At 32.6% G+C, this 72,089-nt stretch overlaps 4 protein-coding genes, 1 long non-coding RNA gene and 2 pseudogenes across 5 annotated transcripts; 4 read left to right on the forward strand and 3 right to left on the reverse strand.

The window, feature by feature from the left end:
• The first annotated feature begins 4,528 nt into the window (after positions 1-4,528).
• LOC120161889 lies at positions 4,529-6,426 on the forward strand (annotated as a pseudogene).
• Positions 6,395-24,376, reverse strand: LOC120161888 (protein FORGETTER 1-like). The gene is made up of 32 exons (XM_039172100.1): positions 23,861-24,376; positions 22,201-22,266; positions 21,896-22,069; positions 21,685-21,815; positions 21,472-21,548; positions 18,291-18,472; positions 17,713-17,790; positions 17,285-17,417; positions 16,878-16,938; positions 16,716-16,797; positions 15,079-15,207; positions 14,797-14,940; positions 14,597-14,696; positions 14,381-14,512; positions 13,848-13,918; positions 13,604-13,776; positions 13,358-13,451; positions 12,069-12,166; positions 11,846-11,981; positions 11,598-11,704; positions 11,028-11,123; positions 10,501-10,588; positions 10,299-10,419; positions 10,046-10,157; positions 9,847-9,970; positions 9,698-9,775; positions 9,485-9,603; positions 9,224-9,277; positions 9,034-9,136; positions 7,948-8,076; positions 6,968-7,079; positions 6,395-6,794 (listed from the first exon to the last, which is right to left on the reverse strand). The coding sequence occupies exons 1-32, from the start codon at positions 24,296-24,298 to the stop codon at positions 6,763-6,765; spliced, it is 3,774 nt and encodes a 1,257-aa protein (XP_039028031.1). The 5' UTR covers positions 24,299-24,376; the 3' UTR covers positions 6,395-6,762.
• On the reverse strand, positions 12,178-13,349 carry LOC120161891. The gene is made up of 3 exons (XR_005519509.1): positions 13,103-13,349; positions 12,764-12,771; positions 12,178-12,275 (listed from the first exon to the last, which is right to left on the reverse strand). It is a non-coding gene; the product is annotated as an uncharacterized LOC120161891 (long non-coding RNA).
• A 3,921-nt stretch (positions 24,377-28,297) lies between the features above and the next one.
• Positions 28,298-36,488, reverse strand: LOC120161451 (annotated as a pseudogene).
• Positions 36,489-39,790: 3,302 nt separating this feature from the next.
• Positions 39,791-41,046, forward strand: LOC120161452 (E3 ubiquitin-protein ligase RGLG4-like). The gene is made up of 6 exons (XM_039171696.1): positions 39,791-39,825; positions 39,954-40,153; positions 40,232-40,372; positions 40,463-40,560; positions 40,827-40,931; positions 41,038-41,046. The coding sequence occupies exons 1-6, from the start codon at positions 39,791-39,793 to the stop codon at positions 41,044-41,046; spliced, it is 588 nt and encodes a 195-aa protein (XP_039027627.1).
• Positions 41,047-53,361: 12,315 nt separating this feature from the next.
• On the forward strand, positions 53,362-55,965 carry LOC120161894 (NAC domain-containing protein 86-like). Its single transcript, XM_039172104.1, has 4 exons — positions 53,362-53,608; positions 53,707-54,002; positions 54,721-55,017; positions 55,709-55,965. The coding sequence occupies exons 1-4, from the start codon at positions 53,452-53,454 to the stop codon at positions 55,847-55,849; spliced, it is 891 nt and encodes a 296-aa protein (XP_039028035.1). The 5' UTR covers positions 53,362-53,451; the 3' UTR covers positions 55,850-55,965.
• A 12,478-nt stretch (positions 55,966-68,443) lies between these two features.
• Positions 68,444-70,598, forward strand: LOC120161718 (myb family transcription factor IPN2-like). The gene is made up of 6 exons (XM_039171928.1): positions 68,444-68,723; positions 68,814-68,890; positions 69,055-69,112; positions 69,219-69,273; positions 69,725-69,767; positions 69,883-70,598. The coding sequence occupies exons 1-6, from the start codon at positions 68,555-68,557 to the stop codon at positions 70,522-70,524; spliced, it is 1,044 nt and encodes a 347-aa protein (XP_039027859.1). The 5' UTR covers positions 68,444-68,554; the 3' UTR covers positions 70,525-70,598.
• Positions 70,599-72,089: the final 1,491 nt, after the last annotated feature.

Raw genomic sequence — 72,089 nt, forward strand, 5'->3', positions numbered from 1 at the left:
ATATATATATATATATATAGGAATAAGAATAAGAATATATGAGATAAGTCGTATAGGAAGACTATATATTTTAATGAAAATATTATAGGAGTTAATTTACGATAAGTTACTAAAATATATATGTTTATGTGATAACTTATACGAAAAATGAATTAATAGAATATAAGGGGTTGTTATACAAGAATATGATATAAAACATGTCACCAAAACCTACGGGTATATGATAGATAGAACTTATGGAATAAGGGATAAGATATGAGATTTTGGGATAGGAATTTATGATTAGGAATTATATAGAAGAAATGATTAAATGATAATAGGAAAATGTGATAAGCTGAGTGGGATAAATACACAGGACTTTATGGACATGAAACAATATATAAGCATAGATGATATGATGATGTATATGTATGTATATATTCATTATGTGGAAGTGTATATGAGGTTGTTTGATATGATAGTAGAAAACCTGCATTCATTGTTAGGAGTCATGGTTACATTATATAATTTATATGCCTCACTAAGTCATCGACTTAGCGTGTGAGTGTTTCACACGTAGGTTCCGGAAAGCGAGAAGAGACGTTAAAAGGAGCAAGATAGGTCAGCACTCATTTACAAAGTTCAGATCAGAAAATAAATAGATGTGATTTTGTATTTTATTATGTTGAATATAGTTGGCATGTACTAATTGATAGAGTTGAATATGCTCTGATAGTATTTGTAAAACCAAACGGTTTTTTTATGTAAAATAACAAATTTTATTTTACGAAAGTTAAAAATTTCATGTTTTTTTAGTGACAAGTTTTGAAAAGTCAATGTGACACCTCGGATTCGTATTCGGGTCAGATACGGGTTGAGGGTGTTACATGTATTATGGTCTTTTCTAAGAGAATATTTTTGTTCTATCTTTTTAAGGGATATAACACGTGGGAATGGGTAATGAAAGAGGAAAAGTCTAGAGAAAATACAAGCTTCTTCTCCTCCCCACCGTGACACCATAGCGAAGGTAAGTTAGTATCAAGTTGGTTAATTCTTTCGTTTTTAAGTTGGTTTTGATTCTTGGTGTGCTAAGAAAGATTAATTAGAGGTTAAAGTGTGTTGAAACTCCAAAATGGATGAGTTATGAAGGATTGAATATGAAGAGTTTTTAAGTGAATTATTGAAATAGAAGGAGTTAATAAATTTTGAAGTTAAATTTGACTTGTCAATGGTTAAATTAAAAGATATGAAGTGCTAGAAGTGAATTTAGAACAAGTAGAAATTTTGGTACGATTCTTGAATTCCACATGGAAGATAGGATTTTGAGATTTAAGATGTGATGAATGAGTATTAATTAGTTTAAGTAGGTGTATGTAAGTTAAGGATATGAAAGGGGTTGAATTATGACCCAATTAAGTTAGAATGAAGTGATTTTCGTGCTTAAAATTGATTTCTGGGCTGGTGTGTATCGGTACACCTTCAATAGGTACCGATACATCAAGAGTAAAATCTGGGACGAGGTTCAAAATGTACAAATACATTAATGAATGTATCGATACCCCCTTGAACAAGAAAACTTTCGAATGTAATTTGTGTATCGATACACACGTTAAGGAATGTACTGATACACTATAGTGTGTAGCGATACAGTTTAAAGAGAAAATATAAATAGATCTTTCCTTTTATCTAAGAAATGAAAGATTAGAGAATGTCAATTGGAATACTGATATGTATAATGTATGATCATATAGATATCAATGAGAGCAAGTCCAGATCAGTCGATCAATATTGAGTATTGAAGAAAAGTTAAGAGATTGATATTGACTAGTGAGGTCAGGTAAGTGCATGCTAGTTATATGATGTGTAATGGAAACAAGACTTGCGACGAGTCTATTTCCTATATTAGAATGCATGAATTAATGAATATAAACATGTTTTTATATGAGTATATGTGCTATATGTTATGGTATGTGTTCCATGATATGTATGCATACAGGTTAGTGTAATAAATCATGCGAGTAAATATAAATAATTAATGTGATTATATAAGAATATGATATAAGTTACATGATTATGAATTATGTAGATAACAAAGACTTAAGTAATAACAAGATGAATTGACATAAGCTTTATGGTATAAATACCAATAATTATATGGACATGTAATATAGGTTAGGTAATGAGGAGTTATGTGTCTTTATGACTAGGAGAAGAGATAAGAACAATAGATAAATTATGTAATAAGAATTTATGTATTTATGTGTTATCAATTTAAGTACGTATGTGAATATGTAATAAGTGCACACGAACCAAAAGGAATATTTTAAGTTGAGGGGAACTATATAACATATAATATATTGTATGATAATGATTTAGGTAAAATATGATAACCAAGTATAAGTTATATAAGTTAGAATTAATGTGAATTAATATGATGGACTTATGTGATTAAATGAAGACTTAGATAAGTTAAGTAGCATTGGTATATATATATATATATATATATGTGTGTGTGTGTGTGTGTGTGATATTAAAATGAGAATCAGATGTAAACTAAGAAATACTGGCATAAGTTATTATACTAGCATAAGTTATTATACTAGCATTTAATAATAGTTGTATAATAATTAGATAGGAAATCACATGTGAATATATGTTTAGGTAATAAAATATTTGAAGCTGAATTAAGTAAATATATGGAAATAGTATGAACTTTATAGGTTATTGATGATTATGAAAAATCGATAACATAAGTTATATTGTATTAATATAAGAGTATCTGCTTAAATTATATGAATTGAAAGGCGATCATAAGATAATAAAGAATAAATTATATGATATAAGGTAGGTGATTACATGTGTGTATGGATATACATGGTTGACATTTTATGAGATTAGAGGTAAAGCTATGTGATATGTGTTATGATACAATGATTTAAGTGAGCACATGAAAATGTTATATGACCCATGTGACTACATGTGAAATATTATACGATTAAGTGATGATTTGTGTAACTATGTGAATATGCGATAAGAATAAATGATAATGCCCATGTTATGTAATATGAGAGCTAGAGGTATAGTTGGCATGCCAAGAGTCGAGGGATTATCAGTGGTCTTTTGGTTATTCGACACATAGTAGTCATTCGAGACAAATTTCAGTGCCCCTAGTGGGAATTATATGAGCTGTGGTGACAGCATAGTGCACAACCTCTATGTACTCACATGTCTTTAGTTCTCAGAAGTGTACATGGGCTAAATAAAGTGTTGGGATTTTGCGTCGAAACATAATTCAACATAAAGAAATAACAATAAATATATTACCTGTGAAGTATATGCTTTTGTAATATGAATTGTATGACATGATTTATAAGATGATATGTGTTTGTATATGATATGAGATTGGTAATGGTTCATGCATTGGTGTGATTTAGAGTTTACATTTAATTTTGGAAATTATCATACAACAACTTAGTTCATCCAATTAACTAATATTTCAACATAGGTTGCTTAGCTTTATTTTATAGTTTTTGAAACATTTTTAAATTGTATCAATTATTTAAAATACATTACCAATAACCAGGTGGTCTAATAGGATGATGTATTAGATTTTTTAAATTAGGTCAGAAATTTGAATTCTGACATTTGTAAATGTAGGAAACTAGGGTGGGAGGGTTTCCTTTGTCTCAACAGTACCCGATCCAGATTAGTCTATTAATAAATAGGATGTTGATAGTTATACCAAAAAATATTATTTAAAAAACATTGAATTTCCTTAAATAAAATAATTTTTTACTTTACCAATTTTATCATTTTAAATATAAAATTATTCAATAAAATAAAAGATCAATTTAATAGATAAAAGAGATTATATTTTATATTTTAACTGTGTTTTAATTTTTTTTTTGAAAATTTAAGTGTTCTAATATTAATAGATCATATATAAAAATATAATTTTGATTTAAGATAAATACAAACAACATGAATTAAAATTATGTAAACAGTAAAGAGTAATAGTTTTATACCCACCTTCATTTAATTAATAAAATATATTATCTTTAATAAATTTAAAAAATTAAGTCATATAAGATCATGTGCAGTTGTGTGCATATGCCAGTTAGAAAGAGAATGGACAATTAAAAAAGAAGAAGGGTTTTAATAAATAAATAAATTTACAAATGATAAAAGGATAAAATATATTAAAGGTTATTATATTATGACGATATAATCATTTTCATCAATGAACTTTCAAAAATTTTAATATAGTCACTAAATTTACTAAACCATGACTTCGTGAGAGAATAGCACTTTTTTTTACTACTAATCATTAAATTTTATAAAATTATTATAAAATAGTCTTAAAATTTATCAATCTTTTATTCTTATTATAACATTTAATGATAATTTTTTAATAGTTTAATAAATTTAATATTTATTTTATAAATTTTAAAATTTCAGTGGTCACAATATCATTTGGGTATAGGTTAGTGACTTGTGTTATACTTTACATATGATAGAAACAGTGAGATAATTCAGTGTAGCCAGCCAATAGTCAATCAGCTTCCACCTACAAAAGACAATAGTTTTTCCATCATTTTGGACTCCAGCTATTTTTTTTTATCAAAACCAAATCAACCAGAATTCTGCAAAAAAATTAGTTTTGATTCGATGGCGAAGAAAGCAGTGTTGAATGGAATCAACTATCCAGGCACAAAGGCGGAGCTGAAAGGCTGCATAAACGATGTGAAGAGAATGTACAATTGCCTCATACAACGGTACGGATTCTCCGATGAGGACATAAAGGTGTTTATAGACACCGATGATCGCCCACGGGGAAGAACATCAGACGTGCTTTGAACGAACTCGTGAGTTCGGCTGAGCCTGGGGATTTTCTGTTTGTGCACTACAGTGGGCATGGGACCAGGCTTCCTGCTGAGACTGGGGACGAGGATGATACTGGCTACGATGAGTGCATCGTCCCCTGCGATATGAATCTCATCACCGGTTCTTCTTTCTTCCTCACACTTTTTGTTTCTTTGCTATATAAGTTCTAGATTGTGGATCTGTGCACCTCATTATCAGATTTGGTTCTGTTCTAGTCTAGGATCTCTTTGCTAGACTGAGGCATTCAATTCTACTGTATTATCGCGTTCTGAATTGTAATTGTTCATGGATTTTAGTCTTATCGACAACTACACACTGTAATTTCCCATTGCACTGCTTAAGAAATATAAATGCTTGGATCATAGGATTTGAATTCTGGAATTTTGTTAAATGAATGGATGGCTTGTATACTGATTCGATTGGTGTTAGATCGATAATTTTTTGCACGGTTTGTTTGTGGTGTTGTTGGGTGTTTTTTAAAAGTCAATGGTGGTGTTTGGTTGTGCACAGATGATGATTTCAGAGACTTGGTGGATAAAGTCCCAGAAGGTTGCCGCATAACAATCGTATCGGATTCTTGCCATAGTGGGGGGTTGATTGATGAGACCAAAGAGCAAATTGGGGTGAGCACCAAGGATGCAGATTCAGCATCGGGATCTGGCTTCAAGAACTTCTTGCACCAAACCTTGAAAGGTGCCTTTGAGTCTCGTGGAATTCATGTCCCCTCGAAATTTCTCCCCCACCACCACGATGAGGTAGAGGTGGAAGACTATGACGATGGCTATGTGAAAAGCAGATCTCTGCCGCTCTCAACTCTAATTGAAATGCTCAAGCAGAAAACTGGGAAAGATGACATTGATGTTGGGAAGTTGAGACCAACCCTTTTCGATGTATTCGGGGAAGATGCTAGCCCCAAAGTTAAGAAGTTTATGAAGATCATTATGACCAAACTACAGGGTAACGATGATGGCAAGGATGGTTGGTTCATGGGGAAGGTTGGGGGTCTGGCACTACAGTTCTTAAGCAAAAGCTGGATGACGACAAAGGGTACGTAAAACTGGCACTCAAGACCGAAGTGAGTAGAAAGCAAGAGGCATATGCAGGAGCATCCAAGCACTCACTTCCCGACAGTGGAATTCTTATCAGCGGGTGCCAGACCGACCAAACTTCAGCAGATGCCAGTCCATCAGGAAATGCAAGCCAAGTTTATGGAGCACTCAGCAATGCCATTCAAACCATAATTGCTGATTCGGATGCCAGCGTTACTAATCAAGAGCTTGTTCTTAAGGCCAGGCAGTTGCTTAAAAGACAGGGTTTCACTCAGCGCGCTGGACTTTACTGCAGCGAGCATCATGTTGATGCTCCATTTGTCTGCGCATAATTTAATGGTAATCTTCTGCTGCAATTGCTACAGAGACAATAATGTGGTTTGCTCAGAGAATTGTGGCTGATGAGATTGTACTGTGTCTTGTACTGTTTGTTGTATCAATGTGTTTACCGTGTGTGTTTTTTTCTGGACAAATAATAAGAATTGAACTAAAAATGAATTATCTATTGCAGCTATAACTTCAATAAGTATTTAGTTACAAATTAGTTATCATGTTATTTCAGGTTTTGGTACAATGAATACACAACCTAGGGACCTATTTAGTCTGTTTGCCCTTCGTGAAAAATGTAAATATACAAAATTATAGCAAAAAAACAATCAGTATGAATAAGGGTGCACGATCCCAAATAATGGTGCATGGCAAATCTTTTCTTCTTCCACCATGAAGCTTAGCATAGGATACTATTGATTTCTCTGTCTCTTTGACTATGTTCACTTCGTGCTTCAAAAAGCTGTCACAAAGCTCACACTTACAAGAAGAATGGCCGCTGGAGAATGGCCGCTACTAGCTCTTAATCTTCAATATCTTGAACCCATGTCAAATCTGCATCCAGAGAGTTCACAAATCTCAGTATGGTATATGCATATCATTAATTAAAGCCCTTTGATCTCTTCACTTAAAAATGCAATGATCACCGTTAAAACATTTACTTTCTAGTTGTCTGCACGATCTTTTGTTTACTTTGCATAGTTCTTAAGGTAAAATTGAGAAAGAACCTTGTAGTACAGTTTCGACTGCTGCATTTGGAACAAGAAGGCCAACAATTCGCTGGCCATCAGCAGTGGTTTCTAGCCGTACAACACGTAGTCGCCTATGGCTGAGACGGGCCTGAAATGATAATGATAAGTTTTAGCTCATGAAAGTAAGTAATATAATGATAAATAATTGACCATCATAAAGCTTTCAACTCAGACAGAGAAAAAGAAGGGTCGAAAAAAAAGGTGAAAGTACATAAACTTTGAGAAGTCTGAATTGACATCAACCTGATGGAAGGCCATCATTTGAGCAGTGCTGGGGGAAAATATTTATCTAGCAGTTTCATACTCTTTGTTGAGCAGACGATTACAAGAAAAAAGGCTTATGGTAGGACAACATTCGAAAGATATCAGTCTACACTAAACAAAATACAGTGAAAGCTTGTAATAAAACTAAAGGAGACGGTCAAAATTCTAAATTTAGATAGAGAAGAGCAACCTGCAAAAGTATGAGCAAGGATTAGAAATACCGCATATCTTACTCTCTCCCATTCATAGAAATTTACAACTAAAATATTCCGAATACAAAAGCCCATTGCCATAGGTTCAAATGATTAAGCAACAACCCCTGGGCCCTCGACAAATATCATTGATTACCAATGACTTGAAGAATAGATTTGTGCATTATAGCAGCCCGAAACCAGCATTAAGGTACACAACTAAATTATCTTTGCAAGCAATGATAGAATGTTATCCCAGCAATGCAATGCAATGCCAAGAAACACAGATGGTGAAGCACATATTTTCACGTTCAAATGTTATTTGATAGTCAGAATAATATACCTTTTACATCATGTCAATTGTCATAAAAAAAGACACAAATTCAGATGCTACAAATGAACTTGGTTTGGAGAAGAAGGTTCCTCATAAACACTTTGGTACTACAGATTATACAACTGACAATGAATTATTACTGAGGAGCAGACCACACATAAAGTTACCTGCTTAGATAGGGCCTTCTCAATCGTGCCCCAAACCGGAAGAATGAGACCACCCAAAACATTTACTTCCTGGATTCTTCTGCCAACTGTACAGAATTTGCCAAGCTTACAATTGGGGCCATGCATGCACTGCACAAAAAGAAATAATAACCCAAGTGAAAATCATGATGTCAGCAAAACTGGGTTTAACGTGTCTTATTTAGGGTTTTGGGTTTATGATTTAAAGATTTTAGGGTTTAATAGGCAGGGTTGTTTTTTTACACAACCTGTGTATCAAAAAATTACTCATATAACTAAAAGAACAGGTCTGTTGATAAAGATGGAGATCTAATATATTATATCCATGAAGGAAAGAAGGAAAATGATATTAGGTATTCTAAGCAAAACGCTCTACCCTTCAAAAGAGAATCTTGGAAGCATTGGCATACTAAGAATACAGGCAAGGATATGATAATGTTAGCATAAAATCCTACGTTCGTCTCTCTTTTTGTATTTATTTTACAAAATATTTAATATAATGTAAACATTGATAATTTTCATTAACATACAATCAAATTTTCACATTTCTTATCATTAATTTCTTTTAACACGAAAAGGAGGTTCAATTAATCAGCCCTGTAGTGTAAAAAATAAGAGGTCAAATGCCCTATCCAAAGTAGAGCCCAAATTATCTCGATCTGTTTTCAGAAGTTAGCAATGCACGGGATATAACATGTTCCAGTGCTTATAAAACTTTAAACAAGCCAGAGAATAATTTTAAAAGTTAAAACATGAAAGAAAAAAATTGCAAAGAGGAACTTCCAAGTAGCTCTCAGCAGAGAAAGGTGAAATTGGTTTATTGTGTCTTTGGGTTTTAAAATATTGATTTTAATGATGGTTGTCAGGATTCTTGTCCTCATTGTGGATTCCTTTTTCTTTGTAGCCGAAACTGTATATTCCACCTTTAGAAGACCAAATGAAAAAACCTCCAGCCGTATCCCTTATGTGCTGGAGATCTGTTCACCTTATCCAATCTAGGTTCATAGCAGATATTTTAACCGCATTAATTTCTTTTCTTATTGTAATTAAGATAATGCTTAAGTGTACCTGTTTAGATGAAACTTCATATTCATCTTCCCATCCACGACGAGCTTTCTCTAGAAATGAAATTCTTCTGTATTTGTTTTTCAGTTCTGCCAAAGACATTTCCCTGGAAAGTTGAAGTCAAATGGTTAAGCACACAGATTCTAGTACAAAGTTTGATTTGAGAAAGTTTTGATTTAGCTTGAAATAATACCTTACTGACTCTCCAACAGCTGGACGGACTATCTTTAACATTCCAGAAGCAGAACTGAAACAGAATTAGGTAAGGAAAATATAACAGTAAATGAAGTGGGGAAGTTCAATCAATGTTTACATACTACAATTAAAAGAACCATCTAGTGAAGAATGAATATACTATTTTTAAATATCTGCAAATTACCCCTATGACTTTTGTTATTAATAATCATAACCTTATATGCTACACGAGTGAGTCTTGCAAGAAGGAAACAAATACCTCTCAAATGCTAGAACAAAATGACGTCTTCCTAACCATTCCCTTTTAGATTCATAGAATCCATCACTGGATGAACCAAGTCCATCCTTCTTCTTCTCATCGAGCATGGTACTTGCAGCCTACCACACAATTCAATCACAGTGCTGTGAGCATTATACTTGTCAAAATGAAATAAGCTAGTCATGAATCAAGAGCAAGAAAGAAAAAAAGTACCTCCCATGTGATTCCACGATCCAAAGTGAAAGTGAACAGCACCGTTGATGCCCCAGACATCGGATCAACATGGACAGTCTGTTGGAAGACAAATAGTTAGCTAAATTTAATTACATCAAGTAAATCACTAAATCGGGCAAAAAATTAACCTCTGGTTTTCCTTGTAAATCAATGATGTTAGCTTTCATGTCAACAATTCCGGAATCAAGATTTCCTTCAATTCTTGCATTCTGAATCAGGACATCCAAGATACTTATGAACAACTCGAATAGCCTGCATTTCACTTGCTTGTATTCAGCATACTAAATGCAACCTAACAACAACAGTGTGTATTAGCCAACAAGATACCTATTCTGAATATCAGGTGGCAATCCTAACAGACGATTTAGGAAACGACCAACATCATGCATGTCTGAATCAACTATTCGGCTAGAGAATTTTCCATTATCCTTCCCGTTACCTATAGCAAAGAAATGGTAAAAAATGAATAAATAACACATATGAAGTCGATGATTGATGGTATATTTTCCAGAGGGCAAAAGAAAGTTTGATAAATGATTAACAAATGTTTTACTCATTTTAGATGCAAAAAGATTATTACCAAGAACTGTATCCCTAACAATTCCGACAGAAATAAGAGCAGCCTTTGCCTTCGTGATAAAATCTTGAATTGTTTCTGGTTTTTCTGATGAACATCCAGGAGGTACAACAGGCAGATTATCCTGGAAACCACAACTATAGTTATTCCCCCTCATTATTTTTCTTTGTAAAGGTAATATTACTGAAAAAAAAATTACAAGGACCTGCTCCATAATCCCTCTATACATAACCACCAATGCCTTTTTACCATTAGAACTATCATAGTTGTAAGCACTCAAAGATGGCCCAACCCTGCAAATCACCAGTCATATCATAAGAAAAAACCAAGGAGACCAAAATATTATAAAAGTTAACCTGCCTTTCATATCCTAAAGACCAAAGGCTGAAGCCAGCAGAGATATTTAGGTTATAGAATGATATAATGAACCTCATACCATAGTGCAGAAATAACATTTTTTTTAATAAAAAAATTGCATGTTGATAAAGCACTGAATGAAAACTTTCAATGGTTAGATATTTTTAATGCGTTTAAGTAGCTTATTTTTAAAACTTGTATGAAAATTTTTTAATTATAAAATGTTTACGACCAATAATGAACCTTAACAATTAACAGGGACTGTGGGGGAAGCCAAACCACTGATCATCTATGCCCATGGCTTAAGTTATTTTGATGAAATTTTTCTCAAAGAACACATTTGCAAAAAAGAAAAGAAAAGAAAATTGAACTCACCTGCGATCTCCTTGTGTCAAGGCTCCAAGAGATTCTAGCCTCTTGGCAACAATTGATGCAAAACGCCGTTCTCCACCAAGATTGGTAAAAAGTAGCCTGCAGAGCAAATTAGAACAAGCAAAACTAGTAAAACAACAAATAACTAAAATATATGCCTTTTGATTTGTCAAGCTGACAGAATTTAATATCTGCATTGCTCGATGAATGAGAAGAAAGAATGTCATCAAAGAATAATCCAACAGATCAATTCATGGAATTAAAAGCAAAGGGAAAAAGTTTGAAGAGTACAGAGAGTGGAGGCATAATTAAACCGGATTCCATGGCCATTCATCTTTTACATATTTACATTCCAATTTCTTGATATCATTTCACATGCCTCAATTTATTGATGTGATTCTAGATTGCACACACAAGTCATTATGAAAAAGATGATACTGAGTAAATTTGGATATACAAATTAAGAGATGAAAGAATTAGTATATAATGTGAAAGTCAAAACAAACAAGTTGATACTATTATAGACTACTTTTCACATTCAACAAAGATAAAGGCAAAAAATTCCTAGCCCACCTGTATTCGGGTGCAGAAGCTTGATTGGAACGATGAGTTCTTCCAAACTGTTGAATTGCTCGGTCAGCACTCCAAGGAAGTTCCAATGTTAAATGAACCCTTCTTTTCTGCAGAAATGTGTCACTTAGTGGCAAGAGAACAAGGAGACCAAACCAAATTGTACATACTCAAAAAAGACCATTCTAATCTACAAATAAAGTGCAGTATGGTATGAAAAATAAAGTGAGAATTTTTTATATAAGAAATACCTGATTCACTGCTCTTCTATCTGCCTGCAACGATACACCAGCTGATCCAGCCTCAGATATGATGGCAACAAACTTCTTACAATCCATAAAGAGCTGCTTTTCATGCATATTGACCATTTCCATTGTAACTTCCTTTCTAAAAATCCATGGGAGAAATGCCACCTTAGATAACCTTCAGTATAAGGTGAACAAAAGTTGAGAAATAAAGAAATACTAAACTCACGTGTTTCGTGCCTGGTAAGTCACACCTTTCCCGCTAGAAGCCCTTACAAGCATGCCTCGCCTCCCTGTCATTTCTGCAACTTTATCAGGACCTCCAAGCTGCAAGCTCATTGAACACATAGTTAAAAAGAACAAATTTCAGGGAAAAAGTGTAGATGCAATAAGTTCTGTTGATGACAACCAGAATAATAATAACATGCAAAAGCAGCTAACCAGAGAAGGATGGAACAAATGGATTTGGTTAATTCCTAGTTTGTTTTTAACAAGGATAAAGATAGGTGGACCAATCGCTCTTAATGAAATAAGTCAAATTGAGTATAAATTAAGCATGCATTGGAACCAAAACTGAAAAATCATCCAGAACCAATAGAAAGAAGAAAACAGAAAAAAAAAGGGGATCAATCTCTAACAAATTAAAAGGTTGGCAATAAGGCTCCTAAATACATTGCATTAAAGGGGCCAAAATCAAATAGAACTTCAGAAATTTGGCAACACTAGTACCTTTTGGCCATATATACCTCTGCCTTTAGTCGATTTTCTTTGGAAGGTAACAATAATTGCTAATGCATCACCAAACTTTAAGTTGCAAACCAAAGAGATCAAAACTGGTTGTCATGAGATAACTACAAATAAACAGCATTCATTCACCATCTTGGGAAAGAAAAACAGGTATGCAACTTTAATGTGTAGCATTACCCACTGAGCTGCATGACTGCTACATGAACCCCAATAATTTCTAGATAGGACATTTTTAACAGGACATTCCCTCAAACTTGTAATCACTGTACTCTATTGGGGTCCAGGCCAACCATACAAAAACTAGCACCATTGCTTGATACAGAATGCACAGTAGTAAAAGTCCCTAATTCACTAACCATCCTCCAAGAACTAGAACTTATCATGAAAATTTCTGAGCACCTAAAGGTTACAACAATATACATAACACGAGTAAAGGCCGACTCATGTCACTGATTCATGTCATGAATTGTTTCACCAAAGGACTCCATAACATAAAACTGACACGTTAAGCAAAACAGGACATTTCTTTGCAAAGAGAAAGTACGAGTAAAAAATAAAGCTAACAGAAAATGTTAAAAGTATTTAGGAAGCAAAACCATAAATCTTGCAAGAAAGGAGGCTATGTCTTGGTTTTGAAGTTTCATCTCATATAGCAAACGATGAGCAATGTTAACTACAATTCTCAAAAGACCACCCAAAATAATACAAATTATCAGCATATCTTAAACATCATTGTAGACTTTTGAGAAGAGAACAAGAAATGCGACCAACCTGATCAATAATGTCATCCAAGGGATTGTTTGGAAGATCTAAAGAGCGAATTATATCCAAAATTTTTGACTTGCGCTGCAATGCTTGTTCATACCTGAGCTAAAGTTTACAGGAAATTTGTTAATTCATCTCTAAAGAAACCGCAAACAACACAATACCCCTCACCCACACTACTTTGAGATAATAAAAAGGAGAATAAAAGAAAACTATTTAAGAAGAAAGAAACAACATCCAAAATACAATAACCTCTTTAAAAGTTCTTCTATATAGGCACGCCTTGCTTGCATGTATTCATCTGTTTTCTCCTTGCATGAATAACACGACCACTTTTCAGGGACTAAATCTGAAATAGGTGGAACTAAACAAGCAGGATGCACAAGTTTCCCACAACAGGAACACTGGAGCAATTTCTTCCTCTCCTGGATTAATGATAGCACAACACGTGAAGAATTGCGGATACTCAAAGCATAATCAAGAAAAAAGAAATTACCTCTTCACTACTGCATATCTCACACATATGAAACTCATCATCGGATTCAGTAGACTCGGGCCCAGAATCAGCTGCATGATGAAGTAAAAACTTAGTTATCAAGACACCTAAGTAACAGTTTTTTCATAATATTGGGGTAAAATATTTAACTATACAGTTTGGACAAAATTTGACTGAACAACAAGTAGAGGAACACTTTCCGATGTAGTAGCCATACAAGTAAAGAAATCACAACTACAAATCACATTATAATTTCAAAAGAAAAAGTGCATTCAAGTTGTGCTCTAAAGAACATTAAATGATCGGTACTGTGAGAGCAACTGGAAGTGAAATTGGAAGTAATAATTAAAAAGTGAAGAGAGATCTAAATTGCAAGCAAATATATATAAAAAAAAATTAAACATAAATCGGTAGATTTTCTTCACTTGCTATTTTCTCCTTCAGTCTAGTAGAGGTGTTTGCTATTTACAACATAAGGTCCCTAAATTGCAGACCCAATACCATTCAGTTTATTTCGGAACAGAAAAACTTACTATCAGATTCTTCATCGCTTTCACTATCGCTAGCAGGTTTCCATTTTGCAACTTTCCTAACTCTTCCATTTAGGGAGACACCAGGTGTTGCAGAGTGCCTCTTCTGTTGAAGTTCCTTTACACTTTCATCTCCTAATAGAATATTAGCAAATAATCAATAATTGAATCAGCAACTAGAGTGAAACAAGCCAGTCTAGAAACACAGACACGTCATACCTTGGAGAGGTTCAGGCTTTTCAGGTAAGGGATAGTTTTCTTCAACAAATTTCAGCAACAATTCTCGGGGTCCCGAAACAAAATCATCAAGTTCAAGACCCTATTTTCATGGGGGAGATGAATAATTTAGAAAAGCACACAGAAACAGAAAGAACAAATAAAAACATAGATCATTAATTAGAAACAAGCAGAATACATACATATTTTGTCAAAGCTTCTTCAGTCCGTGCCTCCCCAGTACTCTGTAGGCCTATAACCACACACTTATCTTCCATTAGTGCTTGCTTAGCAAGCCTCACCGTAGCAGGCACCTTAGCTGACATACACAGGTGTCTAAAAAAACGCTACAACACCAAATGGAGAACAATTGCAACCATATGAATGAAAAAAAATGAATAAATATGACATGTCACAACTGAAAAAGAATAGATAAAAGGAGAAAACGCTCGGCATGAACACAAAAACCCAGAAAATTCTTATACCTGATGGCTTGACCAATACATTCTCCACAACTGACTGGGGTTAGGTTTATCATTACTATGAAAAGCACTTGCTGACAGCAATTCCACTCGAAGCTCTGCCCAAAGCTCCGCTGCCTTTTTATACATTGCCTATGAAAAAATAAATGATCAGAAACTAAGACCATCCGTCAATTTTTTGCCCATTCCCACCCACTTCTTGTCAGACGCTAAATGAAAAATAAAGATTAAAAATCTAGTACCAAATAGGTATGAGATTATAGTTGATGGCATTTGCAGCTTTACTACAACCAATTACAACAATACTAGCTCACAAAGCAGAAAAAAACAAGTAAGCAAAAATATTTAGACCATATAAAATTAGAACCAGTACTTTTGATGTTGCTCATAAACATTGTTAGTCTTTTACTATCAATACTTATGATGTGGCCCTTATGTGAATCTTTTCAAAGAAAGAAATTGACATTGGATGTTGAAAACTACATTAAGCAAGTTGAGTCAAGTTCAACGTCTTTTTTTCAAAAATAAAAATTTGTGGTACGACTCAATCACATCATTCTATCCTCGAGCAGAATCATGGGTGAACCAGGGTAAGTTTTATCTTCAAAGAAGAGGGGAGAGATAGATTTGCAAGAAAGCTGTTTAAAGAAAGATGATGACTGGACAGGTGGTTTAAAGAAAGATGATGACTGGACGGGTGCCAGAATTTTTTTTTTGTTTTTGATATTCTACATAAGTTTAACTTAAAGGAAAATATCAAAAAGCTGTTCTTTATGCACTCTCTTGAGTGAATCCAAATATCCCAGGTGACCATCTTGCATAATGGGTGTCAAACGAGTTGGAATTCTTTAATCATGGATATACCTGGTCTCTTTGATGGGTACTTGTCGTAGAAGTCAATACCGTACCGGACCATATCAGTCTTAAACTAATACCAAATAATTCAAGTACCATTCAAGTTAAAATTTTGGGACGTTTAACCATTTCAGTGTGTTTCAGCCTATTTCAGTCAATATTGGAGCGCATCAGCCTGTATAGCTTGGTAAAGATTTTAATATTTGGAAAGAAGTTTTAATTATTTTTGTCTTAACTATTTTTATTTTTTGCGCAGTTACATTTAATTAAGTTATTGATTTAATTAATACTAATTGGGATAAATATCAAAACTACACACAAACTTTCATCAAATGCGCAATGTTAAACGTGAGCTTTAATTTTGTTCAATTGTATACACAGAATCATTTTATGTTTATATTTAGAAAATAAAAACAAATCTGAAAAGGTACCCCGAAACATACTGGTATCGTTATGTACCACCAGTCCTAGATAAAAACGGTATGCCCACTGGTACAATATTCACTATTTTGGTCCTTGTTTCATTTCTTTTAGTCTCATATCTATATGTTATTTTATGTCCTTGGCTACACATGTCAAAAGCAGAACCCAATCAGAGCAAATTATAGAGACTAAACATACAATATAACTTGTCACAGATATTTTCAGAAAATTTCGACGTGATATAAATTATAATCATATTAAATGAATATCAATTTAACCATCTATGGCATACTAATTTGGAAAGAGGTGGTATAATAAAAAATAATTTCATTAGGAAGCAAATAGAAAAAACACTTGCATACCTCCATTTCAGCTTCTAATGGTGCTTCAATAACCTCAAACTCGGCTCCCTTATAACTCAGGGTGCGACATACATACATTCCCCTGAAATTTGAAAGAAGATTGCGTATGAAACAAGAATATATCTAGCAACTATTTTACAGAGATATTCCAACTATTTTTACCTTGCTTTCATTTCCATTGCAACAAGTTCCAATGCCCCAACGCCTCCTTTCTCTAAAGCAACTGTGAAAATATTCATTTTACAAAAAAAAGTTCAGAGAAAATTCTAACCAGTGGGAGACATCTAAAGGCAGGCAGATATGATGTGAAAAATCACCAACCCAGGTTTGGAGATAACTAGAGATTTACAATGACTAAGGAAATAAGGCTTAGAATAAAGGATAAATCACCTTCCCTAGTCATCATTTTACTTTATTCCTCACCATCACCCTCAATAATATTCTTTCTGACATGCCACAACCTTAATTATATTAATTTTCTTGGTTGTACGACATATATAAATGCAAGATGAAAAGGTAAAAAAATGAAAGAGGGAAAAAATTGTCACCGGAAGGTATAAAGATTAAACCTAAAAAATTCTGGAAATCAGGGAAACATGTTCCAGCTCCCCAAAGACCAAGCCTGATCATATACCCCATATTGCGTGGTTCAGATGCACCAGTTGCAGAGCAATAAATAACCCGTGCTTCAGGAAGTCGAGCCTGTAGTTTCAGCAAATGGAAAGCAACAGTTAAGGAATTTCCAGGAAGACAATTTTCCATTGTTAGAAGCTCATGCATATGCATATGGTCCTGCATGAGTGTACATGAACACTTTTTCCATAAGTGGGTGGAAGAAGAAAGAGAAGGGGAGAGACTACAGGAGGATGTTCCTCTAGTGCATATTTTACTAACATGTGAAAGAACCATGATAAAAATATATAATCTACAACAAAAAAAAAGGTAGAAAACACCCCTCTCCCAACCACCCCAAAAGAAGAAGGAAAAAAGCACTAACCTGAATTTCTAGAACTGCTTCACCTGTGCGAGTTGGCTGGCTGCCAGCTTCAGGCACCAAGTTTTTGGCTTTGTGGCACTACAATGAAGCCATTGACCCTTAGCAATAAAAATAGAGAAATATATTGAAACCACAGAACACTATCTCATGATGCAATTGACAAAAGAATTTTGGGTAAACTACGCGTTTAGTACCTAAACTATCAGTTTTGATCCGTTTTAGTAGCTAAACTTTCAAATTTTTCAAAACCATACCTAACATTTTGTTTTTGTTTCATTTTAGTACCCCCATTAAAAACTTAACGTTAAGTTTAAAAAAAAATTGAAAGTTTAGGTACTAAAGTGGACCAAAACTGATAGTTTAGGTACTAAACGCGTTAAGTTTTTAACGGCAGGGTACTAAAAAGAAAAAAAAACTAAACGTTAGGTATGGTTTTGAAAAAATTGAAAGTTAGGTTCTAAAACGGACCAAAATTGATAGCTTAGGTACTAAACGCATAGTTTACCCAAGAATTTTTTTAAAAGAAACTAATGAAGCAACAAGGGAGATTTCATAACAGTTCAGAAAAGAAAGTGTACCTCATCAAATATGATAAGCCCATCAAATCCTGATCCACACCACTGCACAAGCTGCTGCAGACGAGAACGTCCTTTCTCAGAAGATGCGATGAGACTACTATATGTCAAAAATACAACTCCCTGATTGATCCCAACAGACCTCGAATCAAGCTTTGAATAAGGCAACTTGTTCAAAGCATGAACTGCATAAAGAAAATGATATTTACATATCTCACATAAATCCAACCTGTACACCAACATTGCAATTTCTTTTTCTTAACACAACAACATTTTGGAACACAACATTAATTTGGCATTGCTTATTGTCCTTGCACAGTACAATAGCTCGTACCTGATATAAGAATGGCATGCCCACCCCAAATGATGAATGCATAAACAAAATCAGTTCATGCAACCCTAAATTACAAACTACCTAATGCATTTTGACCAAAAGAACTTGCAACCGGCAAACAGACAGCCAGAAGAAGAAAAACTCATAAATAGTTACTTGATGGAAAATGATAACTCAATTTATAAAGGGAAAAATAATAGCACTTTTTTTTTTATAGGAATTGAAGGCCTCGTTAAAAACCTCCTTCATGATTAAAGGAGCTTATAGAGAAGCTCCTTAATTAGCGGAAGGAGGAAAAGAGTGCCTAAGAAATTTATTAACCATAGAAAATACACGATACAACCAGGGAGCCACCCCCAATATAAACAAAACACCAAAAATAGCCTCAAACAATCCTACCAGAACCAGCCTAATCCAACAAAGCAACAACAACAGCCTAAAAAACAGACTGGCCAAACTAAAAACCTAAACGTGGCCCGAAAGACTCCCAAACAAACAAAACAACCATAATAAAATCCAAGGGTGACAACTGACTAAAACCATATAAGCAAACTTATAACTCAAAAGCCACGGAGCTTTCACATGATAAGAATACAAAAAAACACGCACATAGCCGCCTTTCCACCACATCAACTCGTCTTGTCGGCTAAGACCATCCGAACTTCCAGCTCCAAACAAAAAGCATGATGCAGATTACCTGAAACTTCTACTCCTTCCCCCGCCATAGTCTTCCGACATCAGATACACTACTGAGCCATTAGACTCACAACCCAATTCTTTCCCAAAAGGCAAGGAATTGATCGCATCCTTCTGTTGAGACTACCCCAATGCTGGAAAATCAGATTCATATATGAATCAGCCATCAATAACATACACCTCTTCCTCCCACAGCACCTTACTCTGATGGCTCTTGCTTCGGTAACCCCTATACTTTCTTTTGGGAGCTGTAAAATTCCCTTGAAAAAATTGTTTAGATCTATATTTGTTGCCAAAACCCACCTTAGGTGTCATGTACTGCCTTGTGTTACCCTTTGGATTTATGTATGCGCAGTTGTAAGAAAAGCCCTCATGTATCCCATCCTCCACTTCCCTTGACTCAACCCGACCATCCAACATGGGGAAATCATTAAAATAATCCTTTGAGCCTACAAAAGCACATGCAAGCTCACTACTTTTCCTTAAGACAACTTCTTTCTCCCTCTCCGCGTGAACCAACATATCCACTTTATCCTTTAGGCTCACATCTTCCAATTCCCTTGACACTAAGAGACCATCCAGGATGGGAGAATTAATTAAAAAATCCTTACTCCCCTCATAACCACATGTGGGCAAGCAAGTGTCCTTAAAGACATCCACAACTTCTCTCTCCACATGCACCAGCAATGTCTCGTGTTCCCCCACTCCCTCCAGTTGCGAAAGAACCATCCTCTGACCCACAACGGCACTCCTCGGACCCATCATCAATGCCTCGCCTATGTTCCTGACCTCCACATCCTCACCCGACAAGAAGCTGCCTCTAACACTAGTCCCCAAACAGCAGAAAAAATTTTCTTCTTTCTCAGAACACCTCTCGGCCGACTGCACCTCCGAAGAGTGCACGGATCTTCCTGCTTCTTCAGCACCCACCTCCAACTCGGGAAACTTAACTGGAGAGACACCAACGAGCTCCCTCACCTTGGATAACGGGGATGCGACTGCCTCTTCAAAAGAAAACGACTCCACCCACTTAATAAAAATTCTGCACCATCCTACCAAGTAGTCTTTGAGAGTTGAGAGCTTACTCTCGTCAACAGAACCAACAATGGGAGCCTCCGTATGACTAACATCCTTCACTACACTGTTGCCCTAGACTGAATATGGACCAGAGAACTTTTTCCTCCTGAAAACATCACGAGGATGATATCTCGCCATGAAGACTCTAACTTTGTTACCTTGAATCCAAGATCTATCAACACAGTTGATAGCCTTCCTCGCGTCCTCCAGTCTGGTGAAACGAACAAAACCAAACCTACTTCCTCCCTTGCTTCTTTTATTAGGGATGAAAGAATCAACCACCTCGCCATATTTATCGAAGAATAACCAAAGACCTTGGTAATGAAAACTCTCTGGAATGTTGAAAATGATCACTGTGACAGTTTTTCCCAACCGGAACTCTCACCTTACTCGCCATCAAGAGAAATGAAAAGGAATAAAAACAGAAAAACTTATCTAAAACACATGATTTTTAGAGAGAAGGAGGAGCTTCTCTCACTAAACACCTAAACTAGCATACGGGTAAAAAAATAATAGCACTTGGAGACTATAATAATATCATATAACCATACTGATATGTTGTGAGAGAGACAGATAAGTAGATAATTTTAGTTTCAAACAAGTTCCACATAATCACATTTAGTGTAGATATACACATGTTCTAGATCTTCCCATACACCCACGACATTAAAATAACTTGACTGCCGAAAGTTGTGATTTTGTAAATTATATACCTTTTCTAATAGATTTGCCAGGATCATAATTACCCACCATTTTTGTAAGTTTGCAAATCAAATTAATAAATAAGAGGTTATTAGAATAATTTTAAAAAAAATACTGATACAGAAAGCATATGCACACAAGCCTAACGATTATCTAAAAGGGGGGAAATTATGTAAATTTTTTTCTAAATTCCAAAGGAAGAAAAATATCGACACTAGTAAGAAAGCATTTACATTTGTTAAACCCATCCCTTCATTTCGTATTTATGCCACATTATTACAAAATGAGCACCCAAACTTTTTAAAAGATTCATTCAAGAAGAGAGCAACTGTAATGTGCATTAGCTTCTAATATTCCTAGATTTTAGGTATTTACCTTCAATGCATGCTGCTCCAACATCATCCAAGTCTCTTCTCGCATCGAACTTCAAATCAGAACCAATAGAAATCCATCTTCGTAAGATCATCATAGAGAACAAGAAAGAAATATGTTAGTGTACGTGAAACAAATTACAATATATACAGCATGCAGTAAAAACTATAATGGAAGCAAAATTCACGCCTACACATGTTGCAACATAAAACATACATTGCTTTCCTCCTTGCATGGTGCCAATTCTCCAATATTAATCCTGCAATTGTTCGACCTTTACCAACACCAGCTCCATCTCCAACAAAGAATCCTGCCCTAGCACCAGTTGGCAGGTGCTGCAGATGTCTCTATCAAAGATATAAAAAATAGGTTACAACAGACGCGACGGGTTTAAAATTGTTAACCATATTTCTGTCATAAAAGAGACCTGACAAGCATAAACCAAAGTCTCAATCTGCAAGCATGACAAAGCCTTTGAACTTCCCAAGTCATCCTTGATTCTTAAATCATATGTGGGCTCAGGTGGCTGCACTGCAGATAAAGAAGATGTCTCCACAACAGGATCTGGGTGAGGAGGGCCAATAGATAGTTTTGGAGGGCACTGCCACATCAAATTTATATGAGTTAACAATTCCAGAGGGTTTAAATGAAAAGTCATGAAAAAAAATTAAATTAGATGGAAATACTATAAAAGAAAACTTGTGAAATGGAGTCCTCTGAAATGAAACTTACGTAGTCCGTGAAAGTTTCTCCTACTGGCCCACCTTCATCTTCTTCTCGCTCCACTTCAATTGCTACCTGAAAAGTTTATAAATCATATGGAAATAGCAAGCACAAAATTAATAACAAAGAATATTCTCATGAGTACAACACCTACTGAAGGAAACACTAGAAGAGGAAAAGTACTAATGTTTTCTTTTTGTCTGAAGAAATGGAATGGTAAAAGAGGTTGACATATCCATATGTAGCCCAACTAAAAGTTGGTATCTTGGCACTGAAAAGACATGGTAATCCACTACTCTATCCAATTCGTTCTACGTGGTTCCCTTCAATCAGGTTAATTTTCCTGAAACATGTCATGATTCTTTTATCTTTCATGAAGGAACTTTCTTCCTAGGTTACACTTACACCCTTCCTATCGATATTATTATGCCTTACTATAAGTAAATGCCCTCAATATGCTTTATTCTATGTTTGGATTGGACAAAAACAAGGGAAAGCAGAGGAAAGAAAGTACCTTTCCCTTATTTGGATAATTTTTTTTTTTATTAAAGCAAGGGAAAGTAAAAGGAGTTGAATATCCCTTGGTTTCCTTCGAAACATTCCATTTTTATATGCCCCAATCTTATGGAAGCCAACGGATACAAAAGAGTATCAACATCCCCTCTTATCTTCATTGACTCCAAGATAACTCTACTCATCCATGTACGAGTTGAATGTTGATACCATTATTTCTAGAAGGCATTTGGATGACATGGAATTGCTCAAGCTTATGAATTCACATTAAAGCAACAATTAGAACCTTCATCACTTATATATGCAAAGAATTTTTTTTCGTTTTCATATTTCAGGAAACGAACTCGTAAGACACTGTATTCCTGACAGAAAACATTTATTTAACTCTAAACTGAAAATTCAGCCGATGAAATCGCTCACAATCAAGAGGTGTGTTTCATGTAAACTTCAATAAGTTGGTCATGTTTTCAGTTTTCACATGTCAGATTAACAGCTTGTTGCAAAAGTATCAACATGGTCATTATAATTCAGACCTCGCAAACTTACAATAGCTAGAACATTTTTCTATAACACGGCAAAAGTTAGTATTTGATAAGATATATAAATTGTAAGCACATAACCACACATAGAGGGGGGGGGAAATAGCAGTGAAAAAATCAATTCAAACAACTAAATTACACTAACAAACACGACTAATACAGTCATAGGTCACTAAGGTTTTGCCTTTTCTTTTTCTTTTTTTGATTTTCCTGTTAGATAAGGTTTTGCCTTTTCTTTTTCTTTTTTTGATTTTCCTGTTAGATTTCGCTTCCTAAAAACAACTTGATAAAAAAGCACAAGTAAATACTAAAAAGCAATATCATAACCAAATTTAAAACGAAGAATTAACCCACTTGCTATACTAATTCTAAAATAATTGTTCTAAACAAAAGTATGATCATATAGTTCAAAACAGAAAATCACATTTCATTTTTTAAAATATTCAAAAGTGTAATTCATTTAGCATTGAAAGCATTTTCTGATTTCTATCTCCACAAGCCAAAATCAAGAAGAAAAAGTAGCAATCAAACTCAAACTAGCTTATATAATTCAATAAGCAACAGTGAACAGTCATGATAAAACAATTTTTTTAAAATTCAAAAAGAAAGAATAAAACCTCGTTGACTTCCTCAGGAGGAAGAGGTGGACGGGGCTGCGGAGGCGGAGGCGGAGGCGGAAAGAGTTGTTTCAACTTGTTCAAATCGACAGCCAAATCGGCTCCACATTGAGGGCAAGAAAACCTAGCCAGCCCGTACGGCACGTTGAGGATAGCCTTGCAATTAGAGCACGGGAGTTGGATCTTGGTCGGATCGATTCCATGTGCAGGCGCCGATGACTGGTTAGGCGGTGGATTGATAATGCGAGCCCTAGTCATGAGCTCCGGAGGCAGCATTTGGGGCAGCTGGCAAGTGGGACAAACGAATTCGGTGACTCCAGGGCCCACAGTGAGGATCACTCGACATCCGGCGCAGCGCACCTGAACACCAGGCGCGGCTGGCCCAGCGGCGGAGGCTGGGGGTGGTTGTTGCGGTGGATGAATTGAAGGTTGAGGCATGATAATTTGTTCCAGAATTGGTTGATGAAACGATCGATAGAGAGTGATTGAGAGTTTGGGTTTTGAGAGAGAAAATTGAAATTAGGGCGCCAACAGCCGAAGAGCCCAGCCACTTTACCCGACTAGGAATTTTCTGTTTTAAGTAATTATTTTTTTGATGAATTTTAATTTTATATTTCCTATAATTTCACTTATAAGTTCAACTTCAAAGCCTCAACGAATCCTCCTCTCAGCTCCTTGTTTGCCTATAGCCTTGTTTTGCTTCCAATTTTTTTAATGGGTTCTTATAGATGGCGCTTAGGCGCGCCTTACACTTCGTTTACAGTGCCGGCCAGACCTTGGCAGTTCCGAATTTTGTAGAATAATTAGTAGTCCAAAATTTAATTCGGCTTCGTTAATTAATTTATTAATAGAAGGGTTGTTGTTTTACTTATGAGATATTAGATGTACCGGTAAGATTAAGGTTCTAGATGTTCTTTTGAATAAAACAGCACTTATTAGTGGAAGTAAATGGTGTGGCATAAGGTGGTGAACCCACACAGCCAATAACACGAATATATATAAAATGAGTGTGTTGATGGAAAAAATGGGATTGTGATGGTGTTTTAGGGTTCATTTTGTTAATTTAGATGGAAAGTTGTATTTGGTTGTGTGGTGGATTGTAGATAAGATAAAAAGTATGATGATCAATCGTTTAAGAAATCGAGAGAGATTTTTTCTCTAATTTTGTAAGATGACTTATATACATGTCTTTCATGTTAGTGTCAAACTTAGGATGATGATGATTTATAGGTTAGTAAGATAAATAAATTTGATTCTTAAATAGTATATTCAGACAATAAATAATGTGGTTTTGTTAGTGGACACGTCGAGAAACTATATAGTTAAATGAAAATATATAATCATGGAAGTTTTGAGAATTTTCAAACTTCAATAATCGAAAGAATGATAATAAAAGTATTACTTACAAAACAAATACAGAGAAGATAAAATAGAATCCATAGAAATAAAACTAAAATAAAGCATGAAAATAGGTAAATTAGAGCAAATGAGCTAGATCGACAATAACTATGGTGGGGGAGAGAGCGTCTGCAACCTGATGTAGACACCCGTTTTTGTTCGGGTTTACAAAAAAAATATTTATTATTATTATTATTATTAGTAGTAGTAGTATTATTATTATTAACATACAATTACACTTATTTTGCAGGCCCACCATATCAACCCAATTACAGCCCACTCAACACTCAACCAACCTAACCCACTCAGCAGACTCAAAAATCCAAACATCGGGCCCATCAGACTACAAACCTGACTCGAACCGGCTCAACAACTAACCCAACACACTAGGGTTTCCCTTTTCTGCCCCATCAGAACCTAGGGTTTTGAAACCCTAAAATATCAACCTCAGCCACCGACAACATCAGCTCAGTCGTCGTCGACTCGTCAGTTCCCCTGGCACGTGAGCTTCACCGCTCCTCTCCCCGCGCGCGTGAGCCACCGTCAAGCGACCCCGAGCCACTGCCGAACGTTTCCCAAGTCATTCCCATCATCCACAATAACACATCCATCAAACACCAAATCAGTCAAGCAAATAAAAAAACCCAAATAAAAAATTAAATAAAATCAAAAGCAAGTACATATGATATCCCGAGGAAATCATAATCAATCCAAAGCTATCAGTCACGCATGTAAGAAGAAAAGGATAAAAATAAAAAAAGAGAATAATGAGGATATTCGGGGGTTTTGAGAGAAGAAAAATATAGAGAGAAAGAGAGAAACACTGGGGGATTCGGGACTGAGAGAAAAATACAGGGGGTTTCAAAGAAAAGGAGAGAGAAGTATCGAAAATAAAATGAGGAGAGAAATATAGTGGCTTACCTCGGTTGAACGCTCATGAGCCAAGGATCACTGGAGTCGAAGGTTTCTTCGTAGATATATGGCATTTGAGCAATGGCGAAAAGACGCTTCGAATAGCGTCTTCCTCTCTCTTCTCCGATGTCGGTGAACGACGGTTATCTTCGGTCAGCAATGGCCGACACGACGGAGTATTGTTGGATTCTGGGAATTCTTGGACTCCGATGAGAGATCTCGGGAGCTCTCTCTTTCACGCACGAAGAAGAGAAGAAAATAAGGGGTTGGGTATATTTTTGGGCATGTTTTTCAAGCTTTTATATGGGCCATCGAACGACGTCATTTTAAAGGGGACCTGGTGAGTATTTTCGTGTTTGGGATATTCACCATAAAGGTTATTTGTATTTTGTAACCTTTTATTTTAGTCATCAATACAACTTTATTTTCTTTTAATTCGAGCTCTCGTTTTGTATATGTTGCAATCTAGTCCTTATTAGCCTTTAAGCACAAATATGTATATTTATGTTGTGGTCATTGTACTTTAATGTTATTTATACTTAAGCAGGATATGTTTTATTATTTCATTTTTAGTCACTGATTTAAGGTATTGTGTATTTTTGATGTTGTTCGAATTTGGCTATAATAGATGTAAATATTTCATTTTAGTCATTGTTTGGTATTTGGTTTAATTATTGTGTGGTCCTTTTTATTTTTGTTTAGTTCATTTTAGTTCTAAGTTTTATTTATGGGTTATTTTCACTTCTAGGGTGCGTTTGGTTCACGGAATATAAGATTACCAGTGGGAATATGATTACTGGAATGTAACATTACCTAACACATTACTGGGAATGTTATATACTGTGTTTGGTTTGTTTGGCAGTAATATAAGATTACAGTGTTTGGTTGAAGGAATAAAAGATTATTGGAATGCATATTTTACCAAATTGACCTTGTTCTATATTTTTTAACAAGTGAAATTCTAATTATTTAAATAAAAAATATTTATATAAAAATTCATCGATAATATATTATTTTATTATTTAAATATATCATGTATTATTTTAATTTCAATTCATATTAAATTTTACATAATTTATTTAAAAAATATATTAAAAATTTACTTCAACATAATTTATATAAAAATATATCATGTTCAATTTAAGAATTTTTAACTTTCACTATGATATTGAATCGACTATGACGATTCCGTTGGATAATATTTTTATTGTGAATCTCAATTTATCATCTAATATTTGCTAACGTATTACATCCCAATAAATATGCCCATTACTGCATAAAACACAAACATCGCATGCCCCTACCAGTTGCCATTCAATTTCCCCAACTACTTTTCTTCACTCCAATAAAATGGCAAAACTCATTGCTAAAGTAAATTTATACAAAATTTATGCAATCCCTTTTGCGCTCTTTCATGATTAAACTCATATTTTCTTTCCATCAACTAACTTAACATTAATTGCATCTCTCATAAATAACCTTTGGTCAGTCTAATGATGGTTTCATTCTTAAAGCTCGCCAAGTTAACCGTCTAAGACATCAGTAAGCACACTAAGAACGGTATCCAGCATTCAAAACTTAAAAGCCTTTACATTTTTTCCCATTTGATAATTTAATGGACAACAATGGAATACATGGCAGTCAACATCTCAAACAAATTTCGCCGCGGGTAAAAACAAGAAAAGCCTACTAGTGCAAATACAGAAATTTATATAATCACACACCCACAAAGAGTAAAGGAAAAAGACAACACAACAAAAATATAGTAGTACGAGTATAACAGCATCAACACTACATGAAGCATGAGAAATCATTACCATTCTCATTGATACCAGCAAGAAACAAGCACTACAAGGCAGTAAAAGACGATAGATAACATAATATACACATAGAAGCTTTGTTGTGGAACAATTACACAAGTATTATATCGTTTTCCCTCATGATAAAAGTACATGATATGCATGACAGGTTTTTAGACAAAAATATAGTAGTATTGCATCACTAGCACTGCAAAACTAGGAAGTCTCAAAGCCTTTGAAAATGCCACTATCTTGAGCTATCATCAGTATCACAACAAAAAAATATAGCAGCAAAAGCAACTTTCACGAATTTGTTCTCAATTGAGTTTCATCGATGTCCATCAACCAAAGCCTCCAACTCTCTCCTCCCGTACCTTCTACCCTCTACATTAGTTTCCCTATACTTTACCACAAAGTAAAATATCAACCAACCCACCATTAAATACACCTCCAAAGCTTCCTGGATAACCATAGTAAAAACCTCTCCACCCATACGAGTTAATACCAATCTTGCTAACGATCCACTTAAAATAGCTTCATAACACTTTATCTGTATCCCTTGGTTCAGATGTGTTGACATCAAATAACAACTTTCTTTAATAATTTCTCTCCCACTTCTCCTTGAATCCACAATGGCAATCCAAGCAACTAATGAGAATGCAAATGAAACTAAAGTATCCACAAGAAACTACGTTAACAAATACTACATAAATTAACTGTGAAAGTATTTAATTAAAAGTAAAGAACATCACTACCTGGCCTTCAGAAGCATTTCCATCTATATCAAAAAAATTAGCAGGAGTTCCCCCATGCAACTTAATTATATCCATTGTAGTCGTTGCTAACCCTGCATCATTTACCATGCAATCGATTTCTCCATCTAAGCCAATGTAATTCAGATCAGCTTTGGCAGATGCAACCTGTAATAGGCAAAAATGCAGAATCAGGGCCATGTGTACAAACATTAGATAATCATGCAACTACTTATAGTGTTTCTGGAAGACAACCAAGAATAACCATTTGATAAACATGATAAAAGAGAATATTGTTACATACTTCTCGAGGATCCTCTTGTGACGGATCACGAAGATAAAATATCTTCTTTTGATGAAATGCAACATTATCATCAAAGTTTAACTTCGCATCAGCAGCTACTAATTGGTTGCTAGAAGTCTCAGCAAGAGGATTGATCTGTTAAAAGCAATAAACGATTTAGACAATGTAACACCCCAATTTAAGGGTTAAATTTAAGAAATTATAAAGTGGTGAATTTAATTTGTATTTTTAAAGGAAACGATGGATTAAATTATAAAATTTCAAAGTTGGCAGACCGTTTTAAGAAGTACAAGAAATTCAGTGGCTAAACCCATGATTTACCCATTTTTATTTTGGAGAGAAATATAAATCTCTCCCCCGTATGTTCAGCAGAAGTTTTCCCTCTCCAACAACCCTCCATTCAACTCCGATCTACTCGTCGTCCGACCTCCGATCGATGAGCCGAAACCACCATCGTGTTCATTGTCAATCGAGGAACAAAACCCCTCAAACCTTTCGTCGTGAATCGTCACCATTCGTCGTTAATTTCAGTCGGAAGTATCATCGGTAATAACTCGATTTCAATTGGTTTTTCGTCGATTCACGACGATCCGATGATCCGTTTACGACACCTCCCGTATCATCGTGTTCCTTGCATCGTTCCGAGTCCGCCGGTGTCATCCTTGGTCTCCGTCGACGGCGACACGTGAAGAAGTGAAGCGGTCAAAGTTTTTGATTTGTTGAAATCGAGCTCTCTGCCGTTCAAAATTGTGAACCGAGCTTTGTAAGTATCTCAAAATCGCTCAAAATAATTTTTAGAAATTTTTTCGGGAATTTTCCGACACCATAACACTGTTCACGCACCCTCACGCGCCGCCACTGCGCATGGGGAAGAAAAAAATGACCGGTTTGACCGGTTTTGAAGTCATTTTGACCGGTTTTACCGGTTACAACTCGACTCAACCCGTTGACCGGTGTTGACCAAAGTTGATAAAACTTTGACAGGCTTTGACCGGGTATTAAACGACCTTTGACTTTGACCGAGTTTACTTTCCTGACATTTTTCGACGTTCCTAATCCGATTCCGCAATCCATTTTTCAAAATTCAGACCCGAAGGCCTCGAAATTGCCAGTCAAACCTGTTGACTTTGATTTTGATCGAAAATTCTAAAATTTTGAAAAGTCATATTTTATGCTTTCGACGTCCTGAATCCGAATCCGAAGTCCGTTTCACCAAATTCAAAACCGGTAAGTTGGTTTTAACTGATTTATCATTCGATTTGATACGTTTATCTTAATTAAGCTCCGTTTTTGATATAATTTATGTTGATATGTATCTGAGGAATTATTGGAAGTTGAATTGAAGATCAAAGGTGTTCGAATGGAATTTTTATGGTCGATCAGTATTGCACAGAAATCGAGGTAATACTTTATTACCTTTTTATGCTTTATGGAACATGTTGATATTGGTAAATGCATGAATAAAATAATGATGGTCATTTTTGTGGAGTTGATTAATTTATACACTTGATATGAATGTGGTAGAAATTTTGTAACTGAATACAGATCGAATGACTAATATAAGAGATTGAGGAATTGTTAGAATTAAATTACAAGTTTGTGATTAGTGATAAAGAAATCAGCCATGGATTTGCAACTTATATTTTATATCATCAAATGTTAAATGTTAAAGGTACTTGGATGGGAGATTATGAGAATACTATGGTAGGATAAAATTACGAAAATACCCTTATATTGTAAGATGATAAGAATTGTCTCTGGAAGTTGGTTAATAACTCTGAAAGACATATTGATCCGATATAATTACAGATGTGAATAAGAAATAATAGTTTTGTTTAGAAAATTTGGATAACTAGTTTTTAACGCCAAAAAGGGTTTGTGCAAGATGCTAGAAGTGTGTTAAAGAATAATTTCAAGATCAGAGAATGTTCGGGAAAGCAATTGACCATAGGATCTTTAAATTATAATTATTTTCGTTAAGAGCTAATATCGAAATTATCTTGTTAAGAAATTACGAAAATGCCTTTGAGATGTAAAATAGTCTGAGTTGACCCTGAATGAGAAAGTACTTTGAGGACTTGTACTTAACTCGATTAAGTACGAAATTGATTGTTAAGATCATGACTTAGTGCAGAAAATTTCTTGACATTCCGTTGGTAAAAATCTGAGAAAGCACTTGACCCGAAAATATCCAAGTTATGAGTAAATACCTGAAGAACAATTTATCGGAGGGTGCTCTTTTATCAGAATTGTTCGAAGGGACTAGAATAGATGATAAATTGGAATTAAATAATAAGACCGGATGGAGGGAAAAGATTGAAATATCATAGATATGTAAAATGACCAAAATACCCCTATAATGGAAATGAACCAAGAATATCACCAAGCTCAGGAATGATTAGATATCCTCGAGCTCTGAAATGAATGGAATAAGACTGAGCATCAAAATGACCAAAATACCCTTATGATCTATAATAAGTAAATGTCTTGGATTAATTTAGTAATCCAAATAAGCATAGGTGTTGGACTACCTTTAAAAGTTATGGAACACAGCTTAAGTGAGTTTATCAATCGTAATGATATGTCAGTACCTGGACGACATAGATGTCACTTGAATGCGTGTTTGTATTTTTCAAGTTTGGCTTGATGATAGTTTTGGAAGTATCAGCTCAGCTCAACTCTAGAACGCATTCAATAGTAAGGATTTGATATTTGTTAGACAAATCATCCACGAAGACCGATTGAATTGAACGGAAGTACAATATGTATCTGAAATTCAGAAACGTCTGAATTACTCTGAAAAACCTCGAAATAACGGGAATAAACATGACTGCTAAATGAATTAGGTAACCTCAATGAATGATGATTTAGTAAGTGATTTGGATAAGTCTGGAAACTCTGATGAGTTTACATAGTGTACAATTACGATGGTTTATGATTAAAATAATCAAGTACGTCAGCATTACATGATATTGTGGAAGCGTGGAAATGAAATGAAGATATTGGAAGATCTATTCAGTGATGATTCCGAAAATGATCTATTGATAAGAATATTTGGTATTAAAGAGTGAATAACCTGGAAGGTTAATGAATTGACAAGTTGATAAGTATTGGTTCTGGAAGCTATTCATCTGGAGTTGTTCGATAATCGGATTAATCGTCTTTGATTGTAAAGATTTTGAATACCCTTCAGATTTCGTAGAGCTTCCAAAAATTATCCAAGTAAGATGATCCTAATAAATTATATTTTGAATAACTGATGAATCTGTCAGTTATTGAACTCTTCCAATAATGATTCTAAATTCCAACATTCTATCGACATACTGAAGATATGTGTTTCTCTGCTTGATAAGATTATACAGTACCTCTGAATAATATATGTAAACTCTGGTGTGTTCCCTAATCATATAAATATTTTATCTGATTTCTGACTTGAATTATGTTCTGATACATGACCTGAATTCTGTTCTGATTTCTTATATGGATTCTGTTCTTATATCTGTTCTGAATTCTGTTTTGATTTCTGATATCTCATTTTAATGACGGAAAAATGTTTTAATTGGGGGGTATTGTTGAAGGAAGTATTTTCGCAGGTTCCTCGGCTTTGTGCTCAGGGCCTTCCACGTTGTGTGGGTTGGGTGTATGGTTATGGGGAACCTACACATTATGTTGTGTTGGGATGGGGGTATATATATATATGGTTTAAAAAGATCTAAAAAGTTACATGGTTTTGGGGAACACACTAGATAATCTATTCTGATCTCCTGAACTCAGTCATATAAAATATTTCTCTGAACTGAAAGCTCATTGTACGTTACCACATGAAATATCAGTAGGATCTCTGCTCAGCATAAAAATCTGTAAATGTTCAGAAACAATAAGAAATATATGTTTATCTATATCTGCACATTCATCAGCATCATCTGGTAGTTCTGTATTACTGAGCTTTCCGAAGCTCACTCTATTACTCACCATTTCAGGTTAAAAGAATTGTACTAGTGCGGTTATCGACTTCAGTAAAGGAATTCTTCTGGTGTTGTTTGCAGAGTATGGTACATGTAATTAGGGGGCATGTAATTGTATTTTGTTTTATATACGAGTCTGAAAATCTATTTTATTTCTGAATACTAATAAATGATTTTATAAGTTTATGTTTTGATAAAAAGTTTTAAATTTTCAACTATTTTTACAGTAGGTCGCTTCGGTGGCCCTAATGTGACACTCCAGATCGGATCGGGTTATCCGCATCGGTCTGAGGGGGTTACAAACAAATATTAACGCAAGATAAACAAAAATCCATATAAGATGATTGGTAACATATAAGGTAGCCAGAGTAAAATGTAGCCAAACAAAGAAAGAAAACCATACTCACTTCCAACAATGTGCAATCAGATTCACAGAAAAGCTTATATAACTTCTTCACTTGTTCAATATAATCGTTTCTATCAGAAACCTTTGGAGCCAAACCATCCACGACCTTGGCAGCATCTTCATCCGTAATTCATTTGAAAACATCAATAGGTACCTATCAGAAATAACTCATGAGTCAGTTGCATAACCATGATCACTGTGGATGGAGAGACTACCTTATTGGTTATGCCAAAACATCTAAAACAGTTATTTTAACCTTAATAATCAGTCTTGACGATGTGAACTCCACCCTTAAAACCGTTTAGAAACGTTCCCAAGCCTCTTCCACCTACCAGAATTTGACTTTTAACAATCACCTACATTATAATCCAAGTTCACAATACTTGTATTATACAGTTATTTTATATAAAAATGTCATAAAATAGTTTCTCAAAATTAAATTTCTCAGTGAAAAACACACGCCATTAATTCCTCTGTTCTTAACAAAATCAACAAGCGTGCTATTAAACAACAAATAACTTCTGCGCATAAATTGAATAAGTTACCTCATTTTGATTGGGGAATGTTGTATTGACAGCTTCTTTAACTTCGTCAAGAGAAGAAACAACAACTCCTTTTGGCACGTTAATACCGTATTTGCTCATCAACTCAGCCCCCTGGTTTTTAGATTACCAAAATCACGTTTGTCACCAATAATCTTATATGACATTTATATTTCTAGAAAGACGCATAGATCCAAAAAAACTATTATGGCAGTAAACTCGAAGATCAATTTCCATAAAAAAATCGTCAACTACATAAAATTCATTTCATAAGCATGAAAATGTAAACTTTAGATCATAACTAAACCACAGTTTCCTATTTAAATTTTCTCAAAAATAATAAAAACTATAAACGCAAGGAATAAAATACATAAAAGAAAAAAAATAAGTAAATAAACGTGATATTCGTGGAAGTTGAGACGACAGAGCTGCTGTTGCTGCCACTGGCCGGGGACAGAGAGAGAGCGGGAGACGAGTTTGTTTAGTAGCCCTCTGATTTTAGTAATTTGTTTCCTCAAGAGGAAAGATTAACGATCAAACAAAGGACTGTGAACCAAGAGCGCACAGTTAGAGGCTAGAGCGGTGGAGCGTGAGGAAGGAACCAGTGGCTTTGCAAAGAGATTTCAATTTTGGGAATTCCAATTTTGAGAACACAAACCCATAATCAAGTTGAAGAAGAAGAAGATTTTAGCCAGAGCGAAGTAGGGAGAAGAATATTTTAGATAACGGGGATGGGAATAATAAAATACCTAAGGGAGATGGGAAATAGATATTCTCATGAAAGCAGGCAAAAAATCACTGTTGGTCTTAATATTTCTCCGGGAAAAAAACATTCCTCCCAGAAATGAATTATACCCTGAACCAAACGGGGCCCTAGTACTTGTACTATTTAATATTTTCAATCTTGGGAATCTGGTTTATTTGTATTTGTATTTTAGTCCCTTAAGTTTTTATTTTTGATATTTTAGTCTTTTAACTTTCTATTTTTTGCTATTTTAATCTTTTAAGTTTCTGTTTTTGCTATTTTGGTCTTTTAAAGTTTTGTTTTTTTCTATTTAATCCTTTAAGTTTCTATTTTTGTTAGTTTAGCCCTTTAAATTTATGTTAATTTTATTTTAGTCCTGTAAATACTTATAGTTTAATGATTTCATTTTGGTGTGTAATGTTCACTTGTTTTTATTTTAGTCATTTATGTATGAATGTATTTTACATATTATGTGGTTATTTGTATTATGTAAATAATGTGTTTAGTTCCATTTAATGTAAATATTTGTATTTCCATTATATTTTTTATCTATGGATGAAATATTCAATTTTATTTTCAAGAACACGTATGTGTAGAATGAGCGTGGAAAGTATCACTTGGTCGAAGTGGTGTGATCCGGTACGTCATTTTAACAACATAGGAACTTGAAATAAGTCGAGTATATTTTACTAATTAATTTGTTCAAATGATACAATGTTTGTTATTTTAAGTAACAATTTACTTTATTTTATGTGGATGTAAACTTCAAATTTCTTTAATTTGTATTCGATTCATGTTTTTAGTTAATCAATTTATTTTTTTGTATGTAAACATCGATTTTTTATTTATATTCGATTTGCATATTTATCGATGAGGGAATTTTTTTACGAATAAGAAATAGACAAGATAGTTTTCCCAATGAAAGATTGTTAATTTCGAGATTTCTTTTCAAGTTAAAGAATTTTCTCTAATTGATCAATTCGGAGTAAATTAATTACATTTCAATAAACGGATCATATTTTAACTTTATATTCGATTTGTAATTTCCACCATTTACGACAATGTGTAAGCGATTCAGTACCAGTTTAGGGCGTTGTGGGGTGCTTATCCTTCCCCACACGTAACCGACTCTCGAATCCATTAAATCGAATCTTTGGTAAACGCATACCGTTTTTGTCTTAAAAACGATTTTTCTTAAAATTGTTTTTTTAAAGACGTTTTTAGGTATTCGACCTACCTAATCCAAAGGTCGATGGCGACTCCTTTTCAACTTAATTCTAATTAATACAAAATCATCAATTTTCCAAAATAAAAGTTATAACTATTTTTAAAATAATATTTAATTGTTTTTCAAAAAAATGGTTATGACACTTGGTTTGCGGATCGTGGAGCATGAGTCTTCAACACGGTCAGTATTGATTGGAGCACGTGATGAGTCCCCAAGATGAGAGAATAACAGGTTGCACGGAGAGCCATAGTAAGAACGCAATTGGCGGATGGCTGCCAAACTACAAGCTAGTTGAATAACACCATAAATATCTCGAAATACCAACAATGGAGGAGTCATGGTCAAATGCCCCATCAAAATTCAACTTAAGAACACCAACAGATGAAGGAAACCAGTAATAATCCTGCATAGGTGATGAAGTTTGGAGGCAATTGCGTTGCTTGAAAAGTAGAGATCCAAACGACAAACATGAGCAGCCGAGAGATTTTTGGAAGGAGCAAGGCTCTCGCGTACCACCTTGATACGAGAGAACCAGATTGTATACCATGAAAACATAAGAAAGTTGATCATCATTCATGGCTAACGCAACCGAGTGTATCCAAGATGAAGATGAAGTGGCTCAGGTAGTTATCCATTGAAAATCTAGGCTCTCCCAAAATAGTCTCACCAGTAGGGTTATAAATAACAGAGCGTTTGATAAACCGTTCGTATAATATTTATATTCGCTTATTAAGCTAAATAAATGAGTATAACAAATTTTTTATGATATTTTAATTAGTGAACAAACACGAAAAAAAAGTGTTTAGTTCGTTTATGTTCACAAATAAACTCATTTATCGACTCGTTTATAAGCACGTTTCCTCGATTCTTCTTTTTCTTTTTTTTCCCCTTTACGTTTTAAATATTAATGAAGATAGAAACTAAATTGGACATAGTGTGAACTTTGGAATTCAAAGTTTGAAACCTAAGGAGTTTACGGTTTCAAAGCGTAATTTTACCATTTTTCTAAACATATGTATTCGCAATATTAAATGAACCAAACACAAACACTTTTAAAAAAACAAACATGATATTAAAAATTTAATTGAACAAAAACCGAATATGAATCTCTTCAAAAATAAACAAATAAACACAAACACAACTTTATTCGTCCAATACAGTTAATTTACACCCTTGCTCACAGGAGACAATCCCTAAAATAGTGTAAGCATTGACTCGGGCGAAGCATCACGAGGAGGACACGTTAAATAAACATCCCTACCACGAGATTACAGAATTTCGTATGTTGGAACTATATAATGCGACACATGCCGGTTCAAAACACGAACCTCGGTAGGGGTCAATGCATGCCATATGCCGGAGGAGATGATCAGGAATGGCAAGACACAGAGTCAACGAGCTAAGTTGGTCACAGGTAAATTTATCTGTTTTTCACCGAATACTACCCTGAATTGCTAACATACCAGTGATCAAAGAACATCATGAACATTCAAATTCGCAAGATTAATGTTGTGAATCTTACCAATATCATCGGGATGAACCACCGGAGCTAGTTTATTTACATCCCAAGTAGGGATGCCAAGAAAATCGTGAGAAGAGATGTAAGAAGAAACCCGCTCAGTTGAAACTAGATCAGCTAACAAGGAAAATAAAGGGCGAGGTATAGTGCGATCCGGTAACCATGCATCCATCCACATAAATATGGATTTTCCATTACCAAATGCCAAGATGAACTAACACTATGAATATGGGAAGTCGTTTACATTGTCTAATGATGTACAAATTGAGTTTATTCATTATCGTCAAGAAAAACGTTCACCGACACAATATCATCATCTCTCGACTAATTAGGAAAGAACAAACATTTTCGGCTTGTACTTATTAGCAATCCTTGGGATAATACAACATCCATCATCGATGACACATATGCAATATTCACCATATTATATATCAAAAGTATTTTTTATAGGAAGTGTTTTTATTAACTCAGATGTCACGTTCAGAATGCGTTTTTTTACAGTTAAGCACCTTCGTATTACATGGAAGAAATGAGTGGTATATTAAGAATTAGTCTTGAAAATTAATTTTTTTATGAAAATATATCAGAGAAAATCGTATAATCTCAATAAATGAAAATTTTATATAAAATATTACGTATTGATTTTTTAGCCAATTCAAATGATTCACGATAGATAGAGAATAAATACTCATTTTAATAACAAAAAATTTTATATTTAAATTGAGAAAAAAACATATAAATGATGTAAAAAACTAAATATAAAAATATTTGTACTTTTATTTGTACTTTTATTGAATGATCTAAATTTTAAAAGTATATACATTATTATTGACGGAATGGGTGTATTTTTAAAAGAGTGATATAATTTTTTTTTATAAATTTGAGATGAATATAAAGTAATATATGTTTGTAAATAGTAAATTTTTTTGTTGTCTTCCTTATTCTAAGATTTTACCTTGACTAGTCTGGATCTTTACATTGACCAATCTAGATTCTAGATCCAAACTGATCCACGTCAACATCTGACTTAGGTAGGTCAGTCTCTCAAACATAATTATATCAAACTACTTACTACTTGAATTAACCTATGATATTTAAAATTTTTAGTTATCAAATATTTATATATATGACATATGTTTGAACTCAGAATTTTAAAAATAACAACAAATATTTTAAAGATTAAAGTAGTTTGATTAGCGTAAAAGATTGGTATATAAGTAAGCATAATATTAATATATTTATATAATTTTCAGTCAGCATCTTGTGTTGTTTCTAAGTAAAGAAAATCTTCTTTTTCGCCTCTCATGACTCATGAGTAGCGCGAGATCGAATATTTGGGGTTGCGTTCCTTTGATTTATCAAGCAAATTAAACTTGAAATGAGGAAAGCAGCGTGTATTTTAGATTCTTCCTTTACCATATAAATAAAACAATTTTATCAAAGAAATAAGAAGAAGAAGATGAGATGGGTAATTTTCTTGCTAAACAGAAGCGGAAGCAGCTGCAATTTTGAAGAACGTTCACCAGAAGAACATCCGATCGCTATCCGACGGTGCGACCCATGGACGCCGCAGCATCGCAGCACTGCTCAAATCAATCATAATCCTAGTAAACCTTCCAAGCCAAAGCAATCTACAAAGGAGAAGTATCGGTTTATACCAGATAATTTCTCAACCCATGATCGGATTCCTTTTTATTCCTCTAATACTTTAAATCCAGTTTAATTTTTTTAATTTATTAATTTTGGTCTATATATTTTGAAAGGCGTATAATTAGCTAAGCTAATATCAATAATCCAAATAATGACCTTTGTTTTCGTCTGAATACTCGTGATTTCTCAAGTAAAACCAACACAATAAAATAAAAGAAAGTGCAAGTACATAACAAATAATAAATATTTTAAAAAAGTCACATTTTGTAAATTAATTAGCAAGTAGATTACAAATTTTAAAATATTTAAAATGAGAATTGAAATTAATTTAAAATATAAGAAAAACAGTGGTAATGAGGGAAAAATAAACGATTCCTTGAGTTAAAAAGAAAAAAAAGAAGAGGATTTGAATTGATTAGTCGTAAGATTTGGGGGGCTGCTTTACAAATTATTCGATTACCAAGTATAAGTGGAGTGCTGCCTAAGTCTAAAATCCTATTTATTATAGTTATTTTAATTTTAAAGCATTAATAATTGTTATATAAATTTGGTTATAGTCATTTTTTATTTTGATATTATTAAAAAATTAGATTTATCTATATTATATATTTAAAATTCTAATTGAGTTTAATGTCAATCCAGTTAGAAAATATTCAATTTTTATTTTAAAAGATACTAAGTGTAATAATAATATTCTTTATTAATCACATATGATGCAGGCATGTTTTAAGACTTGGATTATAAAGTCAGCGACTCAAATAAAAATCAAGCTTCGGAGAAGAATTTTAAAATATAATCTTTATCTACTAATTATTTAAGTTTTTTTTTAAAATAATTTTATTTTAAGAATTATATCCATGTCTTTTTTTTCAGACTTTTCTTCTTTTGCTTTCTGAATCGGTATCTTGGAAGCCAACACATCCATGTTTCTATTGAAGGCAAAGTATCATTCAACAACCGGAGTCTACATGCCATTGGTCACACGCCAAATCCATATGAACAAGCTATCACGATTATTGGAAAGACCCTGGCTCCTTTCGATGAAGATAACTTGATACCTTGTTTCGGCTTTGGTCTGCTCCGACTGTTGATCTTTCCTCCTCTACCTTTTATCTTTTCATCTAATTGAGTTGCTGGTTCAAATGTCACAGCCACCACGCACGATACAGAGGTGTTTAGCTTTCACAGCGATCGTTCATCTTGCCATGGATTTGAGGAAATCTTAGATTGTTACAGGAAGATTGTTCCAAACTTGAGGCTAGCTGGGAACTGGCATCTATTCCCCGGATTTGGCAATTTTAACATTTCCATATCGACATTATATCATGAAAAATTCATTTATTCCGAATCGTAATGCATTGGCCATGTATATTGTGCTGTAGGACCAACATTTTACGCACCTGTAATCGATGCTGCTGTTGACGTTGTGGAAAACAGTGGTGGTCAATTCCATGTGTTAGTTATCATTGCAGATGGCCAGGTCCTATATCTCATGCCTTAACTTTTCTCCTATGAGCAATTTTGCCTCTGCTTTTCATTCATTCACTCTCTCTCCCTCACTCTCACTGAATGTATCTCCGAATTTGTTTTTATTAATTTAGACTTCAGTTCTGAGTTTTGAATACATCTAATGTGACATTGTCAATAAGTACGCATGTTGAAGAAGGCATAGATTCAATAGTGTTAAAGCGGAGGAATTTATTTTTATTCTTGTTTTCATTCACACATTCCTGCTTATACCCACAGGCGATTGTTTTGGTTGGTGTTGGCGATGGACCTTGGGAAGATATGAAGAAATTTGATGATAAGATTCCGTCGCGTGAATTCGAAAACTTCCAGGTTTCGATTGAGGTAGAGGCAAGACTTTGTCTGATAATTATATCAAACTAATTAATCGGATGACATGTAATTTGGTTTTTTATCTCTAAAATGCATGTGCAGTTTGTTAATTTCACAGGGATTATGACAAAAAAATAAAGTCAAGAAGAGAAGGAAACTGCTTTTTCTCTTGCCGCCCTCATGGAGATCCCTTTACAGTACAAAGCATGCATGGAACTGGGCATTCTTGGGTGGGTTAATCTTCAATAATTTAGTTTATTCCCAAGTATGATACTTGTAATTATTCATTAACTATTTTATGTATTTGCATCAAACAAATCAAGACGCCGAACCGGAAAAGCTAAAAAAGTAGTTCCACGACCTCCCCCAGTTTCCTACCGTAGACCTGCTCCGCCCGAACGTATACCAAGCATTGCATCGGCATCACCTGCTGCTGCATCAGATGATCAGCAGGTATGTATTTATCTTGCATGCATGTTTGCTTTCTTTAGTATTATGGAAATATATACATCATTATCTTGATCAATGAATCCTTTATGTAATATAGTAAAATTTCTTCATAACTAATTTTGTTTGCAATTGCAATGTAAATGCAGTCTGCATGCCCAATATGCCTCACGAATAGAAAGGACTTGGCCTTCAATTGTGGGCATACGGTGAGTATTTCCTTTTTGTGTTTTTCTTTTCTTATCCTTTAAATTCTCTTAAATTAATAGAATTTACTTTTTTTAAAAAAGAGCTAAAATAAGTACTTTGATTTCTTTTGAAAAATCTCATCACCTATAATGGTCAATTATCTAAATATCACTCATTCACCTTGATTTGGCGACCTCATTCACCTATAATGCATACAATTAATAGTTAAAGATTTGGGCATCGTATTTAAGTTAAATATTTTATTTCTGAAACACATTATTATTGTTGAATTTATAAAATCATAAAAAGATATATATATATATATAACTGTATTTGAATTTATTATTGGAGATTATTTATAAAATTTTGATTTTTTAAGAAATAAATTATATCTTGTCATATAATTTTCTGATAGGATGAAGATTCATATAAATTAATCTATTTTTAGTCTTTATATAATTGATTACTGAATTAATTTTAAGTATTTATAGTTTATTTTTATTAAATTATGAATACAACTTATAATATCAATACATTATTCATATATATTTATAATTAAATATTTTTAATCCAACAATTTTAAATTTTTTATTCAATCTAATAATTCTTCAAGATAAATATAATATATAATTAATATGATTAATAATATAAATAAAATAATTTATATAATAATTAAATCCTTCTTATCACGATATAAATATAATTTGAATAAACGTAATTAACACAAACTCAGCCTCGTGGCATGCTCGCAACTAAAGGTGTAAACACTGCAAAAGGCAGTAATGTAAAGGCATCCATCCACTTACTGAAAACAAGAAACTTATTGCTGAATATACTGGTTTATGCGGTGATCAAACTTATACATAAACTATAATCTGAAAAGTCTAACAATATAATCACATATATATTATGAGACAACCTGCAAACTGCAACCACAGCGATTTTACAACATGCGATTTGAATTAATTTTTTTAATAGTCTAAGATAATTAAAATATAATATTTGTTTATAATTTTTTTAATAATTAATAATGTATATATCTTATAGATATGAATTCAATATCTTTAAGAAGAACGACATTTATCTTACCAACTGAAATCATTTTATGGATTCAATTTGAATGAATTAATTGGTAAACAGAAGGATGGGGGTATGAGAAAGCAATAATGATTAAAGGGGTTAGGATATGTTTATCCAAATGAAAATCATATTTTAAGTGAAGGGAACAAAAAACATAAGAAAGAAGCACTTGTATTGCATTGCAATGTGAACGAGAATGGCATACACCAGAAGAATAACATGTATAAAAAGTGGGTCCTTCCTTTAAGTCAGCTGTTTCTTTGTTTTGTTCAGACAGCTGGTGAGTCCTTCCTTTAACTCATCTGCACCTGTTGAATGCCAAAAGGTCCTTCCTCCTTTAACTCCAACAAATTTCACTCCATTAAATAATTGATATTATTTTCTACAAAATATGCAGTTTTTCATTACAAATTTTACAATCAATATTTCAAATTTAAATCAATTTGATTATGTCTGGTGATTATTAATTTTAATTTTAATTATAACTTCCTTTAAAGGAATGCTTTTTTTACAACTTTAAACATTGGGTAAAGGTTAATTATACCATTTGGACTTCCTTTTGTTTGGGAGATCTTTTCAAAAATTCCGAACATTGTAGGTTTTTTGTGCTAAGAATTTTCTTTTTATCAGTGTTGTATCCTCTAAGACGGAAATCTGGACCTTGTTGATCCTTTGGACTGCCTTGGAATGGATTTATGGACTTTAAAGCTCCAAAAACCTTTCCCTTTTTAGTCATAAAACAATTTATCATATATAATGTCCTTATTTCATTATTATTGTTATTATATTAGCAAGAATCACGAAAAATCATCGATACTCATAAATAATTATTTTATATTTTAGACTGTAATTCAAAGGATAAAACGATATTTTTCTTTTTTCTTCAACATAAAATTTATTGTCTATCTCCTCATCAACATCAGAGTATTCATCTATTTTTTTAAAAAAAAAACTCACGATATTCGATAGTTATACAATGATTATTTATTATTTTCGTCTAAATTAAAAATAAAATATCATCACATATACAATTTATTATTCTTTCTCATTCAACATCGAAAATAGTTATTATTTTTAAATAATAAAAAACATTGGATTTAATGTCTATGGATCATCGGATATAGTGATGGATGTATGTGTTTTTTAGGGTGGATACATGCTCATCATAAAATCTGTTTTTTTTATATTAGTTGTTTATTCTACTAATGATATCCATCATAAAATTCTATTTGTATCCATGCAAACTAAAAATTTATGTTATTAAAACATAGGACCGATCTTAAAAAATATTTTTAGATCCGCTACTAATCGAATTTATTAGGAAACAAACTATACGTAGTTTATTTGCAATAAAAGGGAGAGAAAGGTGCCCTAATAATCCAAGTCTTAGAATGTACGTAGAAGCATGGGAGGAAGCACATGGTATACGCCACCGTCAAGGAAAAGCAAAACATCACAATCTTAATTACATGCCTTAAATTCTTAAAGTGTAATTCCATGCATTGTTTACGGTTTAATTAATTTAATTCTGTCTCACTGGATGCTTTAATATTGTTATATATTCTTTACTCTTCCATTGTTATATATAGTATACTTTGTTATTCTTGAATAATACAAGTTCGCTTTATCAATACGCCTGACATAAAGCTTGATTTTGTATTAATTATAATATCAATCTTGTGATTTGATTAATCTCAGCTATCCACCACTTTGTTTTTTTTTTCTTGTTATTTTTTTGTCAGGTTATTAATATTGAACGACTCTTCCAACAAAGATTTACTAAATCACAGGTCATTGAAATATCATAAATAAAACATGAAGCATTGTGGGTTTAGTCGTCGCTTGGTTTTGTCCTCTTGTTTAATATGAATAACATCACATGTTGATAAAACCAAATTTAATAACCCTTTAACAAAGCATATTATTGTTTTGATGGAACCATACAGTTAGATACTTCAAATAATATAATATTAAACAGTAAATAAAAAAAACATAATGTCAAAAAAATATTCATAATATTTTATTAAATATTCGTGTTGATTCATTTTTTTTATAAAAAATATTAACTCATAATGTTATTTTGGGATAGAAAAATCTCTCTATAAATAAAAGACATTGATCAACTAACACATTATTTTAAGATGACGTGATATGTTCATATGTGTTTAAGTGATGTCGTAATATAATATCACATCAATAATTTAGAGGCATTTGGAATGTTAAGAAATTGAAGCTAAGCCTCGTTAAAAAATTCCAAAATTTAAGCATCATGGCAATCTTTTTTCCTTTGTTATAATATAATGAAAATTGTTCCTATATTGATTTAGGGTTTTTTTTAAAAAAAATTAAAATCAATTTCACAATCATTCATGTTTTTCTAACATTTACGAATCCTAAACCTAAACGTCGATAAACTTTCACTATTATCATCGAACTTACGTATCAAAAAATTGTTTGCAACAATGACAAACTTTCATATAAACAATTTGTTATTATACAAAGGAAACACCAACGTTTATACATTTGTTTATTTTTAATCATTAAAATGATAACGTTTTCAGTTATTTTGAGTATTAAAATAGTACGACAAGAAATTCATTTCAATGTAATATCAACGTTAACAATTGTCATCTATATCAACGATTTAATTGAAACAGAAATAAAAATTTAATAATTCAATTGAAAACGATTAATAATATCAATTAGACAATGTTTAAAACCCGATAATTTATAATATAGTTTACCCTACATACTATTATGCAAATAAACAATTAGTCTAACTGCAAAAACTTATATGCTAACCCTCCCCTAGCTTTTATCTTCAATGTATAAGCTATTATAGAAATTTAAACCTCTAAATTTTTAATTAAAATATTAGTTTAGAGAGTTTATTACATATCTAAAACCACTTGAACTTTTAAATTATACGTCTTCAACATTATCAACGTAGATGGAACTAAATGTTGAATCGGCATCCAATATAAATTTTGTATGAAGTTGTTTTATGTAAATACAATAATTAAAAAAGACTATTCTTAGAATACCCAAGAAATGAAACTATTATAATAAAGATAAGGGCAAATTACATGTTTAATATCTAAATTATTACTTTTATTCTATTTTGATACATAAATTTTATTTTTTTAAATCATACCTAACATTTAGTTTAAGTTTCAATTTGGTACCCTTTCGTTAAAAAATCAACAGGACTGCTGACGTGATATATTTTATTTTTTAGTGATGATGTGATATTATCTTATGAAACGCGAACATCATCTCAAAATAAAACCTAAACTAAATGTTAAGTATGATTTTGATAAAAAAAAATAAAGTTTAAGATTCAAAATGGAACAAAAGTAATAGTTTAGCTATTAAATGTGTAGTTTATCCTAAAGATAATATAGGTAATAGGTATAGGTTTAGTATTGCGTGTAGGAAGATGTGGGCGGCTTAGTGGCCTACACTACCTTTTTAGTCTTTTTGTGAGCGGACAAAAGCAGAAGCTTCTTATCCCCCCACATTGCCTCTTCGCTTTGCCGTCAAATCCCCCAATACCTAATTCTTTGTTTCATATCCCCTATTTTAATTCAAAGTAATTATCTTAAACAATGTTAATATTTAATTTATTTATTTATGAAACACAATATCATTATTTTAATACTATTTATGAAACTTTGATTCTTTTACAAATCTTTTAATCCACACATAATATCACATCCAATATGGGGTTAGATTTCTTTTAAGTTTAAATATGTGAAATGATATAAAGTTAGTTGGTAAATAATTATTTTATCATATCTTTATATTATTAAACAAATTGATGAGGATAGAGTAGGTAAAAGAGGACAAGTTGTTGGGTGGATTAGATTAATAATAATGACATTGTCTGGAACCTTATCGTTACCCTCACCACTCAAAATTCCAGCCTGTACAGCAGCTTCATAAGGAACAACTTCATCGGGGTTAACTTGGGTCCTTCTCTACTACCTGAATCAAGATTCGAGTTTGGGCAGCATTGATTTCATTGAAGATGAACCTGTTATACTGTCACAAGTCAAGGTTAGACAAGAATATGAGATTGACCTCACTACTTTTACTGGGATATACCGATATCGACTAGGGGATGTGGTGGAAGTGAGCGGATTTCACAACAGGACATCAAAGCAGAATTTTATATGCAGGAAGAAGCTAATATGGGCTGTTAACATCGACAAAAACACCGAAAAGAACCTTCAATTAGTGGTCGAGAGAGGGTCCGAGCTGTTAAGCAATCACCGAGTCGAGTTCGTCGATTTCACGAGCAGTGCCGAAGTCATGCGTAAGCCGGAACAGTAACGAACATTTTTAATAGTTGACCCAAGATAAGCCTCGTCAATCTCTTTAATCTTCGTCAGGACCATGGAGCAGAAAAAGGTTGAAGAAGATGCAAAGAAAGGAGATGAATCTAAAGGAGAATCTGCTCAATAACCTCAAGAGGTTATCTTGAAAGTTTACATACACGGTGAAGCTTGTGCTCAAGAGATCAAGAAACATATCAAAAGAATGAAAGGAAGGTGTTGTTCAGACCTCGTGTGGCGTTGGATCTGGATCAGGCACGAGACAAAATGGTGAGATAAGGAATTGAATCAGACTCGCAGAACGATTGACGGACATATTCGTTGATGAAAATGATGTGGATTTGTTGCTTCAACAGAGCGATAGAGATTATAGGGTTCTTCAATGGTTACAAGCTTTAGATATACAATTAATCGGCGGTTGTTGAACCGATGAGAGGCTAAAACCTTTGTTGAAAGTTAACGTATCAAACAACATCGCCGAGGATTGATTATTAGCTCATTTGAGTCGGTGCTTTGAGCCATCGGAAATTGGTATACTGGGGAGGTATTCTTGCATTCCATCGGTTTCAGTTTGAGTATGTGATAAAATGAGGAAGGTGAAATTACTAGGTTAGTCATCCAAGTTTGTTAAAAAAAACTTAATCTTGTCTTTTAGCTTTCGTATTATTATGATTATGGCATAATGGTTTAAATAAGAATAATTTAGTCCATGGTGTTAGTAATTAAATATTATTGGCTCTTCAAGTTTTTAGTTTTGTAAATTGAGTCCCCAAATTATTAATTAGATTCTAATAATTTATTTTTATGGAAAGGAAAATTATTTGAAGTCGTATTTGTACGGTGGATGGTCCGTGTTCATGAGAAAAAGATGGAAGTTAGAATCAAGTTGGTGAGATTAAATTTAAGAGTCATATTTTGGGTTTTGTTGACTTCCTGAATCTGAATCTGAAGTTTGTTTCGTCAAATTCGAACTCGGTAAGCTATTTTTGACTGATTTATCACTCGATTCGATCCGTTTTTCGGAATTAAGCTCCATTTTTTTTATAATTTCTGTTGATATGCATCTGAGGAATTATTGGAAGTTGATTTCAAGATCGAGGGCGTTCAAATGGAAATTAATGGTCGATCAGTATGGCACGAAAATCGAGGTAATACTTTACTACCTCTTTATGCTTTATGGAACATGTTGATATTGGTAAATGCATGAATAAGATAACATTGGTCACTTTTGTGGAGTTGAATAATTTATTCACTCGATATGAATGTGGTAGAAATTCTGTAACTGAATACGGATCGAATGACTAATATAAGAGATTGATGAATTGTTAGAATTAAATTACAAGTTTGTGATAAGTGATAAAGAAATCAGCCCTGGATTTGTAACTTATATTTTATATCATCAAAGGTTAAATGTTAAAGGTACTTATATGAGAAATTATGAGAATATTTCGATTAGGTAAAATTACGAAAGTACCCTTATGTTGGAAAATGACAAAAATTATCCCTGGAAGTGGATTAGTAAATCTGAAAAGACATATTGATCTGATAAATTTATTGATGTGCATAAGAAATGTTAGTTTTACTTGGAAATTATGGATAACCGGTTTTTAACCTCAATAGGGATTTTGCAAGATACTAGAAGTCTGTTAAGGAATCATTTCAAGATCAGAGAATGTTCGAGGAAACAACTAACCATAGGATCTTTAATTATAAGTATGCTCGTTAAGAGTTAATACCGAAATCATCTGGTTAAAAAATTACGAAAATGCCCTTGAAAGGTAAAAATAGCTCGAGTTGAACCTGAATGAGAAAGTTCTTGGAGGATTTGTACTTAACTCAATGAATTGCGTATTTAATTGTTAAGATCCTGTCTTTGTACATAAAATTTCTGATAACCTATTGGTAACATCTGAGAAGACAATCGATCTGAAAATCTTCGAGTTAAGAATAAATTATTGAGGGTGCTCTTTTGTAAGAATTATTTGAAAGGTATGGAATAAATGATAAGTTGGAATTAAATAATAAGACAGAATTGAAGGAAATAATTGAAATACACCGGATCTGTAAAATGATCAGAATACCCCTGTAATGAAAAAGACTCAAGAATATTACCAAGCTCAAGAATGATTGGATATCCTCGAGCTCTGAAAAGAATGGAATAAAATTGGGCACCAGAATGACCAAAATACCCTTATGACCTAAAATTAGTAGAAGTGTTGGATTAATTAAGGAATCCAAATAAACATGGATATGGTACTGCTCTTAAAAGTTATGGATCACATATTAAGCCGAGCAATCAATGCTAGTGTATATGTCAGTACCTGAAATGTATAAATGTTACTTGAATGCGTGTTCGTCTTCTCAAGTGTGGTTCAATGATAATTTTGAAAGTACTCAACTCAACTCAACTCTAGGTCGCATTCGATAATAAGAAATGAATATTTGTTAGACAAATCAACCACGAAGACCAAATTAAATTAAACGGAAGTACAATATATATATATATATATGAAATTCAGAAACGTCTGGATTATCGGGATAGACTTGACTGATAAACGAACTGAGTAACCTCAATGACTGAGGATTAAATAGGTGATTTGATGAGTTTGGGAACACTGTTGAACTTACATGATGAATTATCCTTATGGGTCATAAAACATGAATCAAGTATGTATGTATTTCCTGATATCGTTGAAATATGGAAATGAAATAAAGACTATTGGAAGATCTATTCAGCGATGATTACGAAGATGATTTATGGACAAGAATTTTGGTATTAAAGAGTAAATACTCTGAAAAGGCAGTAAATTGACGGGTCAAAATGCATTAGTTCAGAGAGCTTGTTCAGTTCGAATTGTTCGATAAACCGATCGATTAACATGGATTGTAAATGTCTTGAAGCTTCGTTTCTCCTTTATTAGCTCAAATCACTCTGGGCATTCTGGAACGCTTTCCTGATGCACATGAATCATAGTGGAATTCTAAAGTATCAAATTTAAATGTCTGATTAGATCGGTTAATAATCGATTCTCTCCAATAGGACCTTGTTCTTAGAATCCGATCAAATTGCACGAGCTTCATGTTATCCTTACCGATAATTACAAAATGCCTCTGAAAAATACTTGGATCCTCTAGTGTGTTCCCTAATTATTATTGAACTATTTTATTGGTTTTAATATGAGGTACACTAAGTTCTTTGGTTACTATTTTATTGATGCACCAATTTAATATGATGATTTATGAAATTTGTGTCAGGGTGCAATTGAACTTTTGGATTGAATTACAATAGTATAGCTCTGATCAAGCTAATAAACAGAATGGACCTAATGTGACTCTTGGGGCCCCAAGATACATTAGGTTGGCTTCCCTTGCTATGTGCTTAGGGTAAGCTATATGGACTTGGACTTACGGGCTTAAGGATACAAGCTCTAAAACTTATCCTTAGGTTGGCTTTCTTTTTGCTGTGTGCTTAGAGTAAGCTATATGGAAAATAGTTTTGGAAATTACTGATGGTGTACAAGAAAAGAGTTTAAACTATGATTTTCAAAAGTTAAACTCTTTTATGAATTTATGAGATTTACTAGACTATGATTTGTTTATTGTACCTATTATGATTTTATTGTATTGTTGGAACACACTAAACATCATATTCGATATCCTAAAAACGTGATACTATGAATGCTTCCTATGAACTAAGATATTCATGGATTCTATTCGATGAACTACCAGTGGAACCTCATATTATTCTGAAAATTTGTATACGTCTGATTCAATAAGAAAATTATGACTTTCCATTTATCTGCATGTCCTTTAGCATCATCAGGTTGTTCTGTATTACTGAGCTTTCTGAAGCTCACTCTATTACTCATCATTGCAGGTTAAAAGAATTGTATCAGTGCAGTTATCTATATCAATAAGGGAGTTCTTCCGGCGTTGCTTACAGAGTATGGTACATGTGATTAGGGGGCATGTAATTGTATTTTGTTTTATATACGAGTATGAAAACATGTTTTATTTCCGAACAATGATAAATCAATTTGTTAGTTACATGTTTTAATAAAAGTTTTAAATTTTCTGAGATTTTTATGGTGGGTCACTCCGGTGGCCCTAATGTGACACTCCAGATCAGATCAGGTTATCCGCATCGGTTTGAGGGGGTTACACATAATATAATTTTTTTAATTATATTATATACTTTTTTTTATCACAATAAATTATAATAATTATAAATAAAAGTTTTTATAATTTGAGGAGAAGATTTATTCTTCATTATTTTTTTCCAAGTTATTATGTGAAAGCATTTTAAGGTTACTTAAAAAATCGAGGGGACCAAATCTGGCCCCACCTGATCACTCTCAATCGCTACAATGTGAATACACCATATTTAATTGTTGGGTAAACTACAGAGTTGATACTTTTGTTTCATTTTTTAAAATGTATGGTCACTCGATTTAAAAACAATTAATTCTTAGTAACTTTAGTCTTGTTTTAATTAAGATATAGTTACTAAAACGTTAGATTCCGTTAGTTTGATGACGTGACATATTAGTAAAATGATTTAAATTTAATTTTAGACGCTGAACTTAGATAAAATACTAATAATGGACATTTTTGGAAACCCAAAATAATTTAGGGACAAAAATTTAGTTTACCCCTTTTTTAATATGTTTTCATCCCCAACCCCGTCTTCTTGCGCCGCACACCTCCCTCTTCTCTGCAGAAAGATGAAACACGTCAAGGAATGTAAATCCAAATATAGTCTTAAATAAGAAACATGCTTTGAAACTTATAACTCGAAAACAATCAGTGAAAAAATTACACAAACCATTCATTTAAGCTACCTTTTTTATCCAGTGAACAATCATTGTTCCAGTACGAGGACACTCCTCTAAGATTTCAACACTCCTGTATGGTGAAAGTGAAGAAGCCGCATTGCTCAAGTGTTTTAACAGTTTCTTTAGTAATTTCCCTCTACGACTTACAAACGGCAGAACAAGCAACCACATCTCTCCTTCCCGGCCAACATTTTTCCTTTGTTTCCACTTTTTGTAAAATATCGAGCAGTAATTCCGAGGGCAAATTTGCCCAGTGTCCTTGCTCGATTTCAGTTGATGAACCACCTAATAGTAATGGAGAATAAGAAGAAGAAGCTTCTGGCGCAATATGGGATCGTCCACTCATACTGTTATCTTTCCAATCCTCCTTGGACTATTCTTTGATATGTTTCCAATCTCTCGAATAAAGGCTTTTAACGCCATTTTTCTTGATTTTGGCTTAACAGAGCTGGAATTATTAACGATAAATCATGATAGGTGAAAAGAGTACAATAAGAGATGAAAAGCTTTTTATTGTTTTGATTCTTTGATTTCAAATTTTACTTGAAAGATTTGGATTCTTCCGCTGTTATCCAAACTAGCAAGAGAAACCTTTGAGCGAGGATCTTTAAAAGAAATTAAAATGCGAAGAGGAAGTGCGGCTGTAGAGAAGATGGGGTTGGGGAAGAAAACATATTAAAAAAGGGGTAAATTTAAATTGTATCCCTAAATTATTTTAAGTTTACAAAAAATCTATTATTAGTATTTTATTTAAAGTTTAAGGGTTAAAGTAGAAATTAAAATATTTTAATAACGTGCCACATCATCAATTAACGAAAGTTAATGTTTCAGTCAGTACATCTTAATTAAAACAAAACGAATGTAACTACGGATTAATTTTTTTGAATCTGGTGACCTTACATTAAAAAAATAAAACAAAAATGATCAACTCTGTAGTTTACCCTAAATTATTTTAGTATTTTTATAATCACCGAAACTCAGTTCTAATGGCAAGCATGTAATATAATGGAATATTTAAGGTCTAGTTGTTCGGCTTATTCATTGATTGATTTTTTACCGGCTTAATAAACTATTTTCCCCCTAAATTATAGCTGTTTTATCAAATTGTCCCCTAATTTTTTATGAATTCTTTGACCCCTAATTTTTAATTTTGTTATCGAATTATCTAAATTCGTTAAATTTGTTTTACAAAGTCAACATCCAATATAAACAAGACGCTAAAAAATAATTACATTCTAATTTGACTTGTTGAAAAGAGTAAACGATATTTTATCTCTTAGGATTTTTTTATATATTTGTATTCAAATATCAGATTCAGAGTTAGACGTTGTTCATAATATCACGTGTCACGTTTTTATAGGATGTCAAATGAAGTTAACGTCTTTAAGATAACTCCTTAACAAAATTAAACTTCAGGGAACCAAAGATTTAAAAGAAAAAATTTAAGGGCAATTTGGTAACATAAATTTAATATAAGGGACAAATGATTAATTAAGCCACTTTTTGGCAGCGGCAACTGTTTATAAAGTTGAATATCGATGAAGCTAGTTGAATAGTGCATGTTCGGTTCTGTTGTATTTCATTGCAAGAAAATCTGTCTGATTTTCCCTCTCCTCTCTCTCTCTCTCTCGAAACCGAACTGCCATGGCTCCCATGACTCTCCCTCCTGGTTTCAGGTTTCACCCAACTGACGAAGAGCTTGTCGCATACTATCTGGACAGGAAAATCAGTGGTCGTACGATCGATCTCGAGATCATCCCAGAAGTTGATCTTTACAAATGCGAGACTTGGGATTTACCAGGTATCACTTATAATCATATATATTCATTCATTAATGACAGGATGAATCTAACTCTTAACTTTTAACAATGGTTTTGATGATGAAATTTAAACAAACAGATAAGTCATTTTTGCCGAGCAAAGACATGGAGTGGTTCTTCTACAGCCCAAGGAACAAGAAATACCCTAACGGGTCGAGAACCAACAGGGCAACGCGCGGCGGGTATTGGAAAGCGACGGGGAAGGATAGGGCGGTGCAGATGTCGGGGTCTCAGAAGAGGGCGGCGGTGGTTGGTATGAAAAAGACTTTGGTTTATTACAGAGGTAGGGCTCCCCACGGCATCAGAACCAATTGGGTCATGCATGAATATCGCTTACTCCACTCCGCTTCTCCCACTGTTCCTTCCAGTTTAAAGGTACACTGCTAACTGCTGCATTCTCCCATCTAAGTCTTTTACTTGTATATTTTTCTCGTCCGATATATATATATATATATATTATGGTTTCACGTAGGCATGAAAACAATGAAGTTCTTCGTACAATATTATTATGGGTATTGTTCATTAGGGTTTTTACTTTTTAGTTCATTGGTTATAACTAGATCTAAACTTCTGAACCTGTCAGGTATATTATTCCAAAGATAACTAGGGTTTATAGAAAACAATAATATGATGCATGATTTCCTTTTATGCTAAATTATTATGGATTTCTCTATGCATTTTGTTGCTAAACACTATTTAAACAAGCTTAAAATAATCCCTAACTTTTAGTTTATTGAGTTTCTTATAATAAAAAATTTAAACATCAAACATCCACTATAACCTCGTCTAAATGATATATATATATATATATATATATAGTGAATAGTAATAAAAAGTAGAGCATATATATGAATCAGAAAAATGATTTTGTGAAAGAGTCTTTGGTTTTAATCTTCCATGCTTTAATAGGTGTATAGCCGGTGATCTTCCTTTCTTTTAATCTATTACTTTTTATTTTTTTCCTTTCTAATATTCTTTTAAAGAATTTGCATTTCATTCTTTAATTTTCTAAATATCCATATCTAATTGATTGAAGAACAAAAAAAAAATACAAAAGGATTGACGTTGATAGTTAACCTTGGAAATCGAGCAGGATTCATATTCTTTATGCCGCGTCTTCAAGAAGAACATACAAATTCTCAAAACAAAAGTAGCAACCGCAACTATTGAGAACAACCAGTCATTTGGTGATGAAATTTCAAGAGGGAGAGAGTTCGAAGTTGATGTTGAAGACGAGAATTTCAATGCTTCTTCCTCGGATGTCACTCAAGGAACTCCCAACGAACCTGGCATGGTTGATGAATACCAAGCTCCATTCATCTCGAACGAAGCTAATAGTTCAACTGATTTGAGTTCTATCGATCTCGATTTCTCCTCCGACCTAATTCAGGTACGATATGATATAAATATAATAAGAACTAACGTATTATTGTTATTTTGATTAAAAGAAAAGAAAAATAGGAGTAGAAACATCATGTGTATGATGTGAAATTTGCATGCCTAGGGGGATTTTACAGTGGTTCATTCCATGATTCTTAATAATAATAATAATAATAAATATGCTTTAGACATCATTTTATGTTGAAGACATGATTATCTACTTTGCCAACACTGTTTTTTTACAGCAATATTCTGCTTTATTGGCTTGCTTTGATCACCAAAGGCTTCAAAATCATCCCCATTCCAACACTTGAAAGTAGAATCAGCTGATGAAATGTGGGTTGGAAAATTGGCCCACCAAACACCCACTTTGAGTTGGCTTTTCCATCTTAAATTAAACAAAAAGTTGGGACCAAATAAAACTCTTCACTCTCTTTTCCTAAAGCTCTATCAGTGCTCATTTTCATAGCTTTCTCTCACCATCTTCCATACCTTCTTTTGACCGACTTAAACATCTTTCTATTAGTCAGAATTTGCACAATATTTTTCCATTCAAAAACCGCTTTCTTTTTCACCTTATCAACACCCCTACTTGGGGACCTTTCAAACTCTTCACTTCATAAAAATACTCAAAAACATCTACTTTCTTTACCTCCTTCACTTGTACCTAGATAATCTAACGTGCTTGTTTTAATATGAAGGAAATGCAGGTTCCGGGCTACACAAATCTTCGTTACCATGTTCCATATCCACCATTGAAGCTAGAAGATTTCCCACAGATAAATATTATATCAGAGACGAAGGTCGAGATAATCGATGAGTACATGATGTATGATAAGTAAAGGACTACGTGAACGGGTCATTAGAAGAGATTTTCTCACTGTGTGCCTCTCATGACAATTCCATGCATGATTGAAAACGCACTAACAAAAAACATCACTTTTGACAACATCAATATACTTATGTCTCTTCTTCTTCTTCTTTTTTAACTTATTTTGGAATACTATAATTCTTTTTTTCTTTATAACACATAAGGTAAAAGGCAGTGTTAGGGCAAATGATCAAGAATAGAAGATTATTTTACTAGGCGCAAGATGATAAGGTTATTTATTATTGGTTTCCTTTTTTATCATTTTCTTCATATTGTGATTGAAAAGTTATTGGGTCAAATTTTGAAACGGAAATTGATAAGTCGTTTAGTATTTGTGTATTAACGAGGTATAAGATCATGAAATTATATTCTTTTATATTCTGGACAATTACAAAGAAATATATATTAAGAATATTTTTAATCAATTAATAACGCATACACTCTGTAGACCAGTTGTTCGAACTCAAAATCTCTATGTAGAATAACATTTTCTTTTATTATTAATTTTTTCATCCCAGTCATCATTTTTTCTTCAGAAAAAGTTCTAAAAGAAAATCAAATTTATAAAAAAAAATAAAGGATAAAAACTCAAACAAGTTTATGAATACCCTGAAAAATCCCACTTTCTACATTTCCATCTAAAAATCAAAATAAAGCATTCAAATAGAACCCAAAAGAATAAAATGAATGATGCAGTAGAGCTTACGTCAACTAAGAATCGTAATGCACCCCCCAAAAGAAAAGAACAAGGCTAACTGGAAGGCTCCTTGAAGAGCTTTCCGCAAAACTACCCAATAAAAACCAGTAGATCCACTCCCAACTGTGACTATCGCTACGATTACATGTTTGTCTATCTGGATCGAATATTATAAAAATTTATTATAAGAATAATATTCTCAACTTAACTTGTTTTATCGAAAACATCAAATTTCAAATCATTATCCTTGTTTAAGGAATTTACATGTAGGTTTTTGTCCTAGGTTCTTGTCCAGATTGCTTTGGTTCATCTAGGTCTATGCTAACCATATTTTTTATTTGGATGTGCTCCAATGTTTACTTCTAATTATGTATATGTTCGTTTTTCCTCCAACTGGACCTTATTATGTTAATTCTGATTATAGTTCTTGAAAATTATGATTTTGATTGCTTTTATTATTTAAAATATGCATATATAATAAGAAAAATAAATAAAAAACAATTATTGAAATTTTATATATTTTATAGTAAATTAGTTTTAATTTTAATAAATAATTAAATATAATAAAACTACATTTGTATACAACTTATAATAAAATTTAATAAAAATAAGGAAGGATTAAAGGGAGATTTTTCTCCCTCTCCAATGGGCATCCGAGGGGCCAATACCCAAAATTTCAAGTGCATCCTCGTGGGAGAAGATCCGTCCCTCCCATAGAACATCCCAAATTTGGGCAAAATCTTCAGCTGGATTGGATTCTACTATCTTATCTGTTCTCTAATTATGGACCAGGGTTACCTTAATCATAGATTTCGGCTAAGTTTTCAATTGAATTTGTTCTATGTGTGCATCATCTTTATTTTGGTATTGTCTTAAAGGATTCATACTTGTTTGAATAATTGTGTCTGTAGAGTATGTATATGCTGTCAATAATCAAGAAAAATTATGAACAGATACTATCTTATAATTACTCATACTATTATTTTTTAAAAAAAGATTTGAATTCATTGAGTGGTCTCAGTGGTTAAAGGAAATGTTGTTATCCCTTGATATTTTAGGTTTAAGCAATTGCGTTTGCAGAATGTATATGCATCGTTAATGATTATGAAAGATTATAAATAAATATTATCTTATGATCCTTCCAAACCATTAAAAAATTAAAATTTATTGTGGAGTTTCTTCAATGATTTACAAGTGTCAAATCAAGTAAAAACTAATTATGTCAGATATTAAACACTTAAACATATTCAATTATACGCCTTTCTATATAATATATTAAAAATGATGCCAACTGAGTTAAATTTACTCGACTCTAATGATAAACTCTTTTGAATTTTAATGTTTTATTATAAAATAATAAAATCTGCACAATTAATTATCATATTTATATATAAGTTTAGAGAGAACTATTTTATATAAGATCGAATAAGTTTTAATTTATTTTTTATATTTTAATGAAATGTGTACTGTTTAGTGTTTATGTTTTTCGAAATTTATATTTAAAAGTTTAAATTTATAATTTATAATTTTTTTTATTAGTATGAGGTGAATACCAGATAATATTTGTTTAAATATTCTTAATCATTTAACATTTAATACTCGTACACCTTTACATATGTGTTATTTGAATTCGAGATCTTAAAAAATAATAATAACTTTTTAATTATTTATATCATTTAATTCATAAAAAGAATTATAATTTTAAATAGATACTAATGTATAAGCTTTAGTTTATATAAATCGTGTATCAAAAAGTTATATCATACGTAAATCTTTATTTAAAGCTACTAGGGGAGTGACGCTAAAGAACAATACGTAATGAAACAAATAATGCATGACATGTTTATTGAGAAGGGCAAAAGAAAAGATAGAGAAAAATATTATATTCTCAATGTATGTGGATACCAATGTAGGTTAAGAAGAAAATCATTTCAAGCACGTCTTGATATTTACATTTTAGAGGTATATTTGTTCAATACCTACCACGAAACTTATCACGTAACGGAATAATTTATTTAATTTTTTTATTAAACTAAAGTGTTTATAAAGTAATATATATTCTACATATTTTTATTATTATTTGACAATAAACATTCAATCACTATTAAAGTTGCAGGTGTTCGAACACATAACTTCTAAGAACACAATTCCTTTAACCAAAAAAGTAAGTTTATCACAACCATAAATAGTAATAAATTAAAAATTTTAAGTTAATTTAATTTAAATTAGGGACCAAATTGTAAGTTTTTAGAACTTACAACTCGTTTTAGAAAGTTGCATGAAGTTTAGGGACTTAACCCTGAATTTCTCTTTTTTGTCGATAGAGAAAAAATAAAATATGAAGTTGGTGGCTACAAGGGTATATCTGTTCAATACCTACCACGAAACTTATCATGGAACAGAATAATTTATTTAATTTTTTTTATTAAGATGAGGTGTTTATAAAGTAATATATATTCTAAATATTTTTTTATTATTTGATAATAAACGTTCAATCACCATTACAGTCGCACGTGTTTGAACACTTAACTTCTAAGAATACGATTCTTTTAACCAATAAAGTAAGTTTATCACAACCATAAATAATAATAAAATAAAAATTTTAAGTTAATTTAATTTAAATTAGGGACAAAATTGTAAGGTTTCAGAACATACAACCCGTTTTAGAAAATTGTATGAAGCTCGTGGATTTAACCCTGAATTTCTCTTTTTTTTGTCGACAGAGAAAAAATAAAATATAAAGTTGGTGGCTACAAGGGTTCAAACTTGTGTCCTACTGGTATAGTCGCTCATGCCCCTACCAATATGTTAGGCCACTATTAATGTTTTATTTGTTTTAAACTTAGGTTATAACCCAAACTACTCACTATTTCTAGAAAACAAAAAACCCTAAATCAAACCCCCAATCCCTAAGTGCCGCCATTTCCTTTCGTCGATTATGTCATTGTTCGGGCACTGTTCAGCCTGCCACTGCCATTGTCGTAGATCGGCGAGTAAAACCCCCTATCCCCTCGTCGAGTGGTCGTGTCATTCGTCGAAATTGAACGATTGAAGCTTCGTTGTCCCCAACTAACGTCGCCTCTGTTATTTGCAAAATCTGGCAGCCACCGTCGTCCATTTGCCTCACCGCCAGAACAGCTGGGTTTGCCATCCTCGTACCTCTGAAACCCAACCTTTAGGCCATATCGTGGTCGTCATTTTCGTCGTCGCCAGAGTGGGTAAGCTTGGGTTACTTTTTCGGTTAATTTCCTCTCGGGGTTTTTACTTGATTTTTTATAGGGATCAAGTTGGTTGGAGAATAGGTTGCAACCAGAGTAATCAACCGTCCAAAATGACCCCCGTCGTTGATGCACGCGACAGTAGTGCGCGTGGGGTTCCTCCGCCTATCTTGGAGCATTCTAGAACTGGTCCAGTCATACCGAACTGGGTCAAGCTGAGTCAACTCGAACAAAATCAACCCATTGTCTGACCATTGACTTGATTGTTGATCTGATCGTTGATTTTGACCACAATTTATCGTTGACTTTAACTTTGACCAAATAGTCAAATTTTCCAAAAAGTCATATTTTATGTTTTTCAATGTCTTGGGTCCGAATCCTAACTCTGTTTTGTCAAATTCGAACCTGAAAGCCTCCAAATTGATCGTCAAACCCGAGCATGCATATGTACTTAAGTGTTTTATTTACAAATGATTAAATTAAGGTTAGAGATTGATCATGTATTGTTATTTGAAGGTACATGAGACTCTCCCGATCGTTCGACAGCTCGACCTAGCTCCTCTCGATCTATTCTACCTCGTGAGCCAGTAGTCACTTATATGACCCGTAAACCTTATGATTACATAGATTAAAAATGTTACTCCAATAGTAACCCAGTTTTATTATGAATTAGGTTCGAGCACTGCTGCAGAGTGTGGTGAAGCATGTGCTTAGTAGACACCCTGACCGACCCCATTTTGTGAGGTGTGTTCCTTATGTGCCATATAACTGTTTTACCTGTTTTAAAATGTGATTTTCCGAAATTACTGATTTACTGGCTTACTGTTTATGAACTATGATTATTTGATATACATTATCTGGTTACTCGTTTACACTGGAAATACGATTATGTCGATTACATATTCATGGAAATTATTTTTTATTGCGTGAACTATTTTATTGAGATATTGTTTTGGGTAGGATACTAGAGTATGGAGGTTCAGCTCTGATTAAGTTGGTAATACCTTACGGACCTAAGGCGACCCTTAGGTAGGTTCTGAGGCTCTGATAGCTTTCTTGGGTGGGCTCTCATGCCCCAAGGTATTCCCTTAGGATGACTCCTATACCCAATAGGTATAAGGTAAGCCCTTAAGGATGCAGTTTTGGGGGAAATGCATTTTGGTGTACGGGAGGATGGTAATTATGAGTTTTAAATTCAACTTATCAATGACTTTTTATGATACCTTACTGAAACACTCTGGATTATTTTACCTACCATGTTTATTTGTACTATTGGAACACACTGAGCTCCCCATCTCACCCTTTTCAAACTGTTTCCCCCCTTTTTAGGTACTTTTGGATAGGCACCCCGAACCAAGCACTTTGAGGATCGACACATTTATACATAACCTTTTGTTGTAATGTTTCTATCTTCTGAATTACTTTCATTTACAGTGACATGTGTCTTTATTTTGAAATATTTATTTTATGATTATTACTACTATATATATATATGTTTGATGTATTATATATTACTCAATCACTGATGGTTTTATATATTTACTTGTTTGGTTTTTATCAATATTAACTATGCGACCTTTTTGTTAAATATTGTTTGTAATACGGTTTTAAATTATCGTAAATATTTTAGAAATTTTAATGTAATTAGCTAGACCTTATTGTAACATAGGCCTGATCTAGGGGTTTACAAATTTAGTTCGTGCAATTTATTTATTTTTTTCTTTACATAGACAAATTTCAAAATTATTATATTTAAATATTGTTTTAATATAATTATTTATATAACATTTTCATTTGACTTTTTACAAATCATTAGTATTATTATTGATTGTTTTATTTTGTTGTGACATAATTTTAATTAAAGTTTATGAATAATTTTAAATTTTAATTATATATATATATATATAATTAAAAAAACATTTTAAAAATCTAAAGAAAACAATATATCAAAACATAGGATTAATAAACCGTGATGGAGCGAGTAACGCGAGTGACATAGTCTCTTTAATTTTTTTTGTTTAATTATTTTTTAATCTTTATTAATATTAAATTTAAGTAAATTAATTTTAAATTTTAAATTTTTTTAATTTAAATCTTTCTTAAGTCTATATTAGTTTAAATTTTAAATATTTTTAAAATCTCTTCCAATTTAGATAATTTTATTTGTGGCTGTCCATTTTAAATTTTAAAATGGCTTATAAAATTAAGATTTTTATCTTCATTCTTTATTGGGCGACACTCTATAAATTTATTTTTTGTTTGATAAAATTAAGTCTGTAATGAATATCTTTTCATTTTATATTGTTAATCTCAATCTTTAATTTCAATCATCTAACTATCCTAAAAAAATATAAAATCGAGTTGAGTAAAATTTTCTTAAATTTATATCAAATCTGATGACGAGTAAAAAAATAAATAAATTAGCTGACCTTATTCCTATATGTAATGGGGTAAGAGGGAAGTAGGGTAGTAGGCTGCCCCCAACGCCAGGTTGAGAGCAGCTTCCGTAGAAGACCTCCGACAGTCAGAATTATGAATTGTCCACCGTGGGACACGATCTCACGACCACAAGGTTAAGAGACTTGCGCTCTACCAATTGAGCTGGACGGACAATTCTGACAAGTAGAAAAATGTTATATTTAAATAAAGTTCATGTAGATAAATCAGACTTGAAACAACTCATGACCATTCCTAATCTATCTCCACCTACATTTTTATTTCATTTTTTTAAGTTCAAATACTTCTATCTCATAATATATTATTGACTACTTGGATTAAAATACTCATAAGTCATCTCAAGTATTCTTGGTTAGGTTTCAAAAGTAGAGAAAAATTGTGAACGCAACTTGAACCCAAAGCGAAAGAAATAATAAAACAACATAAACAAAAACAAAAACAAATAAAATAAAACAATGAGGATCAGAAAAATACCGGATTTAAGGTCTAAATTCTAGATGAACGTACGGACAATGAAAAATCACAACATAGTATTTAATTAACATGAGAGAAGACGAGAGACTAATTTTTCTTTATTAATTTGGAGTGAATATAATATAATATTTGTTTAAAGATTTTTAATTAATTAAAAATAAAATTGGGAATAATTTTTTAGTTTAGTAAAGTTATGATTTTATTTGTTTAACGCAATTAAATTACTCATAGAAACTGACGCATGGTTGGTACAGTCTAGAAAAAGGTATTTCATTTAATTTCAATAAAATCGATCGTTTATTTAAAAAAATTAAAATTAAATAATCGTATATTCTTACGTACACACTCATCAAACTTAATTTTTTTAAAAATAATAACAAAAACCCTTAACTACTACTATGTGGAATAAATTTTTAAAAACAAAAGCATTATAAAAAAAAAGTAGGGTGGACCTGCTGGTTGTAAATTAAAGATAAAAAAGATGGGCCCCGCAAAGTTGGGTTGCAAAGGGAACATATTCATTTTGAAGAATAAATTCTGTAAGCACAATAAAGATGCTTGAAATTCAAGCAAACATGGCCTTCATACTAAGCCCCCTTTTCTCTATGATTTTTGAAACTATAATAATTGATTAACTAAAAGTTAAATTCTAACTTTGCTTCATTATATTATAAAGGGACAACTACTGCAGTAAAAGAAAATCTCCAAATCTAGTTCAAATCATTCTTTTTCTTATATATGAATTAAATTAATTCATAAAGTATAAAAATTGCATTATTAAATATGTAGATTTATTACTGTGTTATATCGATCTTTTTTAAAATTTATCATTTTAATATTAATTAAAAAGTAATAATGCAAATAAAAATTTCATATCAAATTATTTATGACAAATAAATTGATTTATACATTTATTTATATGGGCATATGGATGAGAAACCAATAAATAAAGCAAAGGGTGATAGATTAAAGGCTTGAAGGAGGATTTGGTACAAGATCTATATCATTTAAATATTAATATAGTATGATATTTTCTCAGACCACCATGACTAAATCCTATTGGCATCTATTCATCGGTTTGACATGCACAACAACCGTATAAAATATACGGGTACTAAAATCACATGATTTTATTTTTAATAATATGAAATGATTATAAAATAATATATGTTCATAATATTTATTAATCGTTGACAACACACACTCTACATAAGCAGTTGCGTGAACCTAAGACCACAAATAAGAACAACACTCTTTTAAAATTTAAGACCACTTAGTAAGTTCAAAAGAACATGAATTTAAATATTTAAACATTTTATTTAATGGCATATGCATCCATCTCAACTTCAAAAGAGATGGCTTGAATACAAATTTAATCCCGAAAATACACTTGTTGCAAAAGTTTGTGAATATACAAATCAATTGAGATCTTTAGGGGTTTGATCGTTGAAAACACCATAAAATGAGGCCTCAATTTGAAAAAATAAACTTAGACCATAGTAGCTCCAATAGATACAAGATTGCTATATTTTCATTCAAGATGTAGCATTTATTTTGGCTTAAGAATCTTTGTTTGATTGCGATAGAAGAAAGCATTTATTCCCACTAGGATTTTGGTAAACAATATATATATATATGTACACACGTACAATAATTTGTTAGGTTGAGGAGTAAGATGTTTGATGTCTCCAAAGTAAATTTTTAATTAAACTAATATAATGCATAGAAAAACTAATTTTGGGATGGTTTATCTCGTATTTAAGGTTTGATTTAGCTCAACTTTAGATATAATTGTGATTCAATATGATCTATCAAATACCTAAAGATCTTAGACCGATATATAGAGAGAGAGTTAGGTCCATTTACATTGTGTACAACTCTTTTAATTTTACACAGATTTAGGATCGTTGGATGAGTGAGAATAGACGGACAATATAAAATTCTCATTTCCTATTATTAATCTCAACTATATATAGATATATATAGAGAGAGATAAGATTCACTCACACAATATAAAACTAAAAGTTTTACATATTTTTTGGATCGTTTGATTAATTAAGTTTAATGACAAAAATTAAAACTTTTAAATCGAATATAACTTGTTTTTATAAAAATTTTCTAATTTCCTAATGATAATTTAATAATCCCAAAAACTTATAAAATTTGAAAATTTTATATTGTATCAACATATTTTATCTCTCATATATATATATATATATATATATATATATATATATATATATATATATATATATATATATATAAAAGTTAAAATACACTTAGACAATGTAAAACTCATTAGTTTTACACGATTAGATGAATCCAGATGAATGATTGATATTAAAGCTTTGTATATTATTGTTCTTTTCCAATCTCAATGAAAATTAGATACTTTTGTTTTAATATTAACCATCTATATGAGATAATTTTGTTTTACCAATGTGAGTAGATTCAACCCTCATATATACATATGGGTCCATATTTGATGTATTAACAATATATATTTTTCTGCATCATCAGTGAATCAAATGATAACACAAAATTAAATACTTCAATGCATTAATTATATATACATATATATATATATATATATAAAAGGATGTGATCCTATTACGTAATGTGAAATTCTTTTTAGTTTTTCACAGATTTAAGACCGTTAAATGAGTGAAAATACATGATAATTATTTATGAAATGAGAAGATATTAGATGGAAAAAACAACTAGTTAATCTTAGTAATCTATTTTTATTCATCAAACGATCTTAAATCTATATAAAACTAAAAAAGTTTTAGATTATGTAAGTGGTTTCTAACCCTATATATAATTCTTTTATATTCTTATAACCTCCCATCACATTTGACATCTTTGCATAGGGGAGAAGTTCTTTTAAAAAATAATGTTCTTAGTCATCTTGATTTACAACTACTTTATTTTACCCAATAGTAGGGCATTGTGTGGGTTTGACCCAATGATAAAACGATGTAATTTTGTTTTATTCGGCTTGCAAATGCATGAGATGAGATGGACAATCTTCAGTTCCACAAAAGAGAAGGAGAGACCGAGGCCCATCAATTAAGCTTTAGAAGAGGGAGGGGCCCCCCCTACTACAAGCTGTCGTCTAAAGCTCCATTCTTTATGCATTGATGTTTAACTTCTCACATTCCCCACCACACACCTTAAAGTCATTGGATTCATTTTCTTCTCTCCTTAATTTCTCAAGACTTAATATAAAAATAAGTCCTTAATTTATACCGTTGTTTTATTTAGGAGTTTAAATTATTTTTTCGGTTAATTCAAATGCTTAACGTTATAAATATTATCATTTCAATTGTTTCACGTATCATATTATGATAAATTTAAAAAATTTAATTTAAAAATAAATTATTATATTTTGAAAAAACTTATATTTTTTTGAAAATTCTCCCTACTGAAACCTAACAAATCCAGGTGCTGTTGAAAGTCCTTTGAAATCAAACGAACCCCTGAAGCTGGAAACCTTAAGCAATCTAAAAGCATTAGGACTGAATCCATGGTTTCATCTCCATTAATTTGCCTCTACCTCTCTCAATCAATGCCAAGCCCAAATTAATGTTTTTTCTCTCTCCCCAAGAATTTGGTTTGGCTGTTTCGTGGTGTACTGATCAGGTTTCTGAAGACCAAACGAACTTATAAAGAGGTTGTGCTGCTGAAACTATCACCGGTAAATAGCGTTGAAACCAATCTGATCAACATCGGGATGAAAAACAATTATCCCACTTCTACTGAGTGCTAAGTCGCCGGGTTTATCCACCAAGGAGATTCGTGGAATTTTTATGGATTGCGTTGGAGGAAATCTACCAAAGCTAGGCATATAGGGCTGGTGACCGGCGATGATGACTGCGGTGGACGGCGTGGGTATAGTGATTAGAATAAATATTTTCAAAGTTTTTGAGATTTTTTTTTTAAAAAATAAAAAATTTGGGTATTTTTAAAAAGAAATCATATTTTTATATTTTTTATTTTAAATATTTTTTCTAAATTACCTAAACGTGCACGTGTCACTATTTTTTTTTAAAAAAAAATTAGCAACGGAATTTTTTAACGTCGTTACAGACAAGACACTTAGCATGGTAACGTTTGTATGTTAGGAACCTCGATTGATCGAAAAATAATTTAGACACTTAAATTAAAAAAATATAATTTAAAACTTATTTTTATATTAAACAATTTCTTAATTACATGACATTAAGTCATTAACATCAAATGAAATAAAATAGTTTTCAAGGATTGAAGGGATAATCATCACTATGGAAATTTTAAATTCTCACATAATTTAAGTATTTATTTTTTATTAATATTTTATTTTTATCCCCTAAAATTTCATAAATCTGTTCTTAATATAAAATTTTACACTTGTCCCTAATTATCATAATAAGGTATAATGGGAAAAAATAATATAAAAGGACAAATATATGAACATATGAAATTGTTAAGTTTATATAGTATGAATAAAAAATAGGTTAAATTTTATATAACCTAAACACGTAAAAACTGAAACAAATTTAACATTAACATATTTATTCGTATGTGATTTACTAATCAAAGCATTTTTATATATGTGGAGATAATGCAATTGAAAATCACACATCAGTTTGGGAATCACATATCAATGTTAGTTATATACTCCTTGACTTCAAACATGAATCTTATTGGTTATGGAATACAAATTAGATAATCTAAAATTCGAAACTAATTATTTTATTATAAGAAAAAAAATTTAATCTTATATATAGAGTTAAAAATCAGTTTATATTACATCAAATAATTATTTACAAAATCAATTATCAGTTGTTCTAATAGGATGAAGCTTTAAGTTCCTTAAATAAGATCAGAGGTTCGGATCTTGATGTTATGAATACAAAAATTAGATTTAAAACGTCATATCTATAGATACTCTTCTATTATTCTCGATTTGAATTAATCTATTTATAAATAAATATACGTTAAATAGTTTTTTTTGTTACCCTCCTGGTTCCTCAGGATTTTGTTATGACTAATATGAATCGACACGTGTCGTACACTTGAATTTGGTGGAAGAGTCCCCCAAGAAAGATTTTATACGTACACGTAGCGTCAAACTCGAAATCTGCTTAATCGAAAGGCAAAGACAAAAGTAAAAAAAATACAAATAAGTTCGGTTATAGCTTGATTAGCTACAAAATTGGTTAAGAATCAGTTAATTAAATTTTCCTATCAACAAATGATGACAAACTTTTTCTTGGTAATGACATAAAGGATAACCATGTTGTCTTTATTTTCCAAGCCATCATAGCCCACAAGATTTAGAACTTCATTATAACCAAAAAAGGAAAATTGTACTATAAAAACCAACAAAACGGGTCATGTATGCAAATATCTGCACTTTAACTAATGATTAATGGGGTTGATGAAATAAGGGCAAAAAGATGATGTCCATGTTTACATATGAGTTGCCATGATGAGTGCATCTTTAGCATGGCAGTGATATAGTAGAAAGATACGGTCTTCTTTGGTAGAAAAATAATGTATTGTACGTATGCTGATGACTCCGTATTTAGGGTATCTTTTGTTTGGAGTGGGTGCATGTTAGAACAGGTGAACTTTAGTATAGATATACACTATAGTATATTTATATATATTGCTTTTCTTTTTATATGAAGGTGAGACCTGTGGTTTATTCCTTTTTTTTATTGTAAGTTGAACCAGCGAACCGAAAGCAGTCCTCTCTTCTTCGAAAACGCACCCTATTCCTCCCTATTTGCATATCGCATTTGTTCTTGAATCTCAGGGTATTCTCAAAGCCTCTGAGAGAATGTTCCAACCAAAGAAGCCTTCAACTATGAATTCCCATGATAGACCCATGTGTGTTCAAGGCGACTCTGGTCTGGTTCTCACCACTGACCCAAAGCCTCGACTGCGTTGGACCGTCGAGCTCCACGAACGCTTCGTCGACGCCGTTACGCAGCTCGGAGGACCCGACAGTACTTCATCTATTAACCCTTTTCTTCTTCTTCTTTCACCTTCGAATTGATTATTTGTGTGTATGAATATAATTTGTGTAACTTTGACAGAGGCGACTCCGAAAACAATCATGAGAGTTATGGGTGTGAAGGGTCTTACACTTTACCACCTTAAGAGCCATCTCCAGGTTTGAATACAACACCGATTATGCCATGCTTGCTTTATTTTTTTTTGGTTCTAGACCTTTTGTGACAAGCTTCGCTATGTAGGGTTGTCTTGGATTTTCTCTTTTCCTCTTTTCTCTTTGCTTCTTTTGATTACACTGATTTTAATCTCTTCTTGCTGGATTAGAAATTCAGACTTGGAAAGCAACCTCACAAGGAATTAAACGATCAAACTATAAAAGATGGTAAGACATAAGGTGGACTCTTTTTTTCTAGGGTTTACTTTATCAACACTATATGCATGTATGTAGCTAATTGTTTTTTCTTTCTTTTTTTCCTCGGGGGCGTCAGATCTTCAAAGAAATGCTGCATCTTCCTCTGGCATGATGGCTCGTAGCATGAACGAGTATGTATTTGTTCACTTGCTGTGATTTTATTATATATATACATGTAAGACGAGAGTTAGAAAAATTTAAATTACGGTATTAAAATATAAATTACACATTTTTTTAGGTGAGTGTGATCAAATTATAAGTGTATTATTATTAAGATGGTATCAATATTCATTTAAAATAGTATATTAATTTTATTTTTAATATTTTTCATATAATTTTTATAAATATTTTTTTTTTAAAAACGGTGTCAATTGCATGGGTGTGTTGGCTCATATATAAATATATATTGGACATTTCAGTTAAAATGAAATTAAATTTGCATGATCTCTAAGGTATGAATTAAATAAATATAAATCTGATCTAAAAGGGAAATAAATCCCTTACTTGTGCCATTTTTTCCCCTTAAAAATAGAATTATTTTGGATATTCGTATGTGTAATTCTAACATGATGCATGGATTAGGATGCAAATGGAAGTGCAGAGAAGACTTCATGAGCAACTGGAGGTATGAATATTCTTGTCTTGATCGTTCACCAGATCCAAAATAATTAAATAAAAATCTTAAGGATATTTTTCAGTGGATAAACCTTTTATATGGACTTATTCATCATGCGTGGCAGGTTCAAAGACACCTTCAATTAAGGATTGAGGCTCAAGGAAAGTATATGCAGTCCATGCTGGAAAAGGCTTGTCAAACACTAGCCGGCGAAAACATGGCTGCCGGAGGCTACAAAGGAATGGGAAATCAGGGTATTCCCGACATCGGAACGATGAAAGATTTAGGTCCTCTCAATTTTCCACCCTTTCAAGACCTCAACATTTATGGGGGCGACCAACTTGATCTCCAACACAACATGGATAGACCGTTGCTTGACGACTTCATTTCGATTAACGATAACTCTTGCCTCGGAAAGAAGAGACCGAGCCCTTATAGTGGTAGCGGGAAGAGTCCTTTGATCTGGTCCGATGAACTCCGACTTCAAGATTTGGGAACCGCTCCGTCGTGTCTCGGACCTCAAGATGATCCTTTTAAAACCGACCAGATTCAACTCGCAACCCCGAATACCGAGCTAGACAGTATATCGGAGATTTACGACGCGAAGCCAGTACTTTCCGGAGATGGCATAGGCGAAAAGAAGTTTGAAGAGTCGCCTAAGCTGGAGAGGCCGTCGCCAAGGAGGGCACCTCTTCAGGCAGAGAGGATGAGCCCTATGATAAATAGTGGTAGTATGTCACAGGGGAGACATTCATCATTTGGATGATCAATTGCTAACACACACGTATGGCTTATTATTAGACTTAAAGGTTAATTAATTATGCTCCCTCCGAGTCTGATATTCGATTAGGGCTTAGTAAATAATTATTATAATTACAATAGGGCTTTGCCTAAGGTAAATGATAATGCATGTGCCATGCATGTCAATCTTAATTTGTCACTTAAATTAATTATTATGAGTTTAGTACACCAATTTGTACTTTCCAATCATTCGAATTTTATGATATTGGTAATTTTATATATTTTGCATTTTTAATTGTTTTTAACCTATCGTATTTGAATCCTTGGTTACTCATTGTAATGCTATTTTTATATGATAAATGTGCATTTTGATATTCAAATTTGATTTCAATATTTATTTTGGTACTTCAATTTTTTTGTGTTTGATTAGGTACTTGAACTTAGTTTAAGGTTCAATTTGACACCGAATGTGTTTTCTTTGTCCAATTAGATTTTACTTTTTGATTAAAATTAGTACTTGAACTTGATTTTTGTTTCCAACTTGGTAATTGTAGTAAATGATTTAGTTGAATCATGAAATAAAGTTCATATGTCTAATTGGACCAAAACTAGATTAAGCACCAAATTAAACGTGAGACTTAAGTTCAAGTACCAAAATGTATATTTACCCTTTTATACATATCATGTTTTGCATGTCAAATTTGGAATTAATGTTCTCATTTTTTTTTCTTCTGTATTTGGTCAAGTAAAAGATTTTAAAATACTTTAAGAACAAAGCAGATGCCGTCAGACAACATTTTGGTAGTATACGTAAGAAAACAACATTATCATAATCAGGATAGATGCATAATTTTATATTTAAGAGATGAGTGTATAAAATTTTAACAGGATACAAATTTATTATCAATAAAAATATAAAGAAAACATCTAAATTATTCGAGAATATTAAAAATTTAGAGAACAATCAATCTCGTCACCTCTCTTGATCTATCTCTAGTCGAAATTGGTCAATATCTAGCAACTGTCTTCTCATAATCTCCGGGTTCCTCTTGGTAGAATGAAGAAAACTTTTAAAAACCGTCACTTTTAAAGTTAGTTACTTGTTATCATTGCAGACAACATCATCGGGAAGAACGAAGCCACACTAACTTAAAAAAAAAACATGATCCCATTAAAGCAAAAGATCACAGGTTTGGGAGCACATGCCTCTGCAAAATCATAATGTGTATAATATAATTTCATTGGGAACTATGCACATTTTTCTATCATACATAGTTAGCAAGCTCTTTTTGCTCCAACTTGTTTAGAGCAATATTAATTGCCAATGATGGAAACCGACATAGAGTATCTACCTTTTAACCTCTTTCACCTCTCCTTATTCATTGGGTCTCAAATTTCGAAGTGGACACCCATTATTACTTTCAAGTTTCAATCATCGTGTGTGGATCAACCCTACTTTTACGTTCGATACATAGAAACATGCATGCATGTATGTATGTAGAACTATTTGAGATACGCATGTATCTTGGCTCAGTTCTTTTCATTTGTCGAGTAAACGATGGTGGTGCCACTGCCATTACCACAGTTACC

Source organism: Hibiscus syriacus, unplaced genomic scaffold (assembly GCF_006381635.1).
Source record: "Hibiscus syriacus cultivar Baekdansim isolate YM2019G1 unplaced genomic scaffold, ASM638163v2 tig00111402_pilon, whole genome shotgun sequence".
Classification (NCBI taxonomy): domain Eukaryota; kingdom Viridiplantae; phylum Streptophyta; class Magnoliopsida; order Malvales; family Malvaceae; genus Hibiscus; species Hibiscus syriacus.

Coding starts and splice junctions, on each gene's coding strand:
- LOC120161718 (XM_039171928.1), top strand. CDS start 68,555: ATGTTCCAACCAAAGAAGCCTTCAACTATGAATTCCCATGATAGACCC. Junction 68,724..68,813: donor GCAGCTCGGAGGACCCGACA/GTACTTCATCTA, acceptor TAACTTTGACAG/AGGCGACTCCGAAAACAATC. Junction 69,274..69,724: donor ATGGCTCGTAGCATGAACGA/GTATGTATTTGT, acceptor TGCATGGATTAG/GATGCAAATGGAAGTGCAGA.
- LOC120161888 (XM_039172100.1), bottom strand. CDS start 24,298: ATGCCTCAACCTTCAATTCATCCACCGCAACAACCACCCCCAGCCTCC. Junction 22,070..22,200: donor GAGAAACTTTCACGGACTAC/GTAAGTTTCATT, acceptor TTGATGTGGCAG/TGCCCTCCAAAACTATCTAT. Junction 8,077..9,033: donor ATGAAGTTTCATCTAAACAG/GTACACTTAAGC, acceptor CTTTTTGTGCAG/TGCATGCATGGCCCCAATTG.
- LOC120161894 (XM_039172104.1), top strand. CDS start 53,452: ATGGCTCCCATGACTCTCCCTCCTGGTTTCAGGTTTCACCCAACTGAC. Junction 54,003..54,720: donor CTGTTCCTTCCAGTTTAAAG/GTACACTGCTAA, acceptor GAAATCGAGCAG/GATTCATATTCTTTATGCCG. Junction 55,018..55,708: donor TCTCCTCCGACCTAATTCAG/GTACGATATGAT, acceptor TTTAATATGAAG/GAAATGCAGGTTCCGGGCTA.
- LOC120161452 (XM_039171696.1), top strand. CDS start 39,791: ATGATGCAGGCATGTTTTAAGACTTGGATTATAAA. Junction 40,373..40,462: donor GCATCTATTCCCCGGATTTG/GCAATTTTAACA, acceptor ATTGTGCTGTAG/GACCAACATTTTACGCACCT. Junction 40,561..40,826: donor TTATCATTGCAGATGGCCAG/GTCCTATATCTC, acceptor TTATACCCACAG/GCGATTGTTTTGGTTGGTGT.